Source organism: Ornithodoros turicata, chromosome 4 (assembly GCF_037126465.1).
Source record: "Ornithodoros turicata isolate Travis chromosome 4, ASM3712646v1, whole genome shotgun sequence".
Taxonomy (NCBI): Eukaryota; Metazoa; Arthropoda; class Arachnida; order Ixodida; family Argasidae; genus Ornithodoros; species Ornithodoros turicata.
The window spans coordinates 65,149,988-65,221,365 of record NC_088204.1 but is presented as its reverse complement, the minus strand read 5'-3'; the positions used below and the strand labels follow the sequence as shown (position 1 = coordinate 65,221,365).

Genomic DNA, 71,378 nt, shown 5'->3' with positions numbered 1-71,378 from the left:
AGAGCTAGAACCTTGTCATTCGGGGTGATGGTTGGCTAGGAGCGTGCTATGTGGTGAAGTTCATTTTTAAGAGCGTACAGGCTTCAGGAGTACTTTTCGCCCATCCTGTGCTTCAAATGCAGGCGGTTTGGACATCTTGCAAAGAACTGCAGAGGTATCACACGCTGTAAAATCTGTGCTGGGTCACATAACCACCGTGGATGCATATCGAAACGTGAAAGAAAGTGTGCGAACTGTCAGGGCCCACATGCAACTACGTGGGGGGGCTGCCCCCGTCGCAAAGCAGCCATCGCGGCTGGTTAAAGCCGACACGTACGGAGAAAAACAAGCAAGACAACAAATCGGCAGAGCTGCACAGAGTAATGTTCGACAAGCAGCCAAGATTCCCCCAACGGACAGCAGAAAGCTCTCCTCCGCTGCCTCAACGACCATCAAAGGCTGAACGACCTCGAAAGACCAGGGCTCCAGCAAAAGCAAAAGCACCCACCTCAAGCGTGTGGAGCACGGAGCAACCCAGTACTTCTAAACAAGCAGCTCCACCAGTACCGCCGAGACGGCACACCACTGGCGAATTGACATCACAGCCTACGGACACAGAAGGCTCTCTTGTATTGCAGGTCATTCCTTTCCTCCTGGCTGCATTAAAAGCAGTTATCGCCGCGCTACCAAACGCGAAGCAGCTTCCCGAAGTACAGAAGGTTCTAGCCTTTGAACCTAAACTCCTAGACGTCCTCAGCTGCAGCCAACATGGATAAGGAATGCAATGGAATTGTAACGGGCTTCAGGCTCTTATAAGTGACGTTCGCAACTTTATTCATCGTTATCCCATTCCCGTGTTTCCTTTGGTAGAGGCTGGAGTCCCTACATCCTTTACAATTGCAAACTACATAAACTAAATGTGTCTGGGCCAGAATCCAGGTTCGAAAAGGGGAAGATACGCTCCACGTGATCATCGAATGCCCCGCCTTCAAACAGCACCGAGAAAGACTGGAAGCTGTCCTAAGGAAGCTCGACTCGCGCCCCTTCAGTTTTTGTAAGCTGCTAGGTAAATGGTCCTGCTCAAAATTGCAAAAGAAAGCGGAGAAAGCCCTCTTCGTTTTTCTTAAAGAAAGCGGCATCGCAGACCGCTTCTAAACCTGGACTCAAAAACATGAGACCCAAAGCAAAAGTGTCACGTGTCATTCACTCAAGGGTGACACATGCTAACGACTTTTCTGTGGATATCACCTAAACAACCTACAAGAAATGGAGCTGCAGGCGACATATGAAGTCACCACATAGCTCCAGCAAACATTCAGTTAAAAGAAGAAGAAGAGAAAGAGGGAGAGCGTGATTTGCGATTTCCTTTTCTTTCCTTCTCTAGAGGCCACGTCTCATGGCATCCACAGACGATTTCCCTTAATAATTGGGCGCCCTCTCCACATCGCCTCTCGAGAAAGAGGGAAAACGTGATGTGCGCTTTCCCCTTTTCTGTCCTTCTCGAGAGGCCACGTCTCACAGCACCCACACACGATTTCCCTAGATGATTGGGCACCTTCTCCATATCGCCTCTAGAGAAAGAGAAAGAGGGAGAGTATGATTTGCGCTTTCCCTTTTCTCTCATTCCCGAGAGTCCACGTCCGATTGTCCTTTCTCTGCACACGATTTCACTCAATGATTGGACGCCTTTCCTTCTCGAGAGGCCACGTCCCATTGGCCTCTGTAAACAATATCCCGCAATGGCAATACTAGGGATGTAAAGTTTCCGGATCATTTGAGCCTCGAAAAAAAAACAAAAAAAAAAACAGCGTTTCTTCGTGTCTTTTTTTTTCTCAAAGATTTTGAACAAATGAAAATAACGAAGATACTGTTAGTACAGCCTGTAACTTGTTTAGTGACATGTAAAAACAGGGTGTTACCCAGTAAAAGTCTACCCGTGCCAGCGGGCAGTGCTCCTACAATTACTGAATGTAAGTGGAACACTGTGTCGTTTACAAAGCTCTGAAGACCCCTGAAGGACATTTAATCCTTTTACGTTTCAATGGGATTGAGCATCGCAGTGTAAAATTTATGATGCAACGCATACAAATCCCGTGATCAGAACAAGCAAGATGGCGGTGGAGCGAAGCGCAGTTGAAAAAAGTGGTCCCCAGAAATGAGTCCAACTAGAGTAACGTCCGACAGCGGACAAACTATTTTTCAAAAGTGCCACGAACAATGCGGTCAAAGCGATGACTGACGATGGCGATATTTCGCCGCTGCTCATCGAAGTACTTTGTAGGCTGAATGTAAGACCAAAACTCCGTCCCCTTACACTGTGCGGGCGCACGAAAAACGCCATTTGGATTTTTAAAGTTGTTTTTCAACCTTTGAGCGGTTGCAAGAACAACAACAACAACAACAAAAAAGTGTTCTTGTGTGAATATCTCCGTTTTTTCTTTCCTTTTTTTCTTTTCTGTCTTTACATCCCTATAGATAGGGCACTCACTCCGCATCGTCTCTTGAGAAGGAGACAAGAAGTAAAGGGGTGACTTCCGCTTTCCTTCTCGGATATCTAACGGACGACACAATGGATTATGTAATCCCCTTCCTTTTGTATTTATGTCAGAGTAACGGTATCTTTTATTCCGCAAAGAGGAGAAGCCTCTGCACTTCAATGCCTCTCTAATTCGTATTTTGCGTCAATATATTTTTTTTTTTTTTTTTTTTTACATATCGGCAACTCTAGAATACTCAGTTACTGGAGTAACGGGAAGTACGAGGACTTACAGTGAAGAACCTCTTCAGAGCTGTCTCCTGTCGTACCAAGAAGAAAATGCAATTAGGGTTTCCGAGTCACATATCAAGAAAATAAGGTAAGTTAATTTTCAGAGACTATATTCACTTCAATTCAGTAGACGAGTTCGTAAAATCCCAGAGTGCTTAGCGCCGCTTTGAACTGTGGGAGTTTACTAACACGAAAGAAACGGGTGGCCTCCAAGCTGTTCCGATTTCTTCCCTACTGGTCCATTGTTCACGACGTGTCAAGGTCAGCGAAAGCGAAATGTGAAGGATTATTCTTCGTTCCCCCGCTCAGCAATCACCCAGGATGCAATGCGTGCACAAAGAGCACTGAACTCGTCTATTCCTTACAAACAAACAAACTACATACACGAGTCAATGTCGAAGTTAATGTTGTTTGTCACTTACGAAGTCGGGTGCAGCGCACAGCTTACGGACGCTGCAGAGGTCACTGTCGCACTGGAGTTGACTGTTCACGCGGTCCAACTTCGTCTCGAGCTGTAGTTTAACAAATAGTTCAGCACAAGACAAAAATTATAGGTTTTCAATAGCAATTTGAGAACGCAATGTACTATGGGTACATCCCACATATGCTATATACTCTTTGCCTGATAGTGTTTGACGGTTAAAGGCGTCGAGAAGACAGTCTGAGCCGCATGTGTTGAAAGCATTCATTATAACAAGTATAGTGTAGACCATACACTGTTAGAAGAAAAGGTATAGAAGTGGTATAACGAATATATAAGCTAGGGCTAAACTATCATATTTTTACCTCCATCGCCAAGTCTATACCCAGCTTAAACCATGTGGAAGGGATAAGTCGCCGAGGCCGTACCTTCCACGGCAGTTGAGGGTATAATGAGGTATTTTTCTCTTACGTTTATACCTTCGGTATATTGTATACCTTTAGCTATGACACTGTGGTACCACATAAATTTGTGGTGGGGAGAGTGTCACCTCAGCTAAGCAATACTTTAATTCAGGAACACAGTCAGTAATACAGCTGCATCCTAATTAATAGGGGAGTGAATAATAGCAGCGTGCTATTTGTCCCTGAAATGACCAAATCTACGCGTCCTCACTCATATAGTTGCTCCCCGGGCGAAGGCGGCCTCACGTTTTGCGAAGCCACGAGGTCGCCATGTATTATACCAGTTTCTGTTCTCCACCAAGTCCTACCACGTTGCTTTGTGTAGCGAGTAATCTGCACGAGCCCTCCTCTCCGTTTTGCAGCTGCACTTCGTGAATATGAGTTTGTGGTTACGTTTGTGTGCGTGCGTGCGTGCGTGTCCAATCATTTTCTTCCTCTCTTTCCTTCTCGCCGTAGGTGTCGTTAATAAAACACTTGTCACTCAATATCATTTTGTTCCGTTACGAGCTGGATTAGGAACGTGCCACTCTGACACAGCGGTGAAATCAGCCTTTTTACACCCCGGGTTTGAAAGTATACCTTCTGGGGGATATATGTTTATACCCCGAGGAGCAAATTATAGCCTCAGGGAGGTATAAAGTTACTATACTTCGAAGGAAGTATAATACTTATAAATCAAAAGGTACGCGCCCTGGGACTAGCCGTTCGTACCCCAAAGGGTATGAATGAACGCACTATATATATTTTCCAATAACATTGCAATATAGCAGACTTCGACGTGCACCGTGGAATTCTCCTTGGGAAGAGCATCAAGTTACCATGAAAACACACACGCCTCGCATATTTCTAATGAAGAGGCGGCGGGTAACGCTACTTGGAGTAAACATAGCCTACACGTGACATAGTCACATCATGAGTCCGCCAGTCACGGCTGAGTTTTGCCAATCACGGCTTTGCTAAAGCGTAAGACTAGGAGGTGAACTGGGTTCGAATCCTTGCGCAGCTGTGCTGTCTGGATGTTTTCTCTGGGGGTTTCCTCGGACGCTTCAATAGAAATATCGGCACGGTTCCCTTTGAAGTCGGCCAGGAACGCACGGTCTCCACACCCGGCGATAGTGACGACCTTGCTCGATCGCCTTAGCGTGGCCGACTACGGCGATCAGTTCTACCGTTACCGCCACCAAGCGTATAAGAACAATCGCATTTCGCACAAGTGAGGAAACTGCATATGTCCCTGTCGTTTTCAGCACCAGTATACACATTCCAATTAAATTCCGTTTTATTTGCAATATAGCGGGCGACCCAATAATTTACTCACTTCTTCTGAGGCATCTTCTCGTATACACGCCAGCTCATCCTTGAGTTCCTGGTCGCTTTTTTCTGAAATCGACAGAGAATTGCTCGAATTACACATCATCCTCCATAATTTAGACGGTGGCCGAGTGCGGCTTTGGGAAGGGTGGCTCGCATTGCATTGTAAATAGTGCGGATGTAAACCTGTTCTATGTCAGTGTGATGTGATATCGAAATGTGCTAATAAGACCACTAGGGAAATCACAGAAGCCGAAATAATTGCAACGCTCGGTACATCATGCGTCAGCACCCCATCAGTGTCGTTATCAGATAAAGAACTTGCTTTTCTGATATCACCCGAACCCAGGGGTCGGGAACCCCTACAGTTCCAAGGGCCATATTCCCCCCCCCCCCCTCGTCGACTTTTTTCCGGGGGCCACAGATGAGATTCGACCCCATTCGAAAATAAGACTAAATTATCCTTCCGAAATTATTAATCGCTGTTGAATGACAAGCTGACCATTCTACAAGTGCAGCTAATACTGTAAGCTTGCTTGTTGCGCTCACAAAGTTATGGATTAGAGAATACGACAAACACCTTTTGTTAATTTTAAGCGCAGGAAAGGCAACACAGAGAGCGCACTTTTGCTTTAGGAATTCGCCCACCCAAACACCGGGATTTTCGTCGTGCGCTCGGTCTCCGCCAGGCCGCAACTGTAGCGCAGCTGGGCCGCGGGTTCCAGACCCCTGCCCTAACCATAGCCTCCTATATACTACATGCCTGCCCTATGATCCCGTAACACACAGGCGCCGGTCGTCCACAATAGTGGCGCTAGTTTCCTAGGTCGGTGGTAGCTACCTCGATGCGATATCACCAGTATTGGTCATGACACCGTCTTCTTACATACAGACTTCAGTGACAACCGGTGGCGTCTGACACGCGGAGAAATGACATGACATCCAAAAGAGACTGTACCAACGCTAACTGGCACGGCGTCTTTCGGTAGCCACTGGCTTATCGAGCAATGATAGAGCCTGCACAGCATGCGCTCATCCAGGACGCTTATCTCCGCAAAGAACTGTAGTGCAACATATGCACCAAGCGCACGGCAGCGTACACTTACGGGGTAGGCAAAGGTTGTCACTGCTCTGACTGTCCATATATCCGACCTAGGAAACTGGCGGCCCCCGTACGGTTGCCTGAATGACCGCATTTGCCTCATTGGGCAGGTATGTAGTATATAGGAGGCTATGCCCTAGCCCTGTACAAGATGTATAACCGAATTGTGGTTTCCGAAATAAACCTGTTTGAAGTTAGCGCCCGTCCGGTTTGTGTCTGTCAGTCTGTGTCTTCTCGTCTGCGCTTCCCTGCCTCGTTATGCTATACTAACAAGCCTAAAGGTTAGCTCCTTCGCTACTACCACCAGAGCCGGAACCGGAACCGAAAACCGCAACTAACCATTATTAATTAACTAACCATTAATTATTAATTAACTTACCATTAACGAACCGGAACCGGAACGGAACCATATTTACTAGCGCCATCTTGCTGCTGAACCGGAACCGAACCGATCGAAAAACTTTCAGTTACCGGTTCGGGTTCGTATGTGCCACCTGTTATCTATCCGATTGTCTGGTGGCCACATCCGTTTTATGTGACAATATACTCGACTCGTGGAAGGGGACCGTGAGACACAGAACAAGATGGACGGACGACAAATTATCAGCGAACTCTCTGAGAAATTGTCGTCCGTCTTTCTTGTTCCGTGTCTCTCAGTCCCCTACCATGAGTCTCTACCAGCTTTCCTGCTCCTTCTCCCTTCTTTCCATAATACTCGAGATCTGGCGGTCCATTCGGTAGCGCGGAACATACGATGCCAAGGACGAAGGAAGTTGTCCTCTCGCCGCCACTTATAGAATAAACATGTTTGGTTATTCTTACCTTCTAAGGTTTGCAGCAGCAGTGCATTGTAACAACATCAACAATAAAAACGTAGCCAAAGAACCACTATGTTCAGTACACTTACCGTTGTACACAGCTCATGTTTCGAAATGAAGTGTCGCTGACAACGTACATGCAGAAGGAGTGGGTGTTTATTTAAAAACCGCAATAAATACTCGCGGAAAGAAAACACGCGACTTAACTTCCCGTATCCGGTTATGCGCCACGTACATTCTCGGAAACCACACAGTCAATGCACGGGCTACATTCTCCGGAGATAAATGTCTGAGCGTCCCCATTTCGAGAGCAAACGGGAGCCTATAGGGATGACACAGGCCAAGATCCTTCTGCACGTTGCAACTGCCATGGCAACGGCGACAACTGGAAACTGCTGCTTTGCTCTTCGCTCACCAATGGGCGACATGGGCGTCTAACCCGCAGGCTGATGTCATACGTGACGTTGCACGAGAATGAATGGCAGGTTTCGTCGTCTGCTGCTATACAGCACGTTTCGACAAATTCCTCGAAGACGACTTCGTTATTCTGAATGAAACTCTCACTGTTGTATGTGTACAGTACTCACGAAGATAGTTTTGAAATCGCCCCGGCTGTACGTACCGTAATTTCGCGCGTATAAGCCGCAGGACGCGTTTTTAGGAACGTTTGAAATTTTTCTGGCGGATAAGCCGCACTGGCAGATAAGCCGCGGGCAATACGCGACGACAGATTTGTGCGACAAATGAGACCATAAAGAAGGCCATAAGCCCTGTGATCCATACTCCGAGTCGGCATAGTGTACAACAAAGGAGGTCAGCTCTAGAGTTTTACAAATATCGGATTGTGCCCTTGTTGGGCGTTTTTTATGGATTGATGGGTCAATGGTCTTCCAGTAGACGTGAATCACTGTCACCACTTTCGTTAAAGCTGCTTGGGGGAATGCACCTGGAAGGTCAACTTACTCGAATGTGGACCCGTCCCTGTTCGTGCACCGGGGTTCGGCGGGGTAGTGCTAGTCCAGAGACACTGTCATCCTTTTCGTTAAAACCGACGTATGGTGAAGATGCCAGGAAAAAATAGTCATCAGATAACCCCCACCGGTGGATAAGCCGCGGAGCGTCCGTGAGAGAAAAAAATCGCGCATAAGCCGCGGCTAATACGTCTGAAATTACGGTACCTTAAAAGACGCTATCCGCGACGAATCCGAAATTCTAAAGTTAATGTAATATCCATTTGGAGATACCTTCCAAGAAGAAAACACGAAAAAAAAAAGTTGGCAAAATTCGTTTCTCCATAAAACATCAAAAACATCGAATTCGAGACCAACTGTGGCCTATCGGTTTAAAACGGACCTCCCCAGCTTCGCCTCTGCAGGGGACGTCATTGGCATTGCCGGTGGGATTCCCCATCGCTCAGCTGACGGTGTCGCCACGCTGGTTGCAATCCTACACTATCGAAAGCATGAACGGAGATGCTTCTATAGGGACAGTTCGACAGCAGATTGTGAGTCGGAAGGCCGCATTTTGTGACGGACAGCCTGCCTTCGTAACCGACTCTAGTAACGTCGGTTCGCACACTGTTGACAGAGTTGAGTCGGGAGCGCGCAGCCGGCTGTAAAATCCGATTAAATTCATTTTCTAATGTTTGCGACTTTTTCTAAACTTAATATTCCGGTTACATGTATTTCATGCACCCACTATTTCGATCGCACTATCAGTTCAACTGCGCTTTTTAAGCTTTATTTCCAACGCGAACGCCCAACCCAACGCCGACGATCGCAGGCGCACGGGATGGCGGGGAAGAGCTCTTCAGCACTCACCACGCGAAGCGTACCACGTGGCTCGCTTGTTGCTATGGTGATGGGCGGGGTCAACTCAAATTGCGAATCTGCGACGTGCTGTGAACACGTCCCTGACCATTCAACGACCTCCCATGTGGCGCGGGCGAAGGCGGATCAAAAGCAAACTTCAATGGCGAGGAACGTGCCCCTGAGCAGATGAAGAGGAAACAGCGGAAGGAGTAAGAGGCAGGGGCACTAGCAATAATCCTGGTCCTGCTTCAGGGGAGCTGTGCCGACATGCGTTTAAAAAGTTTGTCGTAAATCCCCGAAGAAATTTGGAACAGCACTGTTGGTGGTTGAAGCGCATTACCCCCCATTATATTTAGCACCACTTCTGAGCCTCACACACGCACCCAAGAAGCGCTGTCTATGGACAGTCTGCTGTCTGCACAATGTTCAGAGCAAAATCTAGACGCAGAATATACATACTGTGCACCTACGTCTTAGGGAAGGCAAAGGAACCGGGGGAAATTCGATACAAGCGTTTGTTCGGTATATCCGAAAGCGTCACAGGCGCAGTGATAGCCGCTCGACAAGTGCGCGCTGAAACACAGTGGGAGCTTTAAAAAGGCTTCGAACAGGTTAACAACTCCTGGTGGGGAACACCTTGGCGATATTTTCATTTAGTACATGGAAAACAAAGAGCGAGAGAGAGGAAAAACTTTAACGAGCACGAGCCTCTGCTAGCTCGTCCTTCGCAGAATACCTCGAATTATCGTGCTCGAAACACATGCAAACCGGTCGGGACAGCGTGAGATTACGAATAAGCGGATTTCCGAGAGAAATATTTCAGGAGAGAGAATTTCATTATAACGAAAGTCTACTGTATATGTACTCCTCAGTTTACCTTTGGCACTGCTGCAGAAATGATTCTAATTGAAAAACGAAAGTAAAAAACTCAAAATAAAAGGAGTATGACAATGCCCCAATAATTACTCTCGGTGAGCAAATGTTTTATTAGTGCTTCTTCCTTCATCATTCTTTGGAGTTTCACTTTTCGTTCTCGTTTGAATTGTAAAACACATTACCCTAGTTGTGTAAGTTAACCGGTAAAGGGTCCCTCCCGTCCGACGCGTCCCCTTCGGGAAAGGCTGCCCCCAGGGGATTTCTCAACATCCCCCACACCATTAAAACACTTTAAATACCTACCAAAAAAGCCAGAATACCTCCAAAATAAGCAACCTTCCAAACACTGCTCGAATCCCAAGTCTCCACGTCTAACGCCCGACCACGCTATAGAGTGATGTTGGAGAACAGACCTGGCCAGCAAATCTTGTTTCCACAGAAACCAAAGTTCAAAGTAATACTAATACCATAGATTGAGAAGTTACCCGTCAAAAAGAACTCGTTACAAGTTAAGTTACTATGTGAAAAATGTAACTAAGTTAATAACGAAGTTCTTCAGCCTGAAACGTAACTCGCAGTTACTGAGTTACCTAAAGAAGAGAACGAGTTACTTCCAAGTTACTTCAGACACAAAATAGCATTACGCAGGTGCAGCGCGCATGAGCAGTTGAGTTAGACCTTGAGTTGCCTGCGGATGAGTGCAACACGCTTAGATCGTTGTCGCTTATGTCCAACAATAGACCTCTGCCTGTTTGTAAACAAATGACGTCATAGTGTTCGACAGCGCCACAAATTTGGTAGAATTGAACTACGCTCGAAGCTAGAGGTGAACAAGGTCCCGCCCGAAAGCCACGGTCTTGAGGGGACTACGATATGTTCCCTTAAAGGGACGCGACCCTTGGTCCTGCTCTTCCTTCAATGAGAGGCAGAGAACAAGTGCCCATTCGTGGAACCCAGCCTTCTCCTCCCGATTTGTTTCGGTTTCAGTCTGTCTACCAACGTCATGGTGACGTTTCTCTGGTAGAGGTCTATTCGAACGCTTTGCATCTTACTCCCTGTGGGTGCACAATGGTTCAGCTTCATTTCAATGGCAGCGGTTCTTACTTCCTGAATAAAAGACTGTCATTGATTGAATATCACGTTTCATGGCAAAAAATGCCATCAAGGAACCGGAGAGAAAGCAAGAAAATATGTGGATGTGAGTAGAAAGCGAGGAAAAATTAACTAGGCACTTAACTTAAGTTACTTAGGCAAAGTTACCTGAAAAAGGAACGAGTTCCTCTGAAGGTTATCATGGCGCAAAAGTACCGAGTTAAGTTACAGGTTACCAAACAAAAGTAACTTAGTTACAGTAACGAGTTACCTCGAACTGTGACTAATACTCACTGCACAACTCCAGATGGTGAGCCGACGCCAGCAGAACAACCGCGGCCAGAACAGCAACGCCAAAGAGACCCTTCATGGTTGAGCAGTAGGTGTCTTTTACTCTCTCGCAGACACTGCGTGCTCTCTAGTAAACTTGTGCCAGCTTATATATCGACTACCTTCTGCGCCGTCGCTGCTGATTGAGCAGACGAGGGGCTAACTCTTTGTTCCGACCTTGAAGATCTCAACACGTTATAGGACGTCTACATTGCACATCCAGGAAAGGAGAAAGACTTATGGATGTATGAATATTACACCGGCAAGATGAACGGGAAAAGTACGTGAGCTCTTGCTGAAGAGCAATTACGTTCATTTTTGCGCGAGGACAGGTTGTTGCGCAACGTCTCCGATAAGTATACATCACAGTTTTAAATGCTACGACTAGAGCACGGACTTTCATGCAAATGCATGTCCCCCCCGACATGGTTCCGCATCTGGACGATGATGGTGATGGTGATGTGATAAAAAAAATGGGGATGTGAGTTTCGACGAAGTCGAACTGGCTACCCCAGTACACTTACACACAGAAAGCACAAACAGATGATGAGATGAAAGCACGAAAAAGCACGTTTGATCGTGATGGTTATGGGAAAATGTATTATGGCAGTTGATGTCATGAGGCAGGAACACGTAGAAGGGTCAAATACATACAAAGCATAAAATGCCTAAGAAATTAATGACGAAAGAAGTCACCCTGGACCGGTAATCCAGAAGATGTAGGTTCGGGTCTTCTATAGCTTGCTAACATTTTCAGTGACTTCCTACCTCCGTCATTTGGAAGAGTCTTGGTGCATAGTTGCATGCATGTTTCAGGAGTTTTTAACGCTCTAGTTCGCTTTGTCCTTACCTGATTCTCTCACATAAATATTCTGAGACAAAGATCTCCTCTCCTTCTCCTCAGATGGTGCACCTCCTGTCTTGCTTACTTTCCGACACGACAGCGTATTAAGGAATCGCGCTAGTTTCGGACACGTGGTTGTTTGAAAACAAATTTTCAACAAACATTAGGCACGTTCGGCACACATTAGACATCACTAACCGGAAGTGTCTCATCTCGCCCGCGCGATGACTCGTCTTGCCCCGAGGGTTGGGGCAAGATGAGACAATCGGCATTTGTGAGTTTATTGTTCTGTGTATATTTTAGACCGGCTATGTCATTTCTGCCACTGAGAATGTGCCCTATGGCTAGTTTTTTCTGAAAAGCATCAAAGATACAGATTACACATTCAATTGCAAATTTCTGTCTCATCTTGCTCCACCTTACCCTACTTACAGTGTCGTGGGTATAATCGCAAAGGTATCCTTGTTTTTAAACGCGCGTGCTCAGCTATTGTCATAATATTTTAATACGAAAATCGTACAGTCATTTTTTTCCCATTCCTTCCTTCCTTAATTACTTTCTATTATGTTTTCGCTACAACAACGCAGCGGCAGAGGTACATGCAAAAAGCAGCCAAGCCTGTCCTTGGCTGCCCATAACCACCGAAAGGACGTTTCTACCAGTAGTTGATCCTACGAGCTAAGAAATAGTTTCCACCACCAACCAACCAACCAAGATAAACCACCAACCAACGCTCTGCCCTCAAATTCAAACTATGCTATTTCAACACTTGCATCAAAAAAACACTTTAGATGTGGGACTGCCAGGACAGGCCTGTGTTGCTAAAGGCACGATAAATACTTGGACAGATCTTGTGGAACAACATAACTTACAGGGTGAAATGTTACAAAGAAAAAGACGGATAAAAAGAAGAAAAAAAAGGACAGAATGGTGGCGGTGAAAACAGTATAGATACGAATATTACACACCACTGTAGTACAAATAATAACTATACAACAGGAATACTATTCACAGTATCCGCCGCGTTAAAGATCACATTGCGGTTTTGCAACGTGATCTTATTACGTGAACGTAGCTTTTAAGATGTGCTCTGATATACACGTCATTCAAATTCCCGATGTCTACCGGAAACGAATTCCAGATCGCAGTATCTGGGTCGGAGCCTCGGCAGATAGCAACCTCAAAGCTCTTTTGACCTTTTTCGACACCATAGGACTTCAGCCGTTATTGTGAAGGGGCTCATTATTCCATTCCCCGCATCACCACCAGCAATGGGGTAGAATATCGCCCCTGGCGATGAAACTCCCCATTCATAACCTCAAAAGTTATTTGTCTTCTTTTGACTGGTTGTTTGGTTGGTGTTTATTATTATTATTATTTATTATTACACACCATGCGTGTAAATACTGCATTGTCTGCGCGCGCCAACACCAAGGCTTCGGCTGTTCTTGGGCACATTAATAAAGGTATTATTATTATTATTAGTAGTAGTAGTAGTAGTAGTATTGCAATCTTCCTTCTCACTCAACTAACAAAACTGTTTGCTCGTGAATCGGAGTTTCCGTTTTAGGTTGGAAAGAGGATACACATTCTCTCTTCATATAGGCGGCGTGAGATGTGGTCGTACTGAGGTTCTCGGTCTCCTCTGACGCGGTCTGTCGCCTTCAATCATTTTATACCTGCTGAAAGATCTTTCCGCACCTACAGAGTTTATATGAACTTTATATGAAAAAGTTTACAATACATGCCCTGTGGAAGTTACATCTGTAGGACACCCTTTTTGTTCCTGAACTGTACATACTTTTTCAAGACAACATCTCAGACATCAAATGAAAATCCCCCCGTACCACCGCTAAACTGCACACGGGAGAGACACCGCCCCTTCCTCGGGTGAAGCATGCTCAGTAAACTCGGGCTAACGTTATCTTAAGCTAAACTACAACCTGTCTGTGTGTCCTGTGTCTGTCTGTGTTGGTCCTGGAGCATGGGCAATATCGTAAAGCAGGCTTCAATTTCGTAAAGCAGGCTTCATCTCATGCAGGACAGCGTCAGGTGAAGCCCACTTTCGGGAGATGTCGTTCACATTCGGCGAATAGTCGAATATTCGGAGGCCTGAATATTGGTTATGCGATTCGCGAATCGGATACTTCGAGTGATTGATATTCGATTCGAATTCGGTAACTCGAGTATCCGCACGCCCCCAAAAAATAAAGGATTCCGTGAAATGCCAAACGGAGGATTCCGCGATGAATTCCGGATTGCGTGAAATTTCGCGCAATCGCGGAAAACACGAAACCTTAGCAATACCCATGTGAGATAGACCCCCACACACACCTGGGAAATTCGATACTTCTCGCTCATGCAGATCCAAAGATACTAAAATTGCAACGCTCGTTGTTTATCTGTGATAAACGGCACACTTTCGCAAGATGTGCAAATGCACCAAAGTACGGCATGTGCAAGAAGTTTGTATGCATCAGATATGATGAGGTAGACATTACATGCCTGGGAAACACAGACTGCTATATACATATAGCACGTTATGGAAGCTAACGCCATAAATTCTCCTGATACGCTCGTAACGGAAGAGAACAACACGTGCATGCATGCATGAAGTGATACAACAGGTGTACAAAATATATTTAAAAATACAAAATGACCCTTTCGCTTTTTGTGTGTGTTAGCGCCGCGAAGCAACTTTGACTATATGAGCGGCGCGCACACGTGGACAGATGGAGAGAGGACAGACAGCGCAGGAAGGAGTGAGGGACAGATGATTAGTATGTGTCCTGGGCCGACTTCAGGGGGAACTGGACCCTTGCGTAAATGCCAATACCAAACAATAAAGAGATTTACAATAGGGAACCCAAGAGGCAAAAATAGCGTCATCGTCACCACGGACCGTGTCGTCACTTAGCGTGCGTGGAGAGTCATGCTTTCATGGGCTTTAGCTGGTTTAGCAGTGTGCTATCCACACATGCTTGCATTCTCGTATGAGTAGCTGACTTGAATGTAAACAGCCTATGTGCATGTGGTAGGCGTGCTTCGATATGTTAGTAGATTTGTACCGTTAGTAAATAGTAGTTTGTTGCGCGTTTAGGAACATCAAATTCATTCGAAGTTAAAGTACCGATAATGTATCATCACACAGGGGCACTTACCAATGTGACCTATATTTCAGTTGTTAAAATTTGTCCCAAAGCAGAAGCACAAGTAGGCATACTTGAGCTCATCTCCTTGAGTTACTGAGGATGGAACGTCTCGTAGATGCTGTGCCTGTGTGCCTTCGCGCACCGTCATAGCCCCCTCCCCCCGAGACAAAAAACCTGATTAAAATAAATATTTCAGGAGAAGGTCATTTAAATATAGCTCATTGTTATTTAGTTATTCTTTCCATTCCACTCATGTGTCGTGACTTCACGAACGATTCCGGAGAAAACGTATGACTAATAGGACGTTGCCGCCCAGAAAGACCTGCCCGAAGGGGTGAGCTGTTAACACTACAAAAATGCCACTTCTGTTGTGAAGTTCGACATTTTTAGCCTTGGTGTAGTGCTTCCTTCAAAATAGAAACGAAAAAAAAATACATATATCGTTCCATGAATATTAATTTTTCCTTGTCAATGTTTTTGTATCATATTTCATTTCCGCGTATTTTCATATGAATGAATAAACTAATGAAACTAAATTCAACCCAAGGTCATATACTATGTGTGTTCCTGGAAGTTAAGGCCTTCAATTTTTTTTATTTTTTGTCTCGATGACGATTTATGTTACCCTAGAATGAGAAAACGAACACACATCAGATGAAGCCTTGTGCATGTAAAAACCAGCTACGTAGAGCCAAATGCCTGATTTTTTTTTTACGATTGTATGGCCTACAGTTGCTTTTTCCTTCTTGCAGGTATACTCATTCCAGAAACAAGACCTGTACCATTGCGAGCTGACTGGAAATAAATAAAGGTTGGATTAGAAAGGTGTTATTTCTTGGCCAGTGACTGCTGGATGACTCCAAAAAGTCACAACTAAGTCTATATTCGGCTAACTCTAAACTCCATATATCAGCGTGCTTAATAACAGCATCAGCCATACCTCGTGACTGAACACATTACACAATATGCTACACTGTGCGGTGGTGTTTTAATATACTGTTTATCTCACTATATATGCACATCCCTATCTACTGTATAAGCCAGGCTGTGCTCTCGGACGATAAATATGATATGCTGAATGTTGCAGTCCAGTAGAGTATGCAATGTGCCCTTATATGGCTGCCTAGGTTGCAAACAAAAAACTTTATATTTGGGATAAGGAATAGGGAGTTTCATCGTCAGGGGCGATACTCTTCCTACCCCATTGCTGGTGGCGATGTGGGAAAATAGACGTCTACCCGAGTAACGTCATCATGACGTTGGTGGACAGGCTGAAACCGAAATAAATCGGAAGTGGAGGGCTGGGTTCCACGAATGTGCACTTGTTCGCTGCCTCCCATTGAAAGAAAAGAAGGACCAAAGGTCGCGTCCCTGTCAGGGATCATCGTAATCCCCTCAAGATCGTGGCTTTCGCGCGCGACCTTGTTCGCCTCTAGCTTCGGGCGTTGTACAGCTTACCAAATTGGTGGCGCTGTCGAACACTATGACGTCATTTGGTTACAAACAGGGAGAGGTCTATAAGGATCGAAGTCCTATTAGTTTGCAATAAATACGGACAACATTTAGAATTAGATTTGGATGTCCGTACCTTTGACCGTAATGAGACGCCTTCGACCGAACTGGTATTTTAGCCGTAATGCGGAGCTACCGCTTTGAAACCTCCCCGTGCCTTTCATTCCGCCATTTTGGAGCCGAGGTATACAGCCTTGAAATCTCCAAGTGCCGCCTCTCGTGTGGACGGAGCGATGACGGATCTGACGTCACGGCGAGTCCTCATCTCCGGGCAAAAGATCCAAGGATGGCCAAACTCTCCCAAATAAACGGCTCTCAATCCATCAATCCATCCACCCACTACACGGCCTCTTCACCATGCATCTGCTTGCAGTCTTCCAACGTGGAGCGCCCTGTTGCTAGGAGACAGACTCCCGTGCTCAAGGTGACGTCATTTATTCTCGGAGAATCCGAAACTATGAAGTTTCGTGGTTTGGAAAATTCGCAGAAACGCGTAATGTTCACCGACGGCACTGTTATTTTGCGCCCCAAGTCTGTAAGCTGGGCTTATACATAGTGTGTATTCACATGACGTCAAACGAACGCGTTTGACCACCATAGTTGTGGTCACTTTTTCGGCGCAGCTGCCGAGATTACATAGCGTTTGCTCGAAAACGAAGCCTAGAATGGTGTTTTGAAGTCTTGTCGCCTCCATTCCCTTCTTTTACCCCGAAGACACTTCGTCACTGTCGTTCTCACGTTTTCTTTTACGAAAACTATGGTTGTCGCATTGAAAAATCGCGCAGTTTGTCATCTTTCAGTGCCGGTTGCACGAAAAGTGACCACCGGGGGGAAGAGCTTACGAGCATGTCACGTCACTGCCACGTCAGAATGTGACGTAGGTGAATACACTCTATAGGACGAAAGAAGATATATATATTTTAAAGTCCTTCGTGTAATTTTAAATGTTGATCTATTAGGCAAAACGCAATGCTGAAGATTACAAGGATATTATTTGTAAAGCCCACAGCTAGTATGAACGGAAGAACGTGGCATTCTCCACGGGTATCTTCGGTATGCTCACTTTGCAAAACCCATTCATGCTTGGTGTCGCGAATGAGCTGATGACGGGTGAACTAACGGACAGCTGAGCAAGAAAGTGAGTGAAAGAAGGCGGATCGGGGCTTGTTGGTATATCCCAGGACCGTGCCCGTTTTTTCGTAACCCCAGATCCTGGGATTTCAGGACAATCCTTAACCCAATTGTTGACGCAGTTGGTAGCGACATAGAACCGTGCAAGATTTACGAATCGTTTAATTTCTAGTACTCGCTCGAATGACAATTCTTCGTCTTTAACTGCACCTCAAGCCACCTACCCAGTTGGAAACGGCCTTCACGGGAGAGGGCGCTACCAGTACTCCGAAACTTTAGTGCGGGGAGCCTGTACCCGTGACACACGCATCGTTTGTTGCACTTGCCTCTTTCCGCCATCGTCAGGCTCCGAGCCACGGCTGGCACGAGAAAAGTGGCACGAAATAGAATTTGGACCAGGTACGTCATCATGAAACATTGCTGTGTCCATGTGTTTTTAGGATTGCATTATCTTCTTCTTTTTTTTTCGCGTGATAAAGTACCGAACTTGGAGAATCCACGTGCATTCTGAGACGGGCTTTATATGGGCTTTCAGAATATCACAACTGTTTCAGTACTTCTTCTTCGTCTAAACATAGGATGGCTGGTTGCTCAGTTGCTCAGTACATCGGTGCGTGCGTAGCTGCTCTTCTTTACTGGTTGGATTTCTTCCTTTATTGGCGCCACGCCACTTGTGAATTCCACGACGACGAGCACAAATCTGGAAGTTTAAACTACCTATGACTTGCGCGATTTTCGGATAACGCAATTATACATGCCGATAGTTCAGTAAACAGAAAAGGAAGTTTAGATAACGGCGCAAAGAGAAAAGACAACGACGAAATCGGTAATAAAAAGAAACGCCCTTAGCCCTTAGTGTCACTGTCACACTCATATCATACTGAATTAGCCCTGGCCAATCTCCCTTGCGGATCGCGGCCATCTTCTTGGGGAGAAGAAGAAGAAGAAACGAATAGACAAACATTGTTTGTTCCTTTTGTCCTGGCCAATCTCCCTTAGTGGCTCACGGCCATCACCTCCTTGGAAGAAGAAGAAGAAACGAAGATACCGTGAACGGAGATCATTGCAACGTTAAAAATGTGTGGAAGACGTCGCCGCGGCCGCAAGAACCGCAGAATGAAGGCCTCCGCGAGGCCCGGTGCCGTCGACAGTCCCACGACAGACAGTAAAAGCGCGCGACAGTTCGCTTGACCAGGACGACGACGTCGACGTCTTTATGAAAGTGATCGCGAAGGATGTGAAGTCCATCCTATACCCGCCACTCTTGTGCAGCATGCTGGTGTCAGTTCATCATCGCCCTTTTCCACTGCACTAACCACATGCCTGTTGAGGTCGCAGGCACACCGAGGGGCCTTGAAGACACCACGTCCGCTATTCGTACATCCAAGAGGGGGAAATACTCGCTGTAGAAGAAGCGAAGCTTCTCACTCAGGAAGTCACTGTTCAACTTCACTGAAAGAAACTTCACTTCAACTTCACAAGTCACCGTTCGACAAGATGAGGCATTTAGAGAAGCAGCAGGAGACAACAGGCGCCACCAGCAGAGCCCCTCAAAGGAGTGTATCATGAATAACCAACGAAGTGACGGACACTGCTGTCGACGTGCAGACCGGAATCAAGAAAATCGTTATGTTAAACAGACTGGTAGGAAGAGTTTTCTTCAGATTCAACCACATGCCCTTCAAACTTCTTGGATAATTATTGGGGAGCTACAAGTTCCCTGCGCTCGCATCGGCTCGATCCGAAGAGTGGTTAGCGTTCCACCTTGTATACTGCAAACAATGGCTTTCTTAATGAGAACTACGACGATTCCGTTGTCAGTCATTACAACGCCTACTTTGAGTTGGTCGTCATCGCCACGGCATTCCTTTCGAACAAACGATTGACGACTCTCGAACAAAAAGAGGAGCTGATCGCGGGTACAGAAGACAAGCGGAGGAAACATCAAGAAATGAACACACTGTAAAAAATAAGGGTACAGGTGTTCCATTTTCCTGTCACATTTGCTCTTACAAAATCACGAGGTATTGCGGAAGAAATCCCGGAACTCCAGGACGCCAAAAATTGGCTGGGATCCCGGGGTATTCCGATTGACAACCCTACACCAGAGGATGCCCCAAGAAGTTTAACCGTATTTTACCGCCATTCTACTAGCAAATTAACAATATTTTGCGTATAATAAAATATATGCTTGGAAACACAAGTGCTCAGTGTTCTTGAGAATTACGTGAATAACATCCCCTTATATGAATGCCATACATTGCAAGTTCCCTGAGCGATGCGGGTCAAATGATCAAGCATTAGTTGTTTGGCCACAGAAGAATGAAAAGAACATCTACGTGTAGTTCGGACAGGAGATAGGGAATGCATCCCGTGCTAAAACATGTCGCTACGTAACAGTGTTTCAGTGAACGTGCCACAACAACCATGGGACCAATAGCGTGGGGGTAATATCATTATAAAATTGTCGCAATCTCTTGCAGAAGATAAATACCGTTGGTACAGACTCGCTAACACATTTTTGTGACACATAGGAGAAACACTTTGCATTTTTGCCATTGTGCTGGCTACTATACAGTCAATGATGACGGTGCGGAAAGGGTGACAAATGGACACAAACATCTTGGCGCGCTTTTAATAAAGGCCTCTATCCCGAGCCCGAATCGTACTGCCGAAAATGGCGGTAATAATTGTCGGTGAACTCCACCATGATGTCCCGCGTGCACTCCGGCATCTCTTCGGTCAGGAGTCCTGCACAGCAAATCTGCGTTATTCTTCTAAAGGAGCATTGCGTTAGCAAGTTTCAACTACAGGCAAGCTGTCCATTGGCTCAAATTTCTAATGCACCTACCAGGAGACCCTGAATAGACGGCGTATGCTGGCACCACTGTTTCTGGTGCTAGTACTGTATTGTCCGCTATCATACAGCAGTCCTTCAGAATGGACCGTCGGCCCTGGATAGACAAGATCAGACGGCCCTCTCGGACACATGCTTTATTCTAGCCACAGTGGTGTTCGCAAATTGTGATCCCACAAAACGACACTCACAATGACGCAGTTCTTTCCTATGTATGAGTACGAGCCAACGCTGGCAGCATTTACAACCGTATCTTCGTCGATAAATACGTGGTCGCCGATTTGCAAGGGGAAGAATGCGACACTGGAATTATCACCATTAGGACGTTTATTTTTTAAATTACAATTACCTAGGCATTCCTTACCCTCTGCTGAACTTCTTGAATGGTGGCCTTATCACTGATCCTTTTCCAATAACACAATGTCGTCCTATCCTGATGTTCGCCAAGTCTCCTCTAATGATCGCTCCGGACCTTACGATTGTCTAAAGATTCAAACAGAAATACTCACGGCACCGAGTTGATAGATTCCCTAATATCTGTGCTACAACAGGGACTACCTTTCCATTAAGCACGATGTTCTGACTGCCGCAGAGGACAGAACCTCTGCTAACCTTGTTTCCAGAAGCCTGTAAGAAGCATGAAAGCTTGCAAGACGTCAAAATCTAAGCATCTTCCGGTCCAATTGTCCTATTTTGACTGTACTGCTGGGCTATCTACAACTTGTCGTCTAACGCGTACTGCAAAGAGTTCCGACACGGAGTAAAAAAAAAAAAAGTTCGAAGCAACTAGACGTAATTCCTTCAACGTTACAGGTGGCGGATGATTCCATCAAAGCAGTCATTTATGCAGACCCCCTATACCCCAAAAAATCTGCAGGAGGCCCCTAAAATTTTCTGAGATTGCACAATATTGCGTCCAAAGCATGTAAAGACACCCCCTTGCGGGCTCAACCCCCCCCTCCCCCCCCCCCCAAGGACGAAATTCTGGATAAACCACTGCATCCAAGCAGGGCCGGTGCTAGGGGTGTGCGGGGCCTAAGGCAAAGGCACACGGGCACCTAGGCTTGCCCCGCTATGCGTGCGCGGGGCCTAAGGCGGTCGCCTTACTCGTACCCCACCCCCGAGCTGACAAGTACTGATGCAGAATTTACTTACTCTTACAACTTGAGTACTATAACGATAGGTATGCCACTGATCTAACTGTAAAATAACGCGGCCGATAGCCAAGGCAACGTACAGTCTCAATATAATCTTGCTTGTTGTAGAACACGTCCGGAAGCTCCATTTTCGAAGGGGCCACGGGCCACTTCGAAGTTCGAACCGTTGCGGATTGGATTGGAGCGGCTTTAGGCTTTAGACCTTCACACTTTACAGAATCCTGAAAGCTGTGAAGAGTACGTAGTAAGTACGTAGTATCCATCTTGCACTGCATTTCTTTTCAATGTTGACTTTTTAGCTTTTTAGAGAGATAACATATGGCCGTTGTCATTTTACCAAAGCCGATTTCTAATTTGCCGACAATTTAGCAAAATCTAGCATATCTCGTGGCTAGAATCTAGCAACAAACACTCAAAATGGCCGCCTCCGTGGCGCAAGAGCAAGCCGTAACCGTCGTCGCAAATAAGCAGCGAAAAGTATTTACCGGTGCATCCGGGCGTCAAAATATCCGACTAGCACCTCATGTGCCAACGGAAATCACAGAAAACCCGGAAATTATTGAGGCATTGCGATGTCTTCCCGCAAACTATAACTTCGAAGTGCCAAAGACCATATGGCGCATCAGGCAGCTCAATGCGAAGCGCGTCGCTCTGCAGTTTCCTGAAGGATTGCTCATTTTCGCCTTTGCTATAGCCGATATCTTGGAAAACTTTACAGGCTGCGATGTTGTCATTCTAGGTAGAGTATAGCGTCATGACAACAAGAGCCTTGATCTTCCTGTTTGATAATGTATCATATTGCATCTCATACAGTCATGCTGTTAGACGATATACAGTTACCTTGATAATGATACCTACATTACCTATAATAATACCTACATTTTGACTCAGCTGAGGAGCTATGCAATCTCACGAAACAGAAAAGTTACAAAACTCTCAACCATATCTGCTTTAAATTGACGCAGTGAAACAACTGTGAATGATCTTACTCACAGTGGAATGAAATGCTTAGTCACTCATTACATCACTTGTTTAATGCAGGTGACGTCACATATGGTGCATGCTGCATCGATGACTTCAGCGCAAGAGCGCTCGGCTGTGACCTCATGGTGCACTATGGTCATAGCTGTCTCATACCGGTGGACCAGATGGATGGCCTCAAAATGCTTTACATATTTGTCGACATTAGGATGGACATTCTACATCTTATTGAAACTGTGAAGCACAACTGGACACCTGTCACATCTTTGGCATTTGTCAGCACAATTCAGTTTGTGTCCACAATTCAGGCTTTGGTATCGGAATTGAAAGCAGAAGGCTACACTGTCAGTGCACCTCAGATACGGCCCCTATCGCCTGGAGAAATCTTGGGGTGCACATCTCCCAAGTTGACTGGGGTGGACGCTGTCATCTACGTTGGGGATGGACGATTCCACCTGGAATCAATTATGATTGCCAATCCAGAGGTTAAAGCCTACAGGTATGGACAGCCAGTGTATGATTTGGTTTGAAACGAAACCATATAAATGTGTATGCTACGTTCACATGTTACACACAGCTTTCAACTGAACTTTTAAGTAATGGTCTGTAGCCATCGATTCACTATTAAATTAGATTTGTAGTCAACTGTAAGTTATGTGCGGAGCTTCATGCTCGAGAGCTTTATAGGCTTTGGGATAAGTAAGTAAAGAACAGCATGCTGACGTCCTGTTTTGGTTTTATGGTAACATAAGCATTACATACTGATATGACAGCTTACATTACTTACAGGCACCACGAAGAGATTCCTAGAATGAAAATCTTTCTCAGTGGAGAATAGCTCTCAATGAGGACATTTTTTCGAGTTATGGGCACTAACTACTCTCAAAGTAGTTACACTACAACTACTAACTGCTTGTTTAAAAAGTAATCGAAACTACTAACCCACTACTTTCTAGGGCAAGTAGTTAAACTACACCTGTAACTACAGCAAAGTAGTTTCATCTACTTTTGCAATTATATTTCCACACAACATAGAACCTAATAGAGTTGCACTGAGTTTATGTCAGGCTGAATGTCCTGCTGACCATGTCGTTCAACTGTGTCATCCCCAGATTATGCTTGCCTCCACCCTCTGCCTCAATTTTGGAAGAAGGCATTAAAGGGGCACAAAACAGGTCGAGGAACATTCTCCAATTATTATGCCCAATGAAAGAACATAGCTCACGATATCCAAATATGAAATTATTTTGCTTCTAGCGAGTGTCTTTAACACGAAACAATGCCATTCAAAGAGCATAATCCGCGCGGGTCTCTCCTTATCCTTGGAACCGAGTCACGTCATTATATTCCAGCGTATAGCAACACCGAATTCTAGGCGCTGGAAGTGGGGGAGTTTTCGCTCTCCTAGCCAATGACGGACCCCACTGAGACAAGCTGCAGCTCGCGAGGGAACCGGTTGTGGGGACATCGCGGTGACCTCGCGGAGCAATACAGCACCGGAAACATAGTGCGCACGTGAAATATAATATTGAGGGGTTTTAGTACGGTTTGAACTGGCTATCTTATATTTGACAAGTGGGAATGTGTTTAGAGTTGACCTCACCTCTCGATATTACAACAAAATTGATGTATAGGCGTCCCACATTCTAAATGGCTGATGATGCGCGACGTCAAAATGACGTGTCGCTATTGTCGCCAGGAGATCGCAGGGCGGAGCATAAGGGCGAAAGAGTGCAGTGAATATTCAGTCGGTTTGGCATCATTATTTACTTTTTTACGACAACAATTTTTTGAAAACGTTCACCGTCGGCAACGTATCACGATACATTAAAAAAAGTGCGCCTTGTATACCTGTTTATTGCCCCTTTAACATTAAGAAGCATGACAGACTTTGTTACCTGCCCTAATCTACGTACATCTGTAGTACATACTTGAGTTATGCACGTACCTTTCAGATGCACCTTTCAAAACTCGTGCAATGTTCTCGCATCACGTGGTCGAACTTTGATTTGATAACATTCTTTATTGTATGGTTTCTATAAAGTACCTATTGAGACATGTGAGAGCAATCCGTAGAATCTAGCCACTAACGAGTTTTAGTAGAAGAAAGTACTCTACAAAAGGTGCATGACACAGGAAGTTGTCAAAACCAAGCTCACGAATGTGATGCAAGATATTTCAAAACAACAATAACAATAAATGAATGAAAGAACACTATGATACTATGTTTTCGGAGCTGCTATTATGAATACCTTCATATAGAGTAAGGCACCCCATTATACGATATGCGTGCTGTGTTTATGCGCTTGAGAAAACATTACCGTATTGTAACTGGCCCGAGCACTCCATCACTGACCAGACGTGAAACCCTTTGCACAGTTACAATAAAAGTTTAAATTCTATTGTGTATAAAAATATCACGAATCTTTCGAAAGTAGGCATAACGGTCATTACCAAACAGGACAACAGTAATCTCACTCACAATAAAGTAGAGACTTCGGTGGAAGTCTACTTTATTGAACATTCTTTCCCAGCAAAAGCGTCTTTGCTCACGGCGTATTGAATAAAGCCACGGCCAAGGGTTCGTAGTTAGACTACAGTAGTTAACTAGAAGACAAGTAGTTTAACTGCTTACTTTGAATTACTTTTTGTCAATTATTTGCAGTTACTGGTCAACTATATAAAAGGTAATTTAACTAGTAGTTGAACTAGTGCTCATCACTGCTTTTTTCCTGAAATATATATCCGATTTTTGTGGTACAGGTTTTTTGAAGAACACACACAGCCATTGCGGCAGTTGCGGTGCAGGATGGGAGTTGTCGGGGATAACATGTGTATGCCTTGCTTTTCTTATCTTATCTCCAATCGTCGTCGTTGTATTTCTGGTGTATGCGCCCTCACTGTCATTTTACACTACATTTCCCAACATGCCTTGCGAGGGCACGTACTGCTAACTGGAACTTTTTCAAATGGCCTATTGCATTCAGAGCGAGCGCAGCTTACGTGAAAAGAAGTGGCAACTGGCCGCCTGACGTTACTTGCATCATTTGCTGGTTCACCAGTGGGGGAAGGTCACCTGCCTCTGATGTTTCTCCGTCGCCCCGACAGTGGTCGGGTCGCAGCAGTCACCTTTTTCGATGTGGTTTTTAGTTAATATATTTGTTATTGTAGCCACCATTAAGTTCGTTCTTCGCATGGTGAACGTATTAGCTGCCAGTAATGCATTACATAATCTTATAGAGGATTTGAGGATCTCTTCATGGTGCTTTTACACTCGCATGACATACCGCAACTTGAGGTACATCACCAGGGTGCATGACGAAGATAAGCTGATGAAGTTTTCACGTTTTTAGCATGAATTGCTATCAACAAGCAAAAGTTACCAACTCGTTCAACAAGATAAGGATGTTTGATGACTGGTTTGAGGGGACTATAAAAGAAATCGGCAAGCTAATTTCCTTTACCTTATTAGTGTGAACAAAATGCAAAACGACATCAGAGTGGAAGAGCATGGTATTAATCTGTAATGTAGTACCAGAAAAGCAGAGTTGTACGCGTTACTCGAAAAAAGTAATTGATTACAATTACTGTTACTACTGCGCAAAAAGTAATTCTTTACCGTTACAAATTACTTAACCAAAATGTAATATGTTACCGATTAAAAATGTAACGCGTTACTTTTCCCATTACTTTCAAATTATGGGCAATAGCAAAGCCAACAAGCCTGCAGTGAATGCAACCATGCAGCTCGAGACACCAACATACATGATAAGTGAAATTCACAAGTACATTTGAAAGGAACATACAAAACACATACACACGTTCATTACAGATTTATATACACATTTAAAACAACATCGAAACATCCGCTTCGTTTTGTTACTATTATTATGTTCAGCCCGCACAATTTATAAATACAGTCACCTATTTTACTGTTGTTCCAGCAGGTCGTGGTTGTAAGGGATTATCATATTACTGTGGTGTGCATGGAACACGTGTGGACTATAGAGACCGCTGTCAGAGTGACCTCTACGTCATTGCTTCAGTCGAACTCGTGGTGGAACAGAAGAACAGATTGGTTTGCTGAAAAGGCTTGCCATTGTTGACAGAAGGTTAAAAAAGTAATCGATTACTCAGTAATTGATTACCGAAAATTGTAATCAGGTTACTTGGAAAATTACTTGCTCACAAAATTAATTGATTACATTAGAAAATTACTGAAAAAGGTAATTGATTACTAGTAACGCAATTACTAGTAACGCGTTACGTACAACTCTGCAGAAAAGCGAGGTGACACATTTCATACATGTTATGAGTCTGGTTTGGGTTTGAACTCTGCTTTTAAATGCACTCGAAAATATTTTGCTCAGGTACAACCCTTACGACAAGACCATCACCCAAGAATTCTACGACCATGACAAAATGGCTGCCGTGCGATGCAAGGCCATCCAAAAGGCGTCTACAGCTGGAACCTTCGGTGTTATCCTCGGAACCCTAGGCCGCCAGGGTAATCCACTCATTATGCGTCGTCTGCGACAACAAGTCACGGAGAAGCTGAACAAGAACGTTGTCTGTGTGCTCCTTTCGGAAGTGTTTCCTAGCAAGCTGGATCTGTTCGCCGACATAGATGCCTGGGTTCAAACGTCGTGTCCAAGATTATCTATCGACTGGGGACTCGCATTTTCCAAGCCAGTGCTGACACCATACGAAGCGAGTGTCGTCGTAGGTGATGTGTCGTGGCAAGAAAGGTATCCGATGGATTTCTACGCAAGAGACAGTTTGGGCCCATGGACTCCCAATCACAAACCAGCTTTGCCTGCTAGGACGATAAAGAAGGACTGTGAAGGGGGTGATTGCAAGAAGTGACTTCGTGTGCACAATCTGTGGATAAGTCCCACGGTGGCCTTGTGAACTCAGGTACTAGGCTGGCACTGTCGCAGCCTGCTGATGCTGATGCAGTGTGCTGATGAACATGCTTCATTGGTGCTGTTTCAACCCGTTGATCATATCAGTGTTTTCAAAGATTTTTTTTCGGTGGTCAATCTTGAAGCATCATAGTCACTTAATTGACAAGACCCTGTCGTCAACAGGCGTTATTAATTTTATCAGCGGAACAGTGAACATGAGTTCAAAGTTAGTGATGCACCCCTGTCAGTCCTAATTTGAGTGCCTAGATATTGCACATTTGCAGTGTCTGCTAGCTCACAAGCTGTCAGCGTGAACACTCAGAAGCATAGCAGACTAAAGCCTTAGTGCAGTAGTGATACGTACTGGTGTAAAGGCATGAAGAAAAAGCATTATGTATGGAACATATGACCACGTTTTACCAATCATTGAGCAGAATTTTTTGTATAACATTCGTACCTTTTACAAAAATTACAAAAACAAAGGCGAACATTTGTTTCTCCAAGTTTCTTACCTTAGATGTGTTATACATACTTAATTATTGCTATAAATGATATGGCACAATGTCGTGTCTGCAAAGGAACATTTGCAAACATTTTTCTGTGGTGGCAACCACTATTTGCCTATTTGCCTGCACTATACCCATGTTGTTACATTTACCTGTGTCGAGACACCAGCTCCCTCTGGCCAGCAAACAAAACTTATGCAAAAAAAAAATCATGCAGGGTTTGACATGAACATATACAAATAGATTAAATGAATGGCATGCTGTCCTTCTACATGTATACTTTTTGCTCCTGTTATGTCCTTAATTGGTGCCTAGGACAAGGAAGAATGCCTTTATTCCAGAACACACTGCATTCCTTGCTGCACTGCATACAGTGTACACACACTGTGTGTGGCCTGCATAACTTGCTGCGCATTTTATAGTTTCCAGCAGTGCCCCCAGAAGAAACCTTCCACTCGAGCGCCGCTTATCATCAAAATCGACAGCATGTTGCACACTACACAACAGCTGCTTGCACACTAAAAGTACAGAAATGCAGCCAACCCTAACATTTTAATATCGATTCTAACAATGTATCCGTGTAACTTGTTGCGTAAAAATCTACACAAAATACATTGCTTGCATTGCTTACCTCCCGTAGCTGAGTAGCTAGATAAAGTAGAGCTTTATGTGCAATCTGTGGGTTTGCCATTGGCAAAGTAAGAACATGGTTTAATGCATCTTATGCAGAAGTTCCTGTGGTTGAATGGTTAGGATAACCACATTCCACACTGAGACTACTGGGCAAACTGGGTTCCTACTTGAGCACTGTCTATGCTGTCTGGGCGGTTTAAGACAAAATATTGGTGCAACTCGCTATCGACTCGGCCAGACAGCATGGCTCAGTACGCACACAGTTTTTTTTTTTTGTTGTTGTTGTTGTCAGTGTCAGCGCAGCAAAGCAACCGTGGCTAGGAGTGGTGTACAGACGTGGACAGATTGAGAGGACAGCAGGAAGCAGTGTGGAACAGGGGGGTTACAGTGTATCTTGGGCTGACTTCAGGGGTTACTGTGCTGACATTCATCTGGAAAGTCATCCAGAAAACCTCAGACAGCACGGCCAGCGGTAGGACTCGAACACACCACCACCGTCTTCAGCATGACCTTGGCTACCACCAACTAGCAGATACTTTCACCCACTCTGCAGTGCCACTGGTCACAGCTTGGTAAAGGAACAACATTACTGCTATGGATTCGTTCATGCCACCTGTGAGTCCTAGTGCATCGTGCGTTATCCCTTACATACGCGAAGGCGATAGCGTACGATGCACTAAAGCTTATACTGCTGTCCCTTTCACAGTACCCTGCTCCTTAGTGCAACGATCCAGCAGCGATACTTTGGGGAAAGGTTCTACAGACACATGGGGGGAAAGAGGATTTATCCTCGTACTCCATCTACCAAATCCATTAAAACCATTTTGAGGGATTTGACACCCCCTGCCGGCTATGATCCTGTTGTGGCGTGTTATGTTGCTGTAGCGAGTGCACGCTTGGATACAGCGAAAAATGAGTTTTTACGTGCATTTGAATGTTTGAATCTGAAGTCCTGCAGTGCTGTCTGTGGTTGCGTTCGCTTATTGGACTCAAGCAACGTGAGAGTCAAGAGAGTCGTCATCGCCGTGGAAGTGACTCCTGTCAGGGGTGTGAGAAGTCCTTCGCAGCAAGAAGGGGGGGGCGAAGCATCAGAGTTGTGCCTGACTCATTACAAGTAACTCGTTACTTGGTAGCGGTTACTTTTTCGGTAATGAAGTAACGATTCAGTTACTTCTTAAAAAACGGTAATAGTAACGGAACCAGTTGCAAAAATTGGTAACTCATTACTGACGTTACTCGTTCATTTTCTTCAGCGCAGGGGAGCACATTTCGGCACTCTGTGCGGCGCAACGCGTGCAGATTTGACCTGCGTGACCCACGACTGGGTGTGAATACAAAGTATTATTGCGGTCCCTCGCTGGATGTGCTGTTGACATGCTGACTCATCTTAAAGGAAGGCCCTTGTCTTTTCTCTTGTTTCCATAATCTCCGACCATCACTCCTTCCCAAGAATGGGCACCAATTGTGCAATGGCTACAAAAAACACGTTTCGACTTCTAGCCTTTTCTTGTCTTTCCTAAGCTTCTGAGCACCCTAAAGTATGACGCAGCCCCTCGTCTGTTTTGGGGGAATGTTGGTGATTGGTGGCACGAAAACCGGTATTTTTTCTTGTGTTTTCATAATCTACGATCACTCCCACTTCGGAAAGAAGGGAAAATGTCCAGGCAAATTGATACAGACTCATGGTAAGGGGCCGAGAGACATGGAACACTAAGGACGGACGACAAATTTCGAGTATCAGCTTCTTCTGAAGTGCAATTCCTCATTAATAAAGAGTAGAAGGCAAGTGACGGCTCATTTGACTATGCGGTGGTAACATAAAAGTAACTCTTACCTGTGAGTAACGAGAACTCGTTACTTTTGTATGTTGGTAACGAGTAACGTATTTAGTTACTTTTTTCTGAAGTAACAGGTAACAGTGTTTAGTTCCTTTTTTTTTTGTAATGGCACAAGTCTGCTAACAATAACCTAACCTAACCTTGAGGAGAGTAATATCATGCATGGTTCTGTTGAAATATGGCAGACTTTAAAAGTGCCAGACAGTGGCAGGCTTTTTTGACAACTGCCACGTTTAATTGTTCAATATCCTTAGGCATGGATTAGCATGGATGTAGTTTTTGCTGTTGAGTAATACGGAGAGCAGGACATCTCTCGAATGACCAAACCAGCGGCACGGCTAAGCGGGGCATCCCGCTCGGTGTTGGTAACCAATGTCATGCTCATAGGCAGATACAGGATTTTTCGGGGGGGGGGGGGGGGGGGGGGGAGGCGGGATCCTGCCTTGGAAAGCATGCTATTATACTACCAAGGTCAGTTGATACTCCATGTAACGACTGAAATTGAGGGGGTGGGTCCGGATGTCCTGACCCACCCCCGCAAAGCCCGGCCCGGGCTCGTGGCTTTCGGGTAAGCCCGTGCAGTGCTCTACTATGCGGTGAAGTTCTGTTTTTAGACTGCAGGGGAGATCGTGCGTCCTGGGCCGACTTCAGTAGGAACTGCACTCTTAAAAATGAGTGTGTGTGTGTGGGGGGGGTAATGGATGGATCGGCTCGCCGTTGTTGGCCACACAGAAGTGGGCGTCGTCACGACTATAGCCAAAAAAATAGAAAAAGAACGAAGACGGAAGAGAGAAGGACGGACCGCTGGTGGATAGAGGACGAACGGTGGAGGTGCTTAGAGGGTGCATGAGTTCGTCGGGGAGGGCAAAGTATTAGATGGGTCACTGAGCAAGACCTGCCTTCTGCGGTAAGAGAATACGGTTTCTTGCTTTAGCGAAACGCTCGGCAGAAGAACCACCGTGGTAGGGGATGTCAGCTAGCGTGCCCGAGGTGGAGCGAGTGAGATGGGCTTCGCGCGCAGAATGGTACTCTCTTAGAAATGAATTTCACCGCATAGCATGCTCCTAGCCAACTATTGTCTCGAATGATATTGTTATCTGCCCTGATTTGTTGAAGACGGGAGGCGTACGCCTTTTTGTGACACTTATGCGGTTCATAATACAAAAAAGGCGTACGCCTCCCGTTTTGACAGTTTTCGAAGGGTGTACACTCTAAAAACTGAACTTCACCGCATGGCACGCTCTGCGCCAACCATTGTCACGAATGATAGGGTTATCGCTCCTGATTCGAAGAGAGAGGGAGGCGTACGCCTTTTTGTGCTAATTATCATATATCCAAATTGACACTCCCTCTATCCTCAAATCAGAAGCGATAACCCTATCATTCCTGGCAATGGTTGGCGCAGCGCGTGCCATGCGGTGAAGTTCCGTTTTTAGAGTGTACGGTCAAGGTGGTCCCTCCCACGGAAACAAACAAACTGCCACCACCTGTTTTAAATGTGTACTACACTCTAAAAACATAACTTCACCACATAGCACGCTCTGCACCAACCATTGCCACAAATAATAGGGTTATTGGTTCTGATTCGAAGAGAGAGGGGGCGTACGCCTTTGTGTGTCAATTTGGGTACACGATAATTGTTACAAAAGGGCGTACGTCCCCTTTCTCCTTGAATCAGAAGCGATAACCCTATCATTCATGGCAATGGTTGGCGCAGTGTCTGCTATGCGGTGAGGTTCAGTTTTTAGAGTGTAGTACACATTTAAAACAGGTGGTGGCAGTTTGTTTGTTTCCTGGGAGGGACCACCTTGACCGTACCACCTTCAAAAACTGTCAAAACGGGAGGCGTACGCCTTTTGTGTGACAATTAGTGTCACAAAAAGGCGTACGCCTCCCGTTTTCAACAAATCAGGGCAGATAACGATATCATTTTTTAGATGTGCGATAGACGTGTACTTTACTATATACTTTAGATGTGCGATAACCTCTTTAATTAACTTACCTCTTAATTTAATTAATTAGCTCTTTCAAGGAGCATGGAAGGCGAAACGTGGTACGGAACTACTGCAATTTTCTTGTTTTTCTCATTTTCTTCCATTAAGCGTTTCGGTCAAGCTCGAAACTGAGCAAGTAGATTGTGCTGTATTAGCTTAAACTCATATCCTGCTCTTTGTAATTTGGCGGTCTGTCGCTTGAGAGCACTGAACACAAAATGCGAGCAAGATTTGGTCAATGCACTGGTCATTGGATGTCAAAGATCTGTACTATTCGCTTAGGAAACCTTTGCTGTTGAAACGGGTTTCGGATCTTTTGAAGGTGAAACGTACTCAAAGTTACCACAAGTTTATTGACACCACTTAAACCGTTCAGTGCTGGCTCCAGACTGTGCTATCTCCATTTCCCTTCTTCCTCTTCACCTCGGCGTCACCAAGGGTATGAAACTCGCGAGTTCACTTGCGGACTAAAGTGAGGCGCTGCGAGCTTTTCGCGTCATGAAACGTCATGAAACGTCATGAAACGTCAGGTGGTGGTGGTGATGGCGATAGGGCTTGCCGTTGTCGGCCTCACGTATGCGGGCAACGTCACGACTGACGCCCTGGGGGAATGTGCGTCCTGGGCCGACTTCTAAGGGAACTGTGCCGACATATGTCTGAAAGCGTCTGAGGAAAACCCAGGAAAAACCCCAGACATCACAGCCGGCACCGGGATGTGAAACGTCAGAATTTTTACGTCGAAGCGCGAGTTCTCAACCGTCACGAGCCCATTGGCTCCTGAGGCCGCTCCCCCGGTATGCGAGCGCTCATTGATTGGTTTGAAATTATGAACTTTCCTTGGCGCGCTCAAGCCGGCGACCGTGTCGGCGGTGCCGGAGCAACTCCAGCAACTCGCCGCAAAGTTTCGAAATGTGTTGGGTGCAGCAGGGACGCAAGCAAAGCATCTACGCCGGTACCGCTTTGGATGGTTTTTAGTGTCCTTCCCTAACATGTTGTCGATACCGACTCTGAAAAAGTCGGTGCCTCATGGATACTTCTGCAAGTCAATTGAGTGGTAGATAAGTGGAAGGCAGGTGTGCTTCGCTTGCTTGGTGCGACAACGATTCAAGGAGGACGAATACTGTGTTTTTCCGCTACTCACTCGATGACAGGTAAGTCAGTTCCTATTCTATTTTGCCGCTTAGCATAACATAGCGCCGCACCTGTGGCAGGTAGAATTTTTGGTTTTCACACTTTTGATCCCTATCTTTCTTGTTCAGGTATAAGCACTCAACTCATATCTGCTTCAGAATAGCATCTGCATGGATACAGTAGAATGGATATGACACGATGACACTCAGAGTGGTTGGATCATCATCTTTCGGCGTAGCAGCTTCACAGTTTCCTTTGTGACGGATCAACCAGGCGCCTACACAAGCAGCAATATGGACACGTTCTCTGTGATGCCGGACCTCTGAATGTGTGTGCCTGTGCAGCCAATATACTGTTGTTCTACTGCGAAATCTTCCACGTGAGACATCAGCTATCAGTGAATGCAAAGTTGCTTCGGCATTTCATTCGAACTTCAGAAACAATGTTCATATCATGCTCGTGTTGGGCACAGCTACAGCAGACTTCATATTTGTGCTTTGGAAATACCTATCTCGGAAAATAAAGCACTTTGTGTAACAGAGACAGCCAACGCTTCCACATTTTGTTATTTATTTCACTCGACGCGAACGGAGATCCACAACCACCCAGAACTGCCCCGAACCGCCAAAGCTGGGGAGAGGGAGAGAACCGGTGGGAAAGGGAAAGCCTTGCCAGCGTCACAGGTCACCCAGGGAGACAAAAAAAAAGCAAAGCAAAAAGCTACTCAACCGACGTCCAACGATTGGCCCAACGCTTGAGGTCACGTGAGTTTTTCCCAACAATAGAATTATACTACACGTTCATTCCCCTGGCGCATGGAGGAAGGAAACTAGTTTCCTTCCTCCATGCCCTGGCGTCACATCTTTCTCTTACCAGTTCTATTTGTTCTCGAGTCCTTCTGCGTGAGTGTGTTGCCGCGTACTCGCCAGGGGGGGGGGGGGGGGGCGAAAGAGAAAGAAGTGACGCCAGGGCATGGAGGAAGGAAACTAGTTTCCTTCCTGGCGTCACTTCTTTCTCTTTCGCCCCCCCCCCCCCCCCCCCTGGCGAGTACGCGGCAACACACTCACGCAGAAGGACTCGAGAACAAATATGTCGAGCGAACTAAAAATTAGGGTTGCACGTCCTGGGACACACATTGGCCATGAAACTACACTGTTAGAAATTACCTTCACCGCGTTGCATATCCTACGCGGTGAAGTTCACATTTAATTTCTGAATGATATCATTTTGTGTCATGATTTCTTCAGGGGGAGGCGCTTATCTGGGACATATTATAATATGTAATAATAGTCCCAGATATAGTCCCATATAATACGTCCCAGATAGGCGCCTCTTCCCATTTTCAACATAATTGTATCATTTGGAATGATGGTTGGCTAGCTCCGTGCTATGTAGTGAGGCCCTGTTTTAACATATATGTCTAACACTTTCAGACATATGTCGGCACAGTTCCCTTAGAAGTCGGCCCAGGACGCACATATTCCCCCAGGGCGTCAGTTGTGACGTTGCCCACTTATGTGAGGCCGACAATGGCGAGCCCTCTCATCACCTCCTGTTTTAACCAGGGCTAGGAACCGTTATTTTTTGGGGTTCGGTTCAAGTTCCGGTTCAAGGTTATCGGTTCGGTTCGGGTTCGGATTCAGTGCAATCAAAATAATGGTTCGAACCGATATTAATCGGTTCTAACCGGTTTACGTGTGCTGTGCTAATGCATATACCACATGTGAGAGGTAATATCAGGTTCCGACGATGACTTGCTCCTCCTTCCTTCCTCTTACTCCCTCGCCTCTAGACTTCATAGGTACAAAGAACCATGCAGTTCACAGAAGATCATCCTTTACTGTACCGAAAAGTGCTGGTAAATGGCGTACGGCATATCATTGGACTCCATTGCAAAAGGCTTATCACCAATTTCTAAAGAAAAAAGGAGAAGAAAGCGGTCAAGTGGTAGATTGTGCGCGGCCATTGCCCTGAGGTAGAAGAAGAAGAAGATCGTGCGCAGGCCGGCACGCCGCTATGGTGAGCTCATTGAAAAGAGGGCGAGAGGCCGCTGATGTGTTTCCTTCCTCCATGCTCTGGACCTCACGCCAATCTCTTTCCCCTGGTCGCTAGAGGTTTACGTTGCTTGTGGATGTCACTGTGAACTATTAAATTAACGTTGTCTTCACACTGCGACGCTGAATGAAAGGAAGCAGCCGAGGCAACAATGCAAAGTGTAGCTGTCGTGTAGCACATCTTTATTTTTTTTTACACCTCGAGTCACAAAAATGTACAGGGATGTTGTGAACATTCTGGAGGCGAGCCTGTAGGAGGTGCATGGACTCGCCACTTCTTGTTTTACCAATTTGTCCGTTCTATGAATTTGGCAAGATTCCGAGCGATGCAGGGAGCTGGTGTGCGGCAGTCGAGTAGGAAGGTATAGGCGTTTTTACCGTTTGGCGAACCGGTTACCGCATCATATTTTTTCGGTTCAGTTCCGGTTCGTTCAAGGGGAGAGAAAAAATGCTTAGGGTTGGGTTCGGGTTCGTTGCGGCAAAAATAAGGGTTTTTTACTGTTTTCAGTTACGGTTTAGTTACGGTTTCGGCCCCTGGTTTTAACAGTGTACTAGTGCAGCGCATAATCCTAGAGAGCAAGGGAGCTTTCAATCTCTCGGGTCAGAAAACCTGCTCTCCTCGGCTGCCAGTCTGCAACGTCATGTGCCTCGCCAATACCGAGTCGAGCGCATTCTTTTTTCTTTTTGCCGTCGCATTTCACGCCGCCCGTCCCGCGTCTCGACTTGTGGCTTTCGCTAGCAGGTGATTATCGGTGACCAATGAAAAGTGCTCTACCACCTGACGTCACGAGCCGCTCGGCGAAGTCGCCGCCACCTGCGTGCTCTCTTGCAAAGCAATTTTCTCAGAAAATTCGCACTTCTCAAAGGAAATATTTTTCGTGATGCTTCCTGAAGGTAGCATGCTCATGTGATGCAGTAAAAAATGTACATGCCCCAAGTGCCTTCCATGCTCCTTTAATTACGGGCTTTCGTCAAAAAGTGAGATGGCAGAACGAGAGACCGTCCTCGTGGAGAGCCATCCTATTGCCTAAAAAGCCCAGAAATGTGCACGTACAAGCAGCAACAGTGCAGGGTACTCTATTTAGTGACTCTGGCGCAGGGAGGACAGCGTTAATTCCACGTCACAGGGTCACGTGCTTTGGAACGATGTATTTGATTGGAGTAGGTCCGGATCTGCTGGCCAGGTCAATCGCTCCGCGACACACACTCTGAAATCAGGTGGTGGTAGTGGTAATGGAACTCACGACTATCGCAGAGGGGGGGGGGGCATCGTGCGTCCTGGGCCGACTTCACAGGGAACTGTGCCGACATTCGTCTTAAAGCGTCTGAGGAAAATCCAGGGAAAACGCCCAGAAAGCACAGTCGGAGCCCGCATCGCCTAACACGGTGAAGGCGCACCATTGCATGGAACGATATCGTTACCACTCCTGACTTGCGGGAAGCACGGGAGCGTGCGCCTTTTTGTGACACTTATGTACACTCTTAGAAATGAACTTCACCACATAGCACGCTCCTAGCCAACCATCATCCCGAATGACAACGTTCTCGCCCCTGATTTGTTGAAAACGGGAGGAGGAGCCTATTTTGTGCTCATTATGCACGGCACAAAATAGGCTCCTCCTCCCGTTTTCAACAAATCTAGAGCGAGAACGTTGTCATTCGGGGTGATGGTTGGGTAGGAGCGTGCTGTGTGGTGAAGTTCATTTTTAAGAGTGTACTTACGATAATAGTCAGAAAAGGGCGTACGCCCCTCGTTTTCAACAAATCAGGGACGAGAACTATGTCATTCGTGACGACGGTTGGCCAGGATCGTGCAATGCGGTGAAGTTCTCGTTTTAAGTCGGCGAGCCCTTTCACCACTATACCACCACCATCTTGTTTTAAGAGTGTGTGGTAAAACGTATCTTTCCAGCCCTCTCTATACCTGGATTAATCAACCCAGTGAAAGAAAGTGGTAGTCCATTCATTCATTAAAGGGACACTAAAATGCAAAAAAAAAAAAAAAACTTGCTCTCAAATCAAAATTCGTGTTTCAATTAGTACAGTTCAAACAAAATTGTCCGCACAGCGCTACCGTTTAGAACAAAAATGAGATGAAAACAGAGCAGGCAACGAATGGGATCCCCAAGAGGCAAAAATTGGCGGCATCCAATGAGACAACAGGAGAAGCGAGCACATGCCTATCGTGAATGTGTGGATTGGAACGAGTCCGATCGTTGTGTTCCGTATATGCGCGGCATGATGCGCACTGCTGCATTTTTCAATCGCGATTCACTGAATTGTAGCCCACAACAATCCTTGCGAACGTTCCACTGACAACATTTATCTTCACGTCCTTGGGAAAGCGGCGCCAGTCCGATTCGCAACGCGCACTATATTTTTCATCGGCGCTGCTCCATGGCGTGGCACGCGCGTCGGTGTACGAGCTGAAGCGTCGTTCACTGCTTAACGCCGAAGCACAAAAGAGTCCGGTACAGTTTTGCTTGTAGCATCGTAACGGAATCAAAGCTTTGGATTATATGATAATAACTACGAAAGTAACGTAGCGTGTAACGTAATTTGAAGTGAACTCGTTTTTGTATTTAAAGTGCCCCTTTAATACCAAACTCATAGTTATGGGTCGATATGTGCCAGATGGTGCGATGAAGGGCAGCGTAGTCCTCAGCCCGTTCCGCTAATGGAAGCTGACAAAAATCGTGGGCCACATATCGAAAGCAGATATACATACAGCTTGATGTGATTTCATTTGACTTTAAGGAAAAATAAAACGGTACCAAGTAACCACTGGCTATTCTTTTGGACCTCGGTATTGAGGGTTGTTATGCCGTTTATTTTCGGCGACAGAGTTATGTTTCTGACTGTGTGTAGTCGACTCTGATATCCGTATCCGGTGGTGATCCGCCCTGTTGTCCACTTCGGCGAATTCCCATTTCTGTATTTCTATTTTGTTTCAGTTGTAAGTGCACATAACAGCATAAGCGCCTTAGGAGGTTACATTTATTTAAACATCGAACAAGTCATTTTTAAGAATAAGGCGAAGAGGCATGTCTTAAACTCGCTCAGAACAACAACCCAGTAGTTGGGGGGGGGGGGAGATCAAACATCCTGAACTAGTGGGGACGCTTGTCACAAAGGGGGACCAGAAAGTGTCACAAAGTGTCAACCAGGTGCGTCTCTTCAAGGAAACGTAGTAGCGCTTTCAGTGCAGTTGCTTGATGATTGAATGGCTGTGGACGCAGGAGCTTTACAAGGTCAAATGGCTGAACGTCCAAGCGAGACAGACTTACTTCTAGGGTCATGCGACTGTCGGCATTACTTGGAGCACCTGAGGAGGATGTGCTCTGTGTCCTCGACAGCATCGCACCCACTGCAGTTTGTAGACGGTGACTTGGCCAGTTTGTAGAGCAACCAATCGCTGTACGGGACATTCAGCCGGAGCCTGTGCAGGAGACATGCTGCTTGTCGAGGAAACGGCGGAGACGCCTAGACGCGTAGCTCGGGGTCGACCCTGTACAACAGCGAAGATCGAGCGGATCCTGTCAGCCAAGAAGTGTTGCACATTTGTTGTCTCAGTTCACAGTTCTTCTTTGCGTCCCCTATTGTGAAATAAATGGCCTTTGTTTGTACGTGACTGTATGGAAGTGCACGGCGCGCAGCAGCATCCACACTCCCGTTAGCGGCTATGCCGCGGTGACCAGGAATCCACTGTAACCTTGACGATGGTGAGTATGTCAATTGATTTGCTGGATAAAGGAGCGAAACACCTCTGTTACCCATGAGAGGCACATAAAAAGATAAAGGAACGAGAAATTCCTGACAGACACTCTAAAGTGCCATGTACAACTTGGCACAAAAACAGAGCACCTCGCATGCACCTGCGTCGGTAGAGCGTACTCGAATCAAGCTGTGATAAGATATGTGCATAATTGTAGTAATATCTACGCTCAAAGTACCTCTCATAAACAATGCGAACAAGACGCTTTTGTATGTTGTCGACCTCAGCCTCGTATGGCACCTATAGGTAAACAGTTCCACACAGCAGAGGAGAACTGGAGTCTTAACCGTGCAATGGTAGGTGAACAAGACAATGGAAACCTTTGAAACGCCGCGTCAGTGCCGTGAGTCGACTATGAAGAAATGGTACCACGCTTACAGCTGGTCGAGTACATTTCGGGTGGGGGTGGGAGGGGAGAAGCACCCCCTTCGCGATTACCCTGCCTAATACAACGTAACTTCACCGCGTAGCACGCTCCTAGCCAACCATCATCCCGAATGACAACGTTCTCTGCCTTGATTTCATCAAAACAGGGCGCGTACGCCATTTTTGTGGCAATTATGAACTGCATAATGCCGCAAAAATGGCGTACGCCCCCCCCCCCCCCGTTTTCAGCAAATCAGGAGAAATAACGATGTCACTTGGGATGATGATTGGCTAGGAGCGTGCTATGTGGTTAAGTTCACTTTCATCAAAGACTTTCAACCATAGGTCGGCACAGTTTCCTTAGAAGTCGGCCCAGTACGCACATTCCCCAGAGCCTTAGTCGTGACGTTGCCCACCTCTGTGAGATCGACACTTTCAGAAGCACCGTCACCATCATTTTGAAGAGTGGGCTCCTTGTGCATGCTAGCTTTGAGGCTGAATTTTCTACTGAAAATTCTAAAATTTCCAAGAAGCCGTTTTCAAGCACGGCTTCAACCTAGGTCCCCCCTCCCCCCAAACGGGCTCAGTATGATCCAACAGCTCTTTGACTCAAAAACGCTCCTGATTGTTCGGCCTTTCGGTAGTTATATAGGTCTTCTGGATTTTCAGGAGGTACCCGGGTTCGAATCCCGGTGCCGGCTGTGTTGTCTTGGGTTTTTCCTGGGTATTCCCTAGACACTTTCAGACATATGTCGGCACAGTTCCCTTAGAAGTTGGCCCAGGACGCACACTCCCAAATTTCCGATCGTTCGGTGTTTTGTGTTTTCGGTCTTTTAGTTTTCGGCCTTTTGGTTGTTCGGTGCTTTGCTTTTGCGGCCCTTTCAGTCTTGGCCTTGTGATAGTTCGCCTTTACGAATTTGTGCCTTTTGATAGGGTTCCGTTCACTCAAGAAAGTCCAATATTTCGAGCAGGTATATCGGTGTGGCTCTTCGACATTTTCTGGTTCACACACACCTAATAGGATTTCCCCTCAGTTTATCACGACAGCACTTTCTCCTCTCTCCAGAAATCTCTGCTATATGAGAAGCGAAAGAGAGATAGAGGAGAAAGAAGTTTGTCACACATATTCATCTCGACAGCTCCTTATCGCTATTCGGACCGCCCCATGCATGTTTACCACTGGGAAGGCACGGGGAAATATGAAGACTGAAGCAGACGACATATCAGTGACCCGTCTATCTTCCTTTTGCTATCTGCGGAACTCTGACAATTGTATGCTCATCGCTGGACGAAATGATAAGCTGCTACTCGGTAGTGTCGCATCTGCTTTGGGGGGACTGTGGTCGACGTCGAAGCAACTTCTACAACACCGCAAAAAAAGAGGTAAGTGCTTCCACGTTACTTGCCGTCACGTGACATGAGTTGCTTTCGGAAAGAAGGTAAATTAGAGTGCCAGTAGCTTGCGCCATCGCTGGCAGTGTGTGATGTTTGTAACGAAACATTGACATGTAGCCTCTTCGTAGCGTGGCAGTCACGACTCGTGCAGTGTCTACCTTGACTGGATTAGCATTGGAAAGCTCTTACACGACTGGAATATCATTTTATTTTTACCAAATTGCCACAAGGAATGACGCTGAGCGTCGCCTGTGGCGAACGAGACACCCAGACATCATCATCATCATCAAAACAAAGTAGTACAGTTGTTGTGCTGTTATGTGAGAGAGAGACATGTGGACTTGATACGAAGATGAACGCAGACTGATAAGACTATATACATGCGATCGTGGATTGTTCTCTTCTTTTCTTATGCTTATAGGCCATTCGACAATTTAGACGCGGCACTTTAGGTCTTCAAAATCATATAGCCTATTTTCCATTCGCGATGAGTATGTGTGCACAAATTACAATCCTCCTCCGTCTACTATTTGCGCGTGCGCATTTCTCTTGTGTATACGCTGGCTGCTCAGAGTGTTCGCTCTCTCTGGGGGACGACTGCATAAACATTTAATCTACTCACTGATGCTTTCAAACAATTCAGGGAAAAGAGGTTCGCTCGGAGAAATTCGTAAATTTCTGGGAGTTTGAGGCTTGCCTTTCTGTGTCGACCCCAATTGTGGGCTGCCTCGGCCAGTTCTCATTCATGACGAAAACCCGAGACTGGGAAAAAGACGAAAAACAGACGACACAACACAAAGTCTCATACAGTGCATTGAGACTTTGTGTTGTGTCGTCTGTTTTTCGTCTTTTCACCAGTCTCGGGTTTTTGTCATGGATCTTAGCCACCAGCTCGCTTGCTTTTTAACCATTTCATCTGTATCAGTTCTGATTGCTTACACTCATGCTTTCCCGAAAACTGTCCTGCTCACCGATCCATCAGAATGGCACGCCACACCGAACTTTTCTAGATCGACGCCGTAAAGGCTTCTTCTTCTTCTTTTTTTTTCTCTACTCGTTGAGTGTCTGCCACATGCTATAAGACTCGTGGAGCAGCTCAAGGTCTGAAGGGTGTGTCCAGGGATGCATTTGAATGCAGTTCGGTAGCAATGAACTGAATACTGAGTCCAGGTGTAAGACACCAGCATTAATGTAAAACTGTCCAGAACGCATGTTCTGTGCAATTTTCCCGCTGCAATTCGTCATTGACCGGGTCTTCTCCAATCGGTTCCTACCCGTGTTGTCTGCTCATGAGGTTCTTAACCAGTCTCCAGCACAGATCCCCAGCAATCCTGAGCGACAACATCGGAACTTGCCGGTGGACAGCGTACGGGAACTTCGCGAACACACTGGAACTCTTCACGAGTTCCGCTACCTGGTTCCTCTAAAACGCTCTGCAGGACCAGGCGACTTCATTTGAAACCCTTCACAATCCAGCAGCGCGTCATCTCGTTCTTGACAAGTAGAACAGTTCGGTTACCGGAACAGAACGGTTCGTCGTGTAAAATCGCTCGTCCAAGGGAGTCATTCGGACCATACCTGGATAAATTACTTCAGCTAGAATTTAATTAAATTACATTACTCATTACTGCAATTGAAATGTAATGAAATTACATTACAATTACTACGAAAAAGGAATGACATTACGAAGTCATTACTGCGAGCTTAATTGTAACGATGCTGAGGATGTGGAAATTCATTGTGGGCGTTGGAATTCTTTTAACTCGCCAGTTGCCAGCTCTCTTTCTGTCAAGTGCTAACACAGAACACCGACTCAATTCTTTCGTAAAAAGTAATGAGTAATGTCATTAAAATTACTGCCCAAATGTAGTTAAATTACACTACAAATTACATAATGTCAAAAATAATTCATTACATTACAAATTACCAGAAAAAGTAATTCATTACTGTCATTTCAAGGCATTACTTTTGGCTTACCTTACCGTACCTTACCTCTGAATCACACCTGATGGGTAGTCATGTCGTTACTGTAATTTCATTACAGTAATGACATGACTACCCAGGTATGATTCAGACGTACACGGTCGAGCCCTCCACTGTTCAGAAGAAACTCTACTTATGAAGTACATCCTGTGGAGCAGTGGTGCTTGTGGCCATACTTTTTTTCGGGCTTCTAGAGCTAAGGTGTGGCTTCGTATTACCCATAAAGGTTGCACCATGTCAAGCACATCCGAGTATATAGGATTCACATCGTCTCCTTGTAATTCAGTGTTCTCGTTTCCACATAGGCATGGAGGAAGTCGCGTCGTTCTCTATGTGGAGTCTGTTTCCTATCGTGATCCTCTGGATCCCCGCTGCAGGAGGAAAATGCACGAGCGGTGACAACGACCCCGTGTGGCTGTGGACGGTGGACGAATATCCGCATCCGATTCATCATCCGCGTTACTGCAACCGATACGGCCCTTCTTTCGTGTGCGATCCTGATAGGATACTGTGCACGCACGAAGGTTAGTGTAACTATATGACGACTCGTCTAAGATACATTGAAGTCATACGAATACGAATGTAGCGGATGCCCTGGATCGGCTCATCGAACGTATCCGCAACGAGACCGTCTGCATCTGTCCCAGCTGTGAGACGACGCGGAGACCACATGGGATCACTCTGGGTGTCGCCCTCATGGCGAATCTCTACAAATCTAACAAGTAAGTAGAACCCTGTGAGAAGCGTCAAAGACGTAATCGATGGCTTGCTTGTTAAGAGTTCAGAGAGGTCAGTCAACGCATGACTGGCGTCGACGTGTAAATACCAGTACTACGTATATTTTCTATACCCGTGTTCAGCCCAAGAACGGTACGAAATGTAGTGCAGTATTCTAAGAGTTACTCCGCCGGAGAAAGGAGCGAGTATACATCTTAAAATTGAACTTCACCGCATAGCACGCTCCTAGCCAACCATCGTCTCAAATGGCATCGTTATCTGCCCTGATTTGTTGAAAACGGGTGGCGTAAGCCTTTTTTCTGACACTTATGCTGTGCATAATTGTCACAAAAAAGGCGTAGGCAGTTACGGGTTTATTGTTCAATTCTTCTCCTTCATAACTCGTGCAGCGTTAATACAAAAACGCACCCGCTTTCGTATTCGGGCGCAAAATTTCGGTGGAATAAACCTACGGTCGAAGCTGGAGGTGAACAGGTCGCGTGTGAACATTTTTGCGCAACGCGCAAAAATTTGGTGGAATAAAACTACGCTCGAAGCTAGAGGTGAACAGGTCGCGCCCGAAAGCCACAGGCTTGAGGGGATTACGACATGGCCCCTTCAAGGGACGCGACCCTCGGTCCTACTTCTCTTCTAATGGGAGACAGCGAACAAGTGCCCGTTCGTGGAACCCAGCGCTCCTTCCGATTTGTTTCGGTTTCAGTCTGTCTGTACCACTGTCATGATGACGTTTCTCTGGTAGAGGTCTACTCGAACGCTTCGCATCTTAAAGGAGGTAAGAACTCCTATCTGCATGTACTTAGTTACGGGTTTAATAGATGTAATATTCTTCTTCTACGCTTCGTAATTCTATTTACAATTTATTGTTCAATTCTTCTCCTTCATAACTCGTGCAGCGTTAATACAAAAACGCACTCGCTTTCGTATTCGGGCGAGTAGACGCACCGCCGTCCAGATACGTCATCTCTCCACCGTTACGTCATCTGAAGAGCACCCAATCAGACGCCAACGCGGAGGTACACATAACGTTCTGCTTTACCCTCTTCAAGTTGAGGAAGGTAATGGCAGGGTAGGCTCGCCGTTGTTTTCCACACAGAAGTGGGCGTAGTCACCACTATAGCAAAAAAAAAAAAGAGAAAGAACACAAAACACAAAGAAAGGGCGGACGGATGAACTTCACTACATGGCACGCTCCTAGCCAACCATAATCCGGAATGACAACGTTCTCGTCTCTGATTTGTTGAAAACGGGAGGCGTAGTCCATTTTATAGCCGCGCATAATAGATACATAATAGGCTCCGCCTCTCGTTATCGACAAATCATGGGCGAGAACGTTGTCATTCGGGTAGATGGTTGGCTAGGAGCGTGCTATGTGCTGAAGATACGTAACCTATCAAATTCGTCAAACCTATCAAAAGGTGCACGTACACGTTGCAATCGCCGTTTGGAGCCGACACAGTCGGCGAGCCCGCTTGGTACACACTCTAAAAACAGAACTTCACCGCATAGCACGCTGTGAGCCAACCATTGCCACGAATGATAGGGTTCTTGCTTCTGATTCGAAGAGGGAGCTGGGCGTACGCCTTTTTTGGCAATTTGGATATATGAAAATTGACAAAAAAAGGCGTACGCCCTCGTCTCTCTTCGAATCAGAAGCGATAACCCTATCATTCTTGGCAATGGTTGGCGCACAGCGTGCTATGCGGTGAAGTTCTGTTTTTAGAGTGCAGTTCATAGCTCCTTCTAGCCATATTGGAAGTGTCTAGAGGTCCGTCGGACGGACACGATTGTTTATACATCGGGGTTTGTCGGCTCAACATTAAGTCGTGTTAGATTAAGCTAGTTTAGGTTAGGTTAGTTTAGGGAACAGTCGAGTTCCTCATATCACAGACGATCCGACGGACCCCGCTGCGTAAAGAATGGGGTCCGTCGGTCCGACGGACCCGATTGTTTATACATCGGAGTCCGTCGGGACACTCCGCTTTCAACATTATGTCGTGTTAGATCAAGTTAGTTTACGTTAGGTTAGCTTATTCTAGTCAGGTTAGTGCAAATTAGCTTCGTGCAGCTCTAGGTTAGGCTGGTTAGGTTAGGAAACAGAGTCTAGTTCCTCATACCACAGACCATCCGACGGACCCCGCTGCATAGAGAATCGGGTCCGGCCGACGGACCTCTAGACACAGCCTTAAATATTACGATAACGATCGCTATCTCAAAGTTCCAAGATCATAGCCCTGTGGCTATGTGACAAGGAAGGGTATGCAGACTTGTACGCATCTTGAGTACGCACTCAAAATACAGTATTTTAAATACTTTTTTCCGGTATTTTGGTACTCTATACTCAATACTTTTTGAGACGAGTGTTTTTAAAGTATTTAAGATACATTTTTCAGTATTTGCTACTCAGTACTCAAAATGCTTTCCTTCCTCGTGAAGCCGTATCCAGCGCACTTCCCTGCCGTGTCCAGATTTTCAGCTTACTGGTACTTAACCTCCTTTCCCCCCTTCTTTTATATGTTTGGGGGGGGGGGTGATTCGCGCGTCTCTCATATATGCTGCTGTACAATTGGCTGGTCCCACACTTGTCCTTGCTTGTCAATAGCCCGACCCCTTCGTCAGAAAACGGTTCCTATTCATATTGCCAGGTGAATCCCCAGGGGATTACACTCTTAAAAATGAACTTCACCGCATAGCACGCTCCTAGCCAACCATAATCTCGAATTATATCGTTATGTACCCTGATTTGTTGAAAACGGGAGGCGTACGCCTTTTCTGTGACAATTATGAACAGCATAAGTGTCACAGAAAAGGCGTACGCCTCCCGTTTTCAACAAACCAGGGCAGATAACGATATCATTCGAGATTATGGTTGGCTAAGAGCGTGCTATGCGGTGAAGTTCATTTTTAAGAGTGTAGGTTCGAGAGAATACCGGCATTTATTTCCTTGGTCAGCAAAGCAATAAACACGCACCAGCGGTTGAGAAACCCAAGCTGACGTGCAGGAGGGATTGCGAAGTTTCGGGTCAGAACATTTCAACAAAGTGTACTCGAGTTCACCAAGGTTCACGAAATATTACTTGACGCCAAGACCTTACAAAAAAAAAAAAAAAAAAAGAGAGAAGAAGAAGAAACGCTTGAAGTTTATTCCTTTCATTTTTACGGCGACGTGCAGAATACGCGTTTCACTTACACCTAATACTAAAGTACTTTAAGGAGTATCTTAAATACTTCTTAGATTATTTAGTACTCTACTCAGATTACTTTTCATTATTTTGTATTTTATTTTAAATGCTTTTTCACGCGGAGTATTTAGTGTCTTATTTTAAATACTTTTCCGCAGTAGTTTGTACATGTCTGCCCCTGAGCAGAAGACCACCACTTCTTTTCCTAACAAACAACCTCCAACACCACAACTATCCCGTATGGCCACGTTCTCTCCGTTGATTCGATGAAAACGGACGGCGTACGCTATTTTTGCGGCAATTATGAACTGCATAATGCAACAAAAATGGCGCATTTTCATCAAGTACGAAAAAAAAAAAAGAAAAAAGAAAGAGGCGTACGCCCCCGCTTTCAGCAAATCAGGGGAAAGAACGATGTTGCTGGGGACGACGGTTGGCTACACTCTTAGAAATGAACTTCACCACATAGCACGCTCCTAGCCAACCATCATCCCGAATGACAACGTTTTCGCCCCTGATTTGTTGAAAACGGGAGGAGGAGCCTATTTTGTGCTGTGCATAATGGCACAAAATAGGCTCCTCCTCTCGTTTTCAACAAATCTAGAGCGAGAACGTTGTCATTCGGGGTGATGGTTGGCTAGGAGCGTGCTATGTGGTGAAGTTCATTTTTAACAGTGTAGGTGCGTGCTGGTCAGAATAGGCATGTTACATTTCCAAGGGAGGGAAGTATGGGAGGAAGAAAATAAGCGAAATGGTTAAGAAAGGAAAGAGGAATGAGAGGCGAGGGGCGGGAGAGACGAACGCTTTTATTGTTAAAGGAGCTATGAACTGTACGAAGCGAGCCCGCAGACTGTGTCGGCTCCAAACGGTGATTTCAACGTGTTGTCTGTGATACCTTTTGTATTGGTGAATTTGATAGGTGCGTATCTTCCGCACATAGCACGCTCTTAGCCAACCATCTTCCCGAATGACAAAGTTCTCGCCCATGATTTGTTGATAACGAGAGGCGGAGCCTATTATGTATCTATTATGCGCGGCTACAAAATGAGCTACGCCTCCCGTTTTCAACAAATCAGAGACGAGAACGTTGCTATTCGGGATGATGGTTGGCTAGGAGCGTGCCATGTAGTGAAGTTCATCTTGAGGAGGGTAAAGCAGAACGTTATGTGTACTTCCGTGTTGGCGTGGGTGCTACAATTCTTCAGATGACGTAACGATGAATAGAGGTGTCTGGACGGCGGCGCGTCTACTTGCCCGAATACGAAAGAGAGTGCGTTTTTGTATTAACGCTGCACAAGTTATGACGGTGAAGAATTGAACAATTAATTGTAAATAGAGTTACGAAGCGTGGAAGAACAATATTACAACTATTAAACCCGTAACAACATACATGCAGATAGGATTTCTTACCTCCTTTAAGCTTCTGCCACACCGGTAAAGTTGGATAACTAGCACTGATGGTATGTAGCAGTGGGCAAACTGGAACTATACCGCTTGCGGCAGTCGTCGCACTAACAATACCCGTCTGTCACGGACGATGTTCGCCTAAGTCCCATCCTACAGTTGGCGATACAAGTCCCATCCCATAGTTGGCAATACAAGTAATGACTGCAAATAAAACATTTTCGAAAAAAAAAAAGGCACTCCTGATGCATGATGCCAATACATATATAGGCAGCACTCCTGCTTCATAAATAAATAAAGCGAATCAGTAAATTAAGGATATAGGGAGTGGTATAGGCTAAAACGATCGCTTACTGCTAACACTAGAGTACTTTAAAGAGTATCTTAAATACTTCTTCGAGTATACAGTACTCTACTCAAATTACTTTCAGTTTTCAGGATTTTGTACTCGATTTTAAATTCTTTTTACGCGGAGTATTTAGTATCTTATTTGAAATACTTTCCCGAAGTATTTTGTACATGTCTGGGGTACAGTAGCGTGATAGTGTTCACGTTCAATAAATGACCTAAAACATCAGGAAGAGTGACCCTTTACACGATGCAACAGTCTCTCATTTGACAATACGCGCCGCCTCCATATGATATACGGGGGGGGGGGGGGTATATATATATATATATATATATATATATATATATATATATATATACGAGGTAGCTTGCCGTTGTTGGCCGCACTCAAGTGGGCATCGTCACGACTATAGCCAAAAAAAAAAAAAAGGAAAAGAAAGTGGGAGAAAGATACGAGTAACACTCCATCCTTGTCTCTAGCCATTGGGGTCACTTAATAGGGTATCCTGTTTAGTGAGAGACACGAGGACATCTTGAGGTCACTTCGAACATTTCCCAAGTCTATTGGGGAAAAAAGTCCAGAGCGCGGCGTGCCTAGGGATTTCCTTTTCCTGTGAATCATACTTTCCCCTCTTCTCAATGTGGACTGGGGAACACAAATGACGCAAGAACTGTCTTCCTGAAAGGGTATAGGTAGTCGTTGGAATGCAGACAGTAACATGGGACGTCATTGTCTATAAGTTCGTTTTGCAATGTAGTCTCTCATTCTTTCTGTGAGTATCTGTCGCTTTACAGCCGCAACATCTTCTATATGGATTTTAGACATTAACTGAGTGGTAAAGAAATAGATGACGAAGAACTCGGAATCCTCAGAATATAACAAACACCGAAATACACACTTCGAATATGCTAAGAAATAAATCCCGAAACCCTAAACTTAGGTGTTCATTTTACAGCGAGCCCATATCGGAGGCGGTGCGCCGGTTTGCCGAGACTCTTCGCAACAAATGGAGCTTGGGCCACTGCAACGATGATATCATCTTACTTATCTCAACAGGAGATAGCGAAGTAAGTGTGGGACATTGAACTCTCGTTGAGACCATGTACTTTATCGTAAAGTCCTTTCCACAGCAACACGTGTCACCATTCGTGCAGAGATGACAATAATCACTCGTACACGTGCCGACGGCTGATTGCGAGATGGGAGCCCTCTTATAGGAGCAGTGAAGTGACATTTACCGCGTATTCACCGGATCGTCATGCCAACGGAAAATATCCGAATTTTCCCCGCCGAGTCTCGCGTCGATTGTCCAGAGAGGGACGTACTGCCGACGCCGCCTAGATCTACTACCTCCTCTTTCTCCCGAGCTATGTTGACATATACAGAGGCGAAATTCAAGCAACCATCGCGCCCGATTATAAACACACACATTTTCTGTGCTTACAAGAACAGTCATGATTGATGGGCTCTTATTTATTAGGGGAATGTATTTATGTATGTATGTGTGGATGGGTTTGTGAAGAAAAATATAGAGATAGTGATACGTCACGTCACTTAAAGCGATGAGACTTTGCTTCTAGGCGTTGTACTGCGCACAGAGCAGACGACACCACCTGCCCTGTCGTCTGCTGCGGAATATATCGCGGCTGAGCTACACTAGAGTACACTACGTGGACACATAACGTCAGAATTCGTCTGCTACCGCGATTTGCAGTTCTGCGAGTTCAATAACTCGCAAATGATTGCAGCCAACTTTGCAAACTTGAACCTGTAGACTAAAAGTGCAACACGCTCCAGAAAATTGGACTTGAGAAAAATATGGGATCATTTGGCGCTTTATTTTGTTTTCTTATTTAGTACGCGGGGACGTTCATTACACGCAGACGACAGTGACTGCCCATGCGGCTGGCGGTGGCTCGTCTCCCGGCAACGACCGCTGAAAACAGGATCTGATTGACTGACTCTTAGCTGTATACGTCGCGTCGTTGCAACGTCCTTTGAAGGAACAGAGAATTCAGCTCAGTTGCTTTTTTTTTCTTTTTACGTACCTGCCTAGTAAAACTAGCCCCGTTGAAGTAATTCATTCCGCAGATTTATAATCATTGCGGTGTTTTGCACACATGACACAAAGGGCCGCCGTACACATCAGTGGCGCGGTACGGAACCAGCCGTACCAGTTGCACTGACGTCATTGTCGTACCCTTCGCTGATTTGTTAAGAAAAACGCCGTCTGCTACACAGCTATTTCCTAGTTACTGATGACAGCTAAAAATTAAGTGCCGCCAATGCGGAAACATGGCCATCACAACAACAGGAGATGCGCTGGCCCTGATCGGGGTGCCACTATATGGTGAATTAGGATTTCTAGCTCACCGGTGACGTTTTCCCTCCACCTCCTCGTTTCACCCAGCAAGGCCAAAGGGTGAATGCACGCGTCTTTTTTTTTGGGGGGGGGGGATATTGCGTACAGAGAAATATTTGATCTTAATCGGTAGGCAGTAGCCCCAACAACACCGAATATCCTCTTGATGTGCGAATAATGTCCTAAGGGATTCGTATGTCCTACGGATATACTGAGGACATCCATCGGACGTACGAATGCGTTACACTCTTAAAAATGAACTTCACCGCATAACACGCTCCTAGCCAACTATCATCTCGAATGATATCGTTATCTGCACTGATTTGTTGAAAATGGGGGCGTACGCCTTTTTTGTGACACTTATGCTGTTCATAATTGTCACAAAAAATGCGTACGCCTCCCGTTTTCAACAAATCAGAGCCGATAACGATATCATTCGAGGTAACGGCTATAGGAGCGTGCTATGCGGTGAAGCTCATTTTTAAGAGTGTAGGACATACTTACTTAGCACGTACTTCCAGAGGATATTTGGTGTGGTTGGGGAGGGGATCGTCTGTCACGATGCGCCCAAAGCGAAGAATATTTGTGACGGGTTTCTGTTTTTTTTTGTTTTTTTTTTCACGATTTTTGCAGTCGTACACGCTGGTTGGGTCGGCCGTATCCGGCGTGTTTCCTCAGGAAGTGGCCGACCAAATCTACCTCGAGAGCCGTGGTCACTTTATCAACGGGTTCTACTACCAAGGGCTGGAATCCATGATTCAGGCCTACTTCGAAATGCTGAGGCGTCTTCAGGACCAGGTGATCCTTATACGGCAAACGGAAGGCAACGGAAGTCAAGTGGGCCTCATACTGGGAGCGGTGTTCGGAACTCTGGCCCTGCTGACGGCAGTCGGGGGTGGAGTGTTCTGGTACGGCTCGCGCCACTGCGACTACAACTACCTGGTGGCATCGTTGGCTGAATCAACGCGGAAAGGACGTCGGAGTAAGTTAGGAGGGTATAGAGAACAACAGGATGGTGGTTGTACTACCATTCATACTCTTCGACTATAGACTATAGCCTTCAGCAGCGCAGGGACTCCCCGAAGTTTTACGCCGTTGAGTTACTCAACCCAAAAGGGGTTGACTTCAGTTTTTCTGTAACATGTGTGACCTTATCAAACGGCACGCACTCTTAAAACAGGAGCACACCACATAACGCACTGAACACATTGCGCAGAATGATGCAGTTACCCCTTCCTAATTTGTAGAAAGTGCGGGACGTACCCCATTGCGTCAGATCGGGAGGTGGGAGGCATCCGGGTTCGACTCCCGGTGCTGGCTGTTCTACGGGTTTTGATTAGACGCTGTCAGACATATGTCGGCACAGCCGGCCCAGGACGCACATTCCCCCAAGGAGGTAGGTCGTGACGTGAGGTGGACAACTAACGGCGAGCTCTTTCAGTAGCACCACCGTCCTTGTGACATTTAAATTAACATTCATAAGTGCTGAGTAATGTCCCCAGAAATTGGCCTCTGGGGGTACCGAACTTCCAAGGGGGGGGGGGAAAGGGGGTATGTATATGTTTGTCGTTTTTGTGTATGGGTAGCTGAACTGTATTGTGCAATATCAGAAATTTCAGGTGGGGGTGTTGCAAAAAAAAGAAGGGGTTGTAGGGAAATCCCTGTAAGTGCCACAAAAATGTGTACGCCTCCCGTTTTCATCAAATCACGGGGGAGGACGAGGCCATTCGAGATGACGGTTGCCTAACAGCCTGTATAGTTCTGTTTTAACAGCGCGTCACATCATCTGCAAATATTAAGAAGTTCCAGAACTCAACGTCACTCGTTATTGGATAATGAATAAATCGAATAATTAGATTATTCCACTTCTGTGTCTATACTCTTAAAAATGAACTTCACCGCGTAGCACGCTCCTAGACAACCACCATCTCGAACGATATCGTTATCCGCCCTGATTTATTGAAAACGGGAGGCGTACGCCTTTTTTGTGACAATTATGAACAGCATAAGTGTCACAAGAAAGGCGTACGCCTCCCGTTTTCAACAAATCAGGGCAGATAACGATATCATTCGAGATGATGGTTGGCTAGGAGCGTGCTATGCGGTGGTACATTTCTCAGAGTGCACTATCTTTCTGAAGATGACGTGCGTTCGACATGTGAGCGTTACCCATGGTTAGGTCCTGAAGTTATCCTGAAGTTATTCGTAAAGTCCTGAAAAAAAAAAAAGAGAATAAAACTGCTTTATTATTCCGTAGGATTATCAAATTTACGGCGCAGACGGCCACCAACAAGGACACCCGGCAAGCAACCAAATGGCAACAGCGCCGTACAGGAAGTCACGTGTCCGTCCACTTCCGTTGCTCTGCAGCCTCCAGAGCCACCAGGCGACCAACACGAAAGCGACGGCGAATCGGACGGCGAATCAGAAAGCGGATCAGCGTCTCAGGACGAAGAGACAGTTGATGACGAAGAGTACACGTCAGAGGACGGCAGCAGTTCGTCCCCTGCTTCACGAGTGTCACGTGACGCCAACACTGACCTTACCAAGCGAGTGGGAAGTGCACCAGTGCTTACCACGCCAGTATGACGAAAGTGTGATGTCAGGAGGCAATTTTGTGTGACAATTCGGAGTACTAACCAGAAACGGCAGTTGCTTCCCATGTTGTGGAGCATGTGTGAAATTCTGTCACGGACGCCGCCTCGCGGTCGGTCGCGACACTAATCACGTGACTTACATACGACGGAAGCGTTCCTTTTGCCTTTGTCGTTGACAAGTGGTTATACACGAATAGGCAAAAGAGGTTAGAGACAGTTGGTGTTTTCTCAAGCCGGTGTAGACGAACGTTAGTGTAAATATCGGACATTTCGTCGTGAGTGTTGAAGTGCCACAAATCGCAAGCACTACGGAAGTGAGAATGTCTGCGTAATGGCGATTTTCACATTCTCGCTTCGGTACAGTGTGTCCTTATGGATAGGCGATTAGGTGCAGCAGGACAACTCCCCAGCTGGAATGCTGTCCGTGGTATAAAAACTGTGGACATATAAGGTCGTTCTAGATTACCTAATACACCACGACGGAAAATCTACTTTTTTCACGTGTCACCGAAATCTCCCGTTTCCATAAAACTATATCGGCATTTTCCGTGCCTTCATCTTCATGTCTTTATATGCATTCTTAGTTCAAAAAGAACTCAAACAGAAAAATAAGTAGTGACTGTGACGTCATTCTGCGCGATTCTGGAAGTTTGGGTGAGGGGAAACAACTGTGACAAACAATTGTCCTCTCCTTGTTCGCCGCAGCTCGCAGAGAAGCTGAATTGTAGAGACACTGCTACGAAATTTACCGCATCACTGGTCCGTCTCTTGTATCTCGTATCTCCGGGACCGGGTGTCCCAGAAAACGTGTCATTGAATTATAATAGTAATAATAAAAAAAAACTACACCACCTAGAATTATGCTGTCAACGGCAATTGTTCTTACTAGGTTTTTGCCACCTCCTGATGTGAATGTCATGTAACCTAAGTTTAATTATGTAAATGTTTGCGAATTGAACTCGGAAATTTGCCAAGTAAATGTCACTTTTTTACCCCACCAATGTGAAGAGCGTGCCGAACTTACTCGAATTAATCATAATTGACAGGGACCGACATCGGAAAAAATAGCCGAACATCATGCTTCTCGGAGCACCACAAGCATAGCGCGCGACGACTTTTTGAGCGCAATCGCATTTAGGCGGACGAAAGGAGGTTTGAGACCCAGCCAACAGAGTGATAGTAGAAAAAGTGACTAGTGTCAGTTGAAATTGGGAAAGGGAAGGAATGATCCCAGCGGAAGCCAGATGTGATCAGCCATGCCTGTGTTATCTCTTTCTACTATCCCGGTGTGGCACGGGTTTTCAAACTCCTTTCGTCGGACTGACAACGATTGCGCAGAAAAGTTCGTCGCGCGCTATGCTCCGGGTGCTAACTATAAAGCATGCTGTTCGTCTATTTTTTCCGATGGTATAGCTCCTCAATATCCCTGTTGATTATCATGAATTCGAGTAAATTCGGCACGCTCTTCACATTGGTGGGGTAAAAAAGTGACCTTCACTTGGTAACTTTGCGAGTTCAGTTCACAAAAATTTACGTAATTAAACTTACGGTTCATGACATTCACACCAGGAGGTGGCGAAACCTAGTAAGAACAATTGCCGTTGACACCATGATTCTAGGTGGTGTAGTTTTCTGATTATAATCCAATGACACGTTTTCTGGGACACAGATTGGTCGGCTCCGATCACCTGATCTATATGACGTGCGCAATATGTCGTCACTTCCACTACACTTTCGTGATTCGTGTAGAAACAACTGTGCTCCCTCTGTTTTCCTTGCTCCTTGCTGCAAGTTCACATCTGACGAGAGGTGCAAGTATATGGGAATTTAGAATATCGTGAAATATTGTTATCTGAAACATGATATCGACAAACAAAAGTATTGTTATATTGTTCATACATACCGATATTCAATAAGATATCCGCATGTTTACAGAACTAATAAACAATGAATGAAACATAAAACATCGGTATCATTCCATCCCCTTTCACCATTCCCCTTTTCCCATTCCGATTTTCCTTTTTTTTCTTTTTGCTCTCCATAGATCTACTGGGGTAGCCAGTCAGATTTACTCGTGACTCACCTCCCCATTTTGTTTTCTATAAATCACCATCACCAATCCCAGCCTCTGACGCTTGCATGCGCCATGTACACTCTTAGAAAAAAAAGGGAGTCAAAAGGGAGTCAAATGATGTAGTCAGAGAGCGCGTTGCAGCGACACCCTTCCGTGACCGTATTTTATGCGAGGTGTTGGGTGCACTTCCCTTCGTGGAGGTGTGTGAGCCTGACTCCCCAAAGTTAATGACGAAGTTCTTCCAGACTATGCAACAGTGCAGCCCCGTACTTTTATTAGTTTGTTAAGATTATCGAGACACAGCTGCGCAAACAATGAAAAAAATGAGATGACCAAGCTTGTGTCTGACATGGCCAAAGTAGTTGTATCCCTGCAGAGGACATTTACTTTTCACATGTCCTGGCTGTACGAACAAAAGGGTGTTGTTGGCAGTTATCCTTCGAAAGTACCCAACATTACGTACTGAGGAACAGTTACTGTAACTGTACAAGCATGCTGGTGCCTGCATCTTGTTTTCTTGTGCTCATGCCGCCTCGGATCGGTCGTTTCATTCGAGGGAAAACGTCCGTGGAAATACTCTGTAATGACAAGGGAAGTGGCAGGTCAGGTAAGAAAGGCAATTGTCCTTTAGAACGGGATATCTGTTCTGTAACGCTAAGTGCCCTGAAGTTACTGCAGATGCACTGCCAGTTCATGAGGCGTATGCCGGTCACCGTTACGAAAGTGTTTCGCTTCTTTTTACTCTATAGGAGCGGGTTGCAAAATTTAGAGTGCAATCCCAATGACGGCTTCTGAGGAATGGACTAGATAAATCCGTCGTTGCCGGCTGACTTCCGATGGCCCAGACTTCGGAGACGCAGCTATATTTCAGGCTGTCAGGGCAGGTCTTCGTAGCCCCATCGTCCGTGAAGAGGTGCTGTACGACCCAATCAGTGGTCTCGAAATGGTCACGACCCAAACCACAAGGAGTGCCCAAACCCGGCAGCGAGGAGATGCGACAACTACGGTGGACGCCATGCGGCCACTTACGGGGGGTGTCCCACCAGGAAGGCGGCGCTTGCAAAGAGAAAAAGGCTCACCTTCGAGGGCCACCCGAAAAGAACGGCCGACAAGCGCCGGCTGTTCCGCGGCGCTAGAGGAAACGTGATGTTGCCCACAGCCTCTCAGTCATGGAGAAGCGGGAGGCCACTACCACGTCACAAGCACCCACGGCTCCGGCATTCTACGAACCCCTAACCAGCCCCACCAAACGACGGCGGACCGATGAGAAGGACTGGCGGCCCGGGGAAGCCGGCCACCACCACTCCCAAACCGGAACGCATGACTCACAATCGACCAAACGCCACACATGAAGTAGACACCCTCGATTAACTTTACGGAGGGCCCTTTGCGGTGATCGCACGGTCACTTCTGTGTCATTTTATGGGATAGCAAGCTTCCGCGAGGAAGGCTGACCTTCCCTAACCCGTATCAGGCAAGCAAGCACACTCTCAGAAAAGAAGGAGTATGCTGGACTCCTTTGGTAGTGTTCACGCTCGTCACACATATGACTCCCTTTAGGATGTTTAAGTTAAACCAATCCTCAGGGTGTTCCTTCGACTCCCCTATCTGTGAGTGTTCTCTTGATTCCTCTGTTTAAGGTTGTTCTCTTGACTCCCTTCTTTGAGAGTGTTCCCTTGATCTCCTTTATGGAGGCATTCTCTTTGCTCCCCAATGTAAGGGTGTTCTCTTAGTTCCCCTTTCTAAGGGTGTTGTCTTGACTCCCCTTTGTAGAGGCATTTTCTTTACTCCATTTTGTAAGGGTGTTCTCTTCACTCCCCCTTCCAAGGGTGTTCCCTTGATTCCCCTTTTTGGGAATGTTCCCTCGACTCCTTATGGGGTACTGTCTTTACTCCCGTTTGTAAGGGTGTTCTCTTCACTTCCCCTCCTGAGGGTGTCCCTTCGATTCCCCTTTCTAATGGTGTTGTCTTGACTCCCATTCTTGGAGTGCTCCCTTGATTCCCTTTTTTGAGTGTGTTCCCTTACTCTCCTTTTGGAGAGCGTTCCCCCGACTCTTTTTACTGAGGGGGTATTTCTCAAAAAACAGTGCACCAGCGGCCTATTCCGTTGCAGCACTATCATTATATCAATGTGTCTGCTGTATTTCAAAGGATGAGTAGAGCTAACAGTGTGATTCTCTTGCTAGAGCAATGTTGCACTGGTACATGGAGGAAACGTCGCAGTTGCAATGCGTAATAGAAATGTTACCTCTAGGCAAGCATTTCAGCAACATTGAAACAAACGTATTGCTGCAATGTTACACGTTTTGCATACAACGTTGCCGAAGCACATGCTCCGAGTCCTCCAGGAGCACAATGTTTGCACGATCTTGTTTATCTGTACTTCCCCAATAAACAATGAATGAAATCTTCGGAACTTCCCGTGACGTTCACTCGTCATTTATCAGTTTGTTTTTAACGACGTGTTCAAATGTCGCGGCAACGTTTCATGCACAAATGGAATGCTACCACAATGCCTCTAGTTCAATGTTGGTGCAGCATTTTGAGACGATGCATTATAGAAACGATTATGCTGCTCAGGCAATGTTTCACGTGCTGCAGTGAGGGAACATTACAGTTAGTGTGGCCATTATGGGGAGAATAGACCTCTGCCTGAGGAACGTCATAATGATGTTGGTAGACAAACTGAAACCGAAACAAATTGGAAGGGGAGGGCCGGGTTCCACGAATGGGCACTTGTTCGCTGCCTCCTGTTGAAAGGAAAGTAAGACCGAAGGTCGCGTCCTCTTCAGGGACCATCGTAACCCCTCAAGACCGTGGCTTCGGGCGTGACCTTGTTCGCCTCTAGCTTCGAGCGTAGTATCAACTCTACCAAGTTGGTGGAGCTGTTGAACAATATGACGTCGTTTGTTTACAAACAGGGAGAGGTCTATTAACTCCGACTGTGAGCGACATATTCTGGGACAACACTGTGGACGCACTATGGGAGATGACTATGGAGGATCGAGACGAGGACAACATAATCTCAAAGAAAATTTATCTGACCAAGAACTTGTAATTAATTACAATCCATTCTTATGCACATGTGAATGCGCGCTGACCCTTTATATGGCGTTCTTCCGTGGCGTCAGTGCGACCACAGCCCTTGAGCCTTCGCGTGACATAGTGCTCAGAATGATCGCCTTCCGTGCAAAGACTGGGAGGTAACACGGGTTCGTATACTGACTGTGCTGTCTGCGGTTCTCCCAGGGCTTCCCGTTAGGTTTTTCGGACGAATGTCGGCACTATTCCCATGACGTCTGCCCAGCAACAGGACTATTACTGAATATATAAGCTTACTGCGCTCACTTGCACATACATCACCAAGACTGTAATGCTTCTCCGGTGTTGCTTTTGTAATTTGTGTTTTGTGTTTTCCAATGCTGTTACTGTAATATTGTTGCAAAATAACGGAGCCGGTCTTTAGCAATGTGACATCAGTATTGCAATGTCACATTTTTGCAATATTGTTTCATTAACATCGATGCAGCATAACGAAAGCGGCCATTAGGAACATAACATCAATATTGCATGGCAATAGTGGTGCAATGTCACTGCAAGAATTAGTGCTGACTGGGTGGGTATGTCTTCCCCCGAAATTTGTGTTTTATTAAACAAAGATATGAAATACTGCTTCAAAACACGTTTCGGTAGAATATTTTTTCCCCTATCTTTTTAAAATCTTTTAGAAGAAGGGATTCGAAAGATTCGAGATTGGTAAGATTCGTGGATTCGCAGAACCTTCCTAGGATCCGGATTCGGGTTCGAGAAATTCTGGATTCATCCCATCTTTAGTTTATTTCTATGGATAAAGCGGACGCACGACGTATATATTTCAGTGATGAAGCTATGTGCGCAGTGATGTGCCAGAAGGACAAAAGGAGTACGAGACTCAGTCAAAACCATGATGCCACAAGTGGCTGGAGTCAGAGAATTGTACCTAGCAACAACAACAACAATAGATGATGACGATGAGACGGGGTGCTTCACCGCGACATTATATGAAGACGATGAAGGAAGGATGAAAATACGAGAGATAATTAAAGCGTCTGGAGCAATCCAGTGGACGACAAGAAGTCCATGAACAGGTGAAGAACCCGGCGATGGAGCACAGGATCTTCGTAGGGGCCAATGAGTGCAACTAAACTGAGCGGCCTCACGCTGATACGGGCAAGCTCATCAAACGGCCTGTGCGGACAGTAGAGTGCACATTCCATAAGAATGTGCTGGGTGTTCGCCACGACACCGCAGGCGGAACAGAGGCTTGTCTCACAGCATCTGATCATGCACTTGAATTGTGGGGTGAAAGCCACATCGAGGCGGAGTCTACTTAGGAGGAAGGTAAAATGGCGTAATAAACGGGCAGGGAAAGAAAACGACAAATTTGGGTCTACCGAATACGTGAAAGATTCAGCCGTGATGTCCCGGGCCATTGCTGAAGAGCCAAGGATTGAAACCACGCACTTAGTAGGGTCCTTCTGTCACCTCTCGACAGCACAATGGGCACGGCTGTCGGGGACTCATGGGCAAGAAGGGTAACGGACGTATTTTCGTTACCGTTATCATTTTCGCTACCGCTATATTTCTGTTTCCGTTATCCGTTTCCGATACCAGCCTTTCAATTTCTTCTCCGTTACGCTTCCGTTACCGTTTCCGGTAATGGAAAGGCTGTTACAGCATTTTCTGGGCTCTGTTAGCATCTTGTTTTGCCCAAGTGTTTTGCTTCGGTGTCACGTACACACTACGCAAGTAATTTTACGTCGTTGAGATGCGCACATCTTGCAAGATTAAAGAAATGTAGGAACATGCCTTCAGTCTTCACTCACCCTGAGTCCAGCAACTCCAAGGTGGGCGTAGCCTTCATCCAATGTCGCATTCATAAGCGGACGCTCTCATTAGTAAATAATACTGCCATAGTCACAGTGAAATGAAGAAAAAAAGTAAAAAATCAGTAATGAAAATTTGTAGGCTGTCATCCTCGTGCTATGGTGGAGTATAGTCATGTGTTGATGTCATGGAGTTATGAGTAGAGCTGAGCGCGGGTGCGGGTATACCTGCGGGTACCCGCAGTTACACGCACATCGTCACGATTTGCGGGTAGCGGGTAAAATGCGGAAGGACCCGCAATGCGACCGCGGGTAATGCGAGTATGCCCGCATTACCCGCACTCCATGGCCAACTAAGTGATACCTCTCTGTCAAACGCCAGCTCAGCAGTGCCCTATGTCGTTGGCCGTATAAATCCATGTGTCAGACTGCAGCAGGCAAGTGCTGGCGGGCGAGTTCGATTATTAATGCAGACATACATGGCTCTTTGTTGAATTGCAGTTTTATTGGCATACGATTCAAGCCGCCCGAGACACGTAGCCAACACTCAGAATTCCCATTGTTTCAAAATAGAAACAACCGTGTAGAGGAGGTGGTGTTCCCCTACATGAGTCCTGACCGGCGATGATGGAATGTCCCAGCGGGCAGATGGTCGTGGCCTCACGCTAGGACGGTGCCGGTAGAACTGAGGCAGGTGCTTCAGGCGCGTGGCCATCTTCGTCATTGTCCACGGCCCGCTACAACCGTAAAGTGGACGAGGGGACGAATGGACGTTCAATAACGAACAGAAGGAACGCATCCATTGATTTCGGGTAGCCCGCATCGTCATCTTCATCACCAAGAGGGTGAACAAGAAAACGGGTGTTCGAGCTGGCGGCCGAGCCCGTGTATACCGCTCACTTCCTCCTGCGGGACCCAATGCGGGTACAGCACTGCGGATGCGGGTCGCCCAGATTGAATTCTTGCGGGTGCGGGTCACACACGCGCGGGTACTGTGCGGGTCCGAGTTTGCTTACCCGCACTCACCTCTAGTTATGGGGACTGGGACGAGGTAAGCGAGGGATGCACCCTCGAGATCCAATATTGCGCTTCGTTTCCATGCTCGATTAGTATTTAGAGGCATTACAGGCGATGAAGTCATCAAAATGCAAAAATAAAATGAAGTGTCACTCAAATGTCATTGCACAACAGGAATAGCTATTGCCGGAAGTCAAAATTCAATACCGGACGATAATTTTCGTTTCCGTTTCTGTTTCTGGTAATGGAGGACCGTGGTATATGCGTTTCCGTTATCATCTCCAATTTCGGTAATATACCGTTTCTGTTTCCGTTACCATTACTATTACCCTTCCCTGTGGGCAGCAGCCATTGCTACTCTGTCAGCCTCCTCATTGGCTCTTAAACCGCAGTGACGAGGAATTCACTGCAGGGATATATGATGACCTTCATCATGTAGACGCTGAAGTTGGTAAAGAATGTCTACATGGAGGCTAGCGACCCACGAAGCCCCATGGTTGCGACACACTGCAGATCAGCCCGTGAATCGGTGTAGACCACCCAGACACGCGGAGGAACCTGGTATATCTGCTGCAGAAAGAGTAGAATGGCATACAGCTCCGCCGATGTTGATGACGTACGATGTGAGAGACGCTATCCGCGTGAGACTTCATCAGATGGGACGACAAAAGCACACGAGGAACACTCCCGTGTGGTAGATTCATCAGTGAAAACGGCAGTGTGGTCAGGATATTTACGGTGCATCATGTCTGCTGCAAACCGTTGATGAACTAAAGGTGGCACTTGATGCTTTGGAAGCTTGAGGCCAGGGACAGATAGGGAGAGTGATGGGAGCGGTACGAACCACGGAGGGGGGGGGGGGATATGTTTAATGATAACAAACAAACAAACAAAGAAGAGGAACGAGGGAAAGGTCAGCCAGACAGGGTGTCGGCTTGCTATTCCCCCCAAAAAATAAAAAAGATAAAGAAAAATAAAAAAAGGAAAAAAAAAAGAATGAAAAAGAATCAGAGAGAGTGTACCACGGAGGGGTTGTGGGGACTCTCGGGTACCAAGACTTTGCTAGCAAGCTATGATTTTGTGAAACATCAAATAACCATCTTCTAGACGTATCACTTACAGGTGTTTTGACACAGACGGACGCGAGGGGCTGTGCCGCCATGCGCCCTGTTAGACGCGTTATAAATACGGTGGTTGCTTCTGCGCGGTTTGTTTCCCTTTTCTTCGTTCGCGCCCCTGAAAGGTTCCACATTATTCGCATTTTGCAAATCGGTCCTTCTAGTAAAGCTCTACCCGATAAACGTCATCATGACGTTGGTAGACACACCGAAACCGAAACAGATCGGAAGGGAAAAGCTGGGTTCCACGAATGGGCAATTGTTCGCTGAAAGAAAATAGGACCGAAGGTCGCGTCCCTTTCAGAGATCATCGTAATCCCCTCAAGACCGTGGCTTTCAGGCGCGACCTTGTTCGCCCCCTATCTTTGAACATAGTTCAACTCTACCAAACTCGTGGCGCTGTCGAACATTATGACGTCATTTGTTTACAAACAGGTAGAGGTCTATTACGGCGGTCGCCACGCAAACGTACGGTTCCGCTTGAGAATGGATAGAACGGGCGGCGTGGTATCACGTCGCATACTCCCAAGACCGCCGCTGGCGGCGCTGTCGCGACGGAACAGCGCGCCTCCTTTAGGTGTCGCACGTACGTTCCCTACATGGACTAGCTCCAGAGAGTCGAATAGTATAGAATAGAATAGAAATAGAAAAAAAAAAAGGAACGTATAGGTCGTACTGGTCGCAGAGTCGAGTTTAGAACGCTTATTGCGAATTTATGTGGCAAGCAGATTATTTCTCACCTCAACTAATCAATGGTGAAGGACTAATCCTGCATTGCGGACTTTACACTTGGCGTTAATTATGTGCTTTCATTTCCTTTTCACTTTTTTAATTTTATTTCTACCAATCATGTGAGGGATCATGGACAAAAGGCTGTAGACAAGACAGCTTAACAAGAAAAAAATCGATTACATAAGAAAATGTAATTCGATTTCGACCATTCAAAAAGAAAGGAAAAAGCAGAGATATCGGGTGCTGGGTTATTGTGTCCGTTTATTGAACCCGGTTGACAATAAGCTAAAATGAAAGGTGAGCTATAGGATCGATCCCCAGAGAAACTGTTGAACGTCTCCAGTGTTCCTTTCACACAAAACTCGCATATAATATAAGACGGCCTTCGCAATGCCGTTGTTGTTTGCGTAGACGAGGGTGGGCTTCTCCTCGGACGAGTCGGGCTCTATACGGATGTCTCTTCTGTTCCCTGTTCCCTTGCATGCTCCGTCGTCTCCGTACTGGTTCCGCATTCACAAACAGCTGGCTACAACGCTTCAATCTGACACCATCGTTTGCTTGCCAAAGGAGCAACGCTCCTCAAGAATATATCCAGCACGCAGACTTTTACGTATCTTGAGCACGTACTCGAAGTACAGTAGTTTAGATACTTTTTCCGGTATTTTGGTACCCTACTGAATGCTGTTTGCGACGAGTGTTTCCAAAGTATTTAAAAGACTTTTTTTCGGTATTTCCTACTCAGCGCTCAAAATATTTTCCTTCCTCGTCAAGACGTAGACCAAACACCCTTCCCCGCCGTGTCCAGATTTTGAGCTCTGAGAAACGTCCCCCTTTTTGTTTTGAAGGGGGGGGGGATTCGCGCATCTGTCATTTATCCTCTTGTACGATATGTTGGCCCCAGGCTTGGCCTTACTTGTCAATAGCCCGACCCCTTCGTCAGAAAACCGTTCCTATTCATGTTGCCAGGTGAATCCGCAGGGGACCATGTACAAGAGAATCCCGGCAACTATTTCTTTGGTCACCAAAGCAATAATAAACACGCGCTAGATGCTGGAATACCCAAGCTGCAGCATACGGGAGGGCTAACGAAATTTTGTGTCAGAGCATATCACCAAGGTTAACCATACATTACTTGATACCAAGTAATCCTTACCTAGCATCTTGGTACCAAGTGTCATCCTTGCAAATAAATGGCGGGCGAAGTTTATCCCTTTCATTTGTACGGCCACGTTCAGAATACGCGTTTCACTTACTGAGGTACTAAAGTACTTTAAAGAGTATCTTAAAATACTTCTTAGACTATTTAGTACCCTACTCCCATTACTTTTGCTCCCATTACTGTAATAGTAAATACTTATTACGTGGGATATAGTACTACAACAACTACTCAGTAGTAGTTGTTGTTATGGGCAACAACAAAGACAACTACATGAATAACGATGAGATGAGGTGTTTCATCGCAACACTTGCGATATCATTCTACGAAATGGAGAATATATATAGATGTATATTTAGATTCAGATATATTTATAAATGCGCAGAATTTAGATAAAAAATTTCTCCGAAAATTTCCTGCACCGGCTCCTAGCAAATATTGTAAGGGAGCAAAATAACCGGTAGCATGCTTCTCGAACAATCTATAATGAATGTTGTCTATATATATACACGGAAAGTTTTAAATCGGCTGTCGAGACTATACAGTTGCATAATGGAATGGCGTTTACACCGGCTTTCAAACACCTCCTCGGTGTCGGCGCGTCCAGCCTCTGTTCCACGTGTGGTGTGCGCGGTGACCTCCATCACGTCCTCCTGGTCTGTGGACAGTACGATCGCGCCCTCATGGAAACTGCTCTTCAACGCGTCGATCAACGCCTGTTCGACTTAGCCAAAATTCTCGGGCCATGGTTGGACCCTTCACATCTGATGCAAGGCCTACGAGACGTTGCTGAGTTCCTCTCCAGCACTGGACTAATGGACAAACTCTAATAGGACACCTTGCCATCATCATCACTTTCTCATCCCTTCCACAAGCGCAATGGGACAATGTATACCGCCATAACGGCGGAGAATGACCCACCACATCATCATGCCATTTATGTGTGTGTGTATAATGGAAAATCTTTGGCTCATGTCCGGGTGTGTTCAGTCGTCATTGCTCGATTGTGTAAAAGTGGCGCAACATGCTCATTTTTACAAATATTACACACCATATACGTCCTCTACAAGTATAGCCACATTGTTCATCAGATTATGTAGCTTCAGAGATGTCTAAACAGCGCTCACGAAATTTTCGTTGCAAAAATTGCCGTACACGAATCACGTTCAGAGTCAGTCGTCTCCGCCAAGTTCGTTTCTATATTTTTTTTTTCTGGGCTCTACCGAACGAGGGACAAGCGATGACCGTTTGCTACGCTATTTTTGTGCGCAAATATACAACGACCATCCTTTTCTAGCGTATGTTTTGTTTCCTGGGGAACAGGAACATGATATACCGTACCCACTCGCGATTGCGACAGCCAGCAGCAAGTTTGCCCCGGAAGTAGTGCACGACGGAGAGCTTTCGTCACTAATTATAGCGAAACCGACACCACCAGATTGCACATATATTTTGTGAACGTCTCAAACTTGCTATGGGTGACTCGCTCGAGGAATACCTCATCTTTGCTGTCACTTCTACCATGGAGAGTAGCACCATTCTGAATGGTAAACTTTTCGTGGTGCCGACATTCGTCTGGAAAGTCTTCGGAAAACCAAGGGAAAACCACAAACCCGGATTCAAACCCGCGTCACCACGGCGTAGAAGGCGATCATCCTAACTACGCCCCGTGAGCTGGTAATGTCAAATATGCCACAAGACGTTCTTCGACCATATGGTGCTTCGACCATACAGGAGAGCACTCGAAGATATTTTTGAGAAAATGTTCAGACAGAGAGTTTTCACTTTGAGAAAGCCAAATAGCCAGTAATGCATCTGTTGTTTCCTACAATACGCACTGTAAATTGTGAAATAAATGTCGTACGCCCTGAGGGGGGGGGGGGGAATAGACCAATGGGGAAAAAAAGGGGGAAAGGTCAGCCAAACGGGACTTCGGCTTGCTATTCCGCAAAGAAAAAAGGAAAGAAGAATAAAAAAAAAGAGAAGAAAAGAATTAGGAAATAAAGGACTGGACTTTTCAAAAAAAGTTACGTATTTCTTTATTACCATAATGTATTATAATACATTATTAGTACAGTATTAGGTATTATAATACACATTTTCAAAAAGGATTTGTATTAGTATCATTACACAAAAAGTAGTATTACTGCCTTCCCCTGCCACGTGGTCTGTCAGGACAGACACACACACACACACACACAAAAAGAATAGACGACAAGCAGCGCCTCTCGAACCTCCCAAGATACCTTGCGCTGGTCACTTGGGGGCGCGGGCGCTTTTCTTTAAAGCTGGACGAAATGATAAGCTGCTACCCAGTAGTGTCGCCTCTGCCTTGGGGGGACTGAGGTCGACGTCGAAGCAACTTTTACAACCCAGCAAAAAAAGAGGTAAGTGATTGTATGTTAATTGCTGTCACGTGACATGAATCGATGTTGCTTTCGTAAAGAGGGTAGATTAGACTGTCAGTGGCTTCCACCATCACTGGCAGCGTGTGACGCTTGTAGCCGAACGTTGATTATGTAGTGTCTTTGTAGCGTGGCAGTCACGGCTCGTGCAGTGTGTACCTTGACTGGATTAGCGTGATAGCTGGATAGCTCCTACATGAGTGGATTAGCATTTTACTTTCAGCAAATTTCCCCGAGGAATGGGGCTGAGCGTCGCCTGCGGAAAACGAAACACCCAAATCATCATCATCATCATCATCAAAACAAAGTTTCTGTTTTTGTTAGGTTAAACGGAAACACATGGAATTCATATGCAGATGAACACAGACTATATATTCCACTATCCACGAGATATTTCCTGTTCTTATGCTTATATAGACCATTTCAGCAATTTAGATGCAGTTACTGTAGATCAGTGTTTCTTAAACTTTTCCAGTACGTGACCCCTTTTAGTAGTACCAAACCAACCATGACCCCCACTTCAATAATCCTTCTGAAAATTTACTTTTCTCAATGACGCAATGACTTTTTTTTTCAATGATATATATTTACATTTTAATGTATTTAAAAAACATTAACCACCGCTACCAAAAAATGCTTATGAATGCTAAAATGCAAAAACAATTTGCTCTCAAATGAAAGTCTGTGTTTCAATTACTGTAGTGCAAGCGAAATTAGTTCACACAGCGCTACCGTTTAGAAGAAAAATGCTTGAAAACAGCCATCTTTCGCGGCAGCGAGTGGTTGCAACCGTGCTCGCAACCGTTATTTTTGGGGGTTCGGTTCAAGTTCCGGTTCAAGGTTATCGGTTCGGTTCGGGTTCGGGTTGCGCGCGACCAAAATAACGGTTTGAACCGATATTAATCGGTTCGAACCGGTTTACGTGTGCTATGCTAATCAGTGTACCACATGTGAGAGGTGACATCAGGTTCCGGAGATTGCTTGCTCCTCCTTCCTTCCTCTTACACCGTCGCCTCTACACTTCATAGCTACAAATAACCATGCATTTCACAGCAGATCATCCTTTACTCTACCGAAAAGTGCTGGGAAATGGCGTACAGCGTACCATTGAACTCCAGTGCAAAAAGCTATCGCCAATTTCCAAAGAGAGAGAAAAAAAAAAAAAAGAGAGAGGTCGCGTCTCTTGGTTCGGTGGTCGGCATCTATAGCTGGTGCCAGAGCTCGCTCCTCTGCACCACGCTCTGGACCACACACCAGAGCGACATTTTTCCCGTGGTCGCGGCTATAGTTGTCCGCGTTGCTTGTGGATGTCACTGTGAACTATTAAAATTTAAAGAGTGATATTAAACGGTAGGTTAGAGGTAGGTAAGGTAAAATTTACGTGGCCTTCACACTGCGACGCTGAACGGAAGGAAGCAGCCGAGGCAACAATGCAAAGTGAAGCCGTCGTGTAGCACATTTTTTTTTTTTACACCTCGAGTCACAAAAATGTACAGGGATGTCGTGAACCTTTTGGAGGTGAGGCTGTAGGAGATGCATGGACTCACCACTTCTTGCTTTACCAATTTGTTATATCCGCTCTATAAATTCGGCAAGATTTCGAGCGATGCAGGGAGGGGGTGGGCGGCAGTCGAGTGGGAAGGTGTATGCATTTTTACCGTCGGCCGAACCGGTCACCGCATCATATTTTTTCGGTTCAGTTCCGGTTCGTTCAAAGGGAGAGAAAAAATGTTTACGGTTCGGTTCGTGTTCGGTTCGGCAAAAAATATCGTTGTTTTGCGGCTACACTCTTAAAAATGAACTCCACCACATAGCACGCTGCTAGCCAACCATCATCTCGAATGATATCGTTGTCCGCCTTGATTTGTTGAAAACGAGAGGCGTACGCCTTTTTTGTGACACTTATGCTGTTCATAATTGCCACAGAAAGGCGTACGCCTCCCGTTTTCAACAAATCAGAGCAGATAACGATATCATTCGAGATGATGGTTGGCTAGGAGCGTGCTATGCGGTGAAGTTCATTTTTAAGAGTGTACGGTTCAGTTCCAGTTTCGACCACTGAACCCCAGGAAGCAAAGACTGGCGGCACCCAATGAGACAGCAGGAAAAACGCGCGCATAGCTATCGTGGGCGTGTGAATTTGGAACGGGTCCTATCGTTGTGTTGCGTATATGCAGGGAAGGGTAACGGTATATACTGCACTCTTAGAAATGAACTTCAAATGAACTTTAAAAAAGAAAACTACAAATCAGGGCAGATAACGATATCATTCGAGATGATGGTTGGCTAGCAGCGTGCAATGTGGTGAAGTTCATTTTTAAGAGTGTGGTAACGGAAGCAGAAACGGTATATTACCGAAATTGGATATAGTAACGATAACAGAAACGGAAACGCATACTACTGCCCTCCATTACCAGAAACCGAAACGGAAACGAAAAATATCGTCCGGTACTGAGTTCGGGTAATGGATGTTACTGTTGTGCGATGACATTTCAGCTACTTCTCATTTTATTTTTGTATTTTGATGACTCCATTCCGTGTAATGCTCTAAATACTACATGGGAGCATGGAAACGAAGCGCAATGGATATGGAGGGTGCATCACTCGCTTACCTACTCGTGACATTACCTATACAGACATACACGACATACATGACCTGAGACCGACCTACATGACATGAGACTTACACAAAATAGACTCCACGCACTCTACTCCAACACAGCACGAGGATAATAGCCTATAATTTTTAATTTTATTTTTTATTTTTTACTTTCTTCATTGCACCGTGGCTGTGGCAGTATTTGTTAGTACTGAGAGCGTCCTCCTACGGATGTGACATTGGATGAAGGTTACGCCCACCTTGGACTAAGAGTGACTGCAGAGAGAAGACTGGCCGAAGACATGTTCCACCATTTCTTTAAAAATCGCGCAAGATGTGCGCGTCCCAACGACGTAAAATTACTTGTGTAGTGTGTACGCGTGACACCGAAGCAGCACCTGGGCAAAGCAGGGTGTTGACAGAGCCAGACGGGCCGTCCTTCCGCAGCTCTGTAACATCAGTTCCATTACTGGAAAGAGTAACGGAAACGTAACGGAAACGAAATTTACAAGCTGGTGTCAGAAACGGATAACGGCAACTAAAATATAGCAGTAACGCAAATGGAAACGGTAACCAAAATACGTCCGTTACCCCTTCCCTGCGTATATGCACGGCCTGATGCGCACAGCTGCGTTTTTCAATACCGATTCAGTAATTGTAGCCCACAACAGTTCTCGCGAATGTTCCACTACACTCTAAGAAAAAAAAGGGGTAATTTTACTCCTTTTGTGGAGTAAATGCATTGCCACAAAAAATAGTCCATTTCGGGAGTAAATGCACGGGAGTAAATGAATGTCACAGAGTGGAGACTGCATTTCACTCTCTGTGCTAAGAGTCTCAGGAACAAAATTCGTCTGCATATATGAAAATACTTCGAATCAAACAGCCAACAGTGATATGTCGAGTGATATAAAATCTTACGACTTCCATAGGGCACAATTTGCGAAGAAAGAATTAAGCGCTAAGTGTTTCTTACTCTGTAGGAGTGGAAAATTGGTAACTTGGCTGAGCAATACAGCCTTATGCCATCAAATTGACCAAGAGCACATATTTATATACACTGTTGCATTCGGAAGGCCATTTGTGAAGTTCAGTGACAATTTGTAGTCCTGGGGAGCAAATGTCGGGGTTAGGGGACCAAAATGGGGAGTAATTGCAGTCTAGGGGACTAGAAGCTGCAATTACTCCCCATTTTACTCCTTTTTTTCTTGGACTGTATAAAAACATTTATCTTCACGTCTTTCGGACGGCGGCTCCAGTTCGCTTCGCAACGCACACTATGTTTTTCACCGTGACTGCTCCATGGCGTGGCACGCGCGTGCACGGACTAAAAGCACCGATGCACGAGCTGAAACGACGTTCACTGCTTCGCGCCGAAGCAAGAAAGAGTATACTTTCGATTGTAGCTCCGTAATGGAATCAAAGTTTTGAATTATGGTAACAAGTACGAAATTAACATAGCGTGTAACGTAATTTGAAGTGAACTTGTTTTTGCGTTGTAGTGCCCCTTTAAGAAGGTTTGATCTAATCATGTATTTTAACGAGAAGGATGTATTTGCTTTCTTGATGCAAGCAAATCAATACTTGGGTCTGTGTG

At 45.8% G+C, this 71,378-nt stretch overlaps 4 protein-coding genes across 5 annotated transcripts in view; 2 read left to right on the top strand and 2 right to left on the bottom strand.

Annotated features, from left to right (window-relative positions):
• LOC135391697 (antimicrobial peptide microplusin-like) overlaps positions 1 to 11,076 on the bottom strand; it is a 15,193-nt gene extending 4,117 nt beyond the window's left edge. Inside the window, exons 1-4 of the mRNA XM_064622051.1 lie at positions 10,936 to 11,076; positions 4,950 to 5,011; positions 3,169 to 3,258; positions 2,749 to 2,775 (exon numbers count right to left, since the gene is read on the bottom strand). Of these exons, the coding sequence (XP_064478121.1) occupies positions 2,749 to 2,775; positions 3,169 to 3,258; positions 4,950 to 5,011; positions 10,936 to 11,011 (255 nt within the window). The 5' untranslated portion in view covers positions 11,012 to 11,076. The remainder of the gene's footprint in view (positions 1 to 2,748; positions 2,776 to 3,168; positions 3,259 to 4,949; positions 5,012 to 10,935) is intronic.
• A 9,155-nt stretch (positions 11,077 to 20,231) lies between these two features.
• On the bottom strand, positions 20,232 to 21,811 carry LOC135393325 (dynactin subunit 5-like). Its single transcript, XM_064623795.1, has 6 exons — positions 21,705 to 21,811; positions 21,026 to 21,094; positions 20,832 to 20,950; positions 20,659 to 20,770; positions 20,462 to 20,564; positions 20,232 to 20,361 (listed from the first exon to the last, which is right to left on the bottom strand). The coding sequence occupies exons 1-6, from the start codon at positions 21,750 to 21,752 to the stop codon at positions 20,258 to 20,260; spliced, it is 555 nt and encodes a 184-aa protein (XP_064479865.1). The 5' UTR covers positions 21,753 to 21,811; the 3' UTR covers positions 20,232 to 20,257.
• A 203-nt stretch (positions 21,812 to 22,014) lies between these two features.
• On the top strand, positions 22,015 to 28,295 carry LOC135391696 (2-(3-amino-3-carboxypropyl)histidine synthase subunit 1-like). Its single transcript, XM_064622050.1, has 3 exons — positions 22,015 to 22,363; positions 22,666 to 23,104; positions 26,976 to 28,295. Exons 1-3 carry the CDS (start codon positions 22,042 to 22,044, stop codon positions 27,469 to 27,471), a joined length of 1,257 nt encoding a protein of 418 aa, XP_064478120.1. The 5' UTR covers positions 22,015 to 22,041; the 3' UTR covers positions 27,472 to 28,295.
• Positions 28,296 to 41,003: 12,708 nt separating this feature from the next.
• Positions 41,004 to 55,288, top strand: LOC135391695 (uncharacterized). Of its 2 annotated transcripts, none has more exons than XM_064622049.1 (6): positions 41,004 to 41,192; positions 43,565 to 43,711; positions 43,774 to 43,909; positions 49,813 to 49,924; positions 51,853 to 52,201; positions 53,477 to 55,288. In XM_064622049.1, exons 1-6 carry the CDS (start codon positions 41,009 to 41,011, stop codon positions 53,806 to 53,808), a joined length of 1,260 nt encoding a protein of 419 aa, XP_064478119.1. In that variant the 5' UTR covers positions 41,004 to 41,008; the 3' UTR covers positions 53,809 to 55,288. The 2 variants fall into 2 exon arrangements, with proteins under 2 accessions (XP_064478119.1, XP_064478118.1); XM_064622048.1 differs by having other exon boundaries at positions 43,493 to 43,711.
• The last annotated feature ends 16,090 nt before the right edge of the window (positions 55,289 to 71,378 follow it).

Excerpts from the sequence above, each read along its gene's own strand:
- LOC135393325 (XM_064623795.1), bottom strand. The coding sequence starts at position 21,752 with ATGGAGCTTCCGGACGTGTTCTACAACAAGCAAGATTATATTGAGACT. Across the intron at positions 20,951-21,025 it reads ACATCGTGCTTAATGGAAAG|ACAATCGTAAGGTCCGGAGC; the intron begins GTAGTCCCTGTT and ends TTGAATCTTTAG. Across the intron at positions 20,771-20,831 it reads TTCAAGAAGTTCAGCAGAGG|TGTCGCATTCTTCCCCTTGC; the intron begins GTAAGGAATGCC and ends TGATAATTCCAG.
- LOC135391696 (XM_064622050.1), top strand. The coding sequence starts at position 22,042 with ATGGCCGCCTCCGTGGCGCAAGAGCAAGCCGTAACCGTCGTCGCAAAT. Across the intron at positions 22,364-22,665 it reads CTGCGATGTTGTCATTCTAG|GTGACGTCACATATGGTGCA; the intron begins GTAGAGTATAGC and ends TGTTTAATGCAG. Across the intron at positions 23,105-26,975 it reads CCAGAGGTTAAAGCCTACAG|GTACAACCCTTACGACAAGA; the intron begins GTATGGACAGCC and ends TATTTTGCTCAG.
- LOC135391695 (XM_064622048.1), top strand. The coding sequence starts at position 41,009 with ATGAAGACTGAAGCAGACGACATATCAGTGACCCGTCTATCTTCCTTT. Across the intron at positions 41,193-43,492 it reads ACAACACCGCAAAAAAAGAG|GCATGGAGGAAGTCGCGTCG; the intron begins GTAAGTGCTTCC and ends GTTTCCACATAG. Across the intron at positions 43,712-43,773 it reads GATACTGTGCACGCACGAAG|CGGATGCCCTGGATCGGCTC; the intron begins GTTAGTGTAACT and ends ATACGAATGTAG.